Source organism: Ophidiomyces ophidiicola (genome assembly GCF_022830035.1).
Source record: "Ophidiomyces ophidiicola strain CBS 122913 chromosome Unknown scaffold_39, whole genome shotgun sequence".
Lineage (NCBI taxonomy): Eukaryota > Fungi > Ascomycota > Eurotiomycetes > Onygenales > Onygenaceae > Ophidiomyces > Ophidiomyces ophidiicola.
The window spans coordinates 1-67,206 of NW_026054679.1; the positions used below are offsets into that span (position 1 = coordinate 1).

General features: G+C 48.8%; 21 protein-coding genes across 21 annotated transcripts in view; 11 read left to right on the top strand and 10 right to left on the bottom strand.

The window, feature by feature from the left end:
- Positions 1-4,681: 4,681 nt before the first annotated feature.
- Positions 4,682-6,337, top strand: LOZ57_006286 (uncharacterized protein; the record flags this gene model as incomplete). Its single annotated transcript, XM_049255306.1, has 4 exons — positions 4,682-4,778; positions 4,867-5,565; positions 5,626-5,865; positions 5,985-6,337. The coding sequence occupies 4 exons, from the start codon at positions 4,682-4,684 to the stop codon at positions 6,335-6,337; spliced, it is 1,389 nt and encodes a 462-aa protein (XP_049105679.1).
- A 1,651-nt stretch (positions 6,338-7,988) lies between these two features.
- LOZ57_006287 (uncharacterized protein) lies at positions 7,989-9,301 on the top strand (the record flags this gene model as incomplete). The annotated part of the gene is made up of 2 exons (XM_049255307.1): positions 7,989-8,508; positions 8,562-9,301. 2 exons carry the CDS (start codon positions 7,989-7,991, stop codon positions 9,299-9,301), a joined length of 1,260 nt encoding a protein of 419 aa, XP_049105680.1.
- Positions 9,302-9,706: 405 nt separating this feature from the next.
- On the top strand, positions 9,707-10,504 carry LOZ57_006288 (uncharacterized protein; the record flags this gene model as incomplete). Its single annotated transcript, XM_049255308.1, has 1 exon — positions 9,707-10,504. The coding sequence occupies one exon, from the start codon at positions 9,707-9,709 to the stop codon at positions 10,502-10,504; it is 798 nt and encodes a 265-aa protein (XP_049105681.1).
- Positions 10,505-10,643: 139 nt separating this feature from the next.
- On the bottom strand, positions 10,644-12,426 carry LOZ57_006289 (uncharacterized protein; the record flags this gene model as incomplete). Its single annotated transcript, XM_049255309.1, has 3 exons — positions 10,644-11,120; positions 11,240-11,531; positions 12,107-12,426. The coding sequence occupies 3 exons, from the start codon at positions 12,424-12,426 to the stop codon at positions 10,644-10,646; spliced, it is 1,089 nt and encodes a 362-aa protein (XP_049105682.1).
- A 638-nt stretch (positions 12,427-13,064) lies between these two features.
- LOZ57_006290 (uncharacterized protein) lies at positions 13,065-14,576 on the bottom strand (the record flags this gene model as incomplete). The annotated part of the gene is made up of 1 exon (XM_049255310.1): positions 13,065-14,576. The coding sequence occupies one exon, from the start codon at positions 14,574-14,576 to the stop codon at positions 13,065-13,067; it is 1,512 nt and encodes a 503-aa protein (XP_049105683.1).
- Positions 14,577-15,077: 501 nt separating this feature from the next.
- On the top strand, positions 15,078-17,707 carry LOZ57_006291 (uncharacterized protein; the record flags this gene model as incomplete). Its single annotated transcript, XM_049255311.1, has 6 exons — positions 15,078-15,489; positions 15,569-15,760; positions 15,812-15,911; positions 15,987-16,051; positions 16,130-17,421; positions 17,474-17,707. 6 exons carry the CDS (start codon positions 15,078-15,080, stop codon positions 17,705-17,707), a joined length of 2,295 nt encoding a protein of 764 aa, XP_049105684.1.
- A 471-nt stretch (positions 17,708-18,178) lies between these two features.
- On the bottom strand, positions 18,179-18,571 carry LOZ57_006292 (uncharacterized protein; the record flags this gene model as incomplete). Its single annotated transcript, XM_049255312.1, has 2 exons — positions 18,179-18,273; positions 18,346-18,571. The coding sequence occupies 2 exons, from the start codon at positions 18,569-18,571 to the stop codon at positions 18,179-18,181; spliced, it is 321 nt and encodes a 106-aa protein (XP_049105685.1).
- A 2,739-nt stretch (positions 18,572-21,310) lies between these two features.
- Positions 21,311-22,881, top strand: MNN10 (alpha-1,6-mannosyltransferase; the record flags this gene model as incomplete). The annotated part of the gene is made up of 3 exons (XM_049255313.1): positions 21,311-21,773; positions 21,839-22,124; positions 22,194-22,881. 3 exons carry the CDS (start codon positions 21,311-21,313, stop codon positions 22,879-22,881), a joined length of 1,437 nt encoding a protein of 478 aa, XP_049105686.1.
- A 1,965-nt stretch (positions 22,882-24,846) lies between these two features.
- Positions 24,847-26,832, top strand: PTR2_4 (peptide transporter ptr2; the record flags this gene model as incomplete). The annotated part of the gene is made up of 5 exons (XM_049255314.1): positions 24,847-24,875; positions 24,946-25,232; positions 25,288-25,344; positions 25,399-26,121; positions 26,207-26,832. 5 exons carry the CDS (start codon positions 24,847-24,849, stop codon positions 26,830-26,832), a joined length of 1,722 nt encoding a protein of 573 aa, XP_049105687.1.
- Positions 26,833-26,997: 165 nt separating this feature from the next.
- LOZ57_006295 (uncharacterized protein) lies at positions 26,998-29,179 on the bottom strand (the record flags this gene model as incomplete). The annotated part of the gene is made up of 6 exons (XM_049255315.1): positions 26,998-27,142; positions 27,207-27,682; positions 27,734-27,985; positions 28,045-28,111; positions 28,162-28,788; positions 28,836-29,179. 6 exons carry the CDS (start codon positions 29,177-29,179, stop codon positions 26,998-27,000), a joined length of 1,911 nt encoding a protein of 636 aa, XP_049105688.1.
- Positions 29,180-30,954: 1,775 nt separating this feature from the next.
- RAD53 (Protein kinase protein rad53) lies at positions 30,955-34,297 on the bottom strand (the record flags this gene model as incomplete). The annotated part of the gene is made up of 3 exons (XM_049255316.1): positions 30,955-32,869; positions 32,926-33,329; positions 33,383-34,297. The coding sequence occupies 3 exons, from the start codon at positions 34,295-34,297 to the stop codon at positions 30,955-30,957; spliced, it is 3,234 nt and encodes a 1,077-aa protein (XP_049105689.1).
- Positions 34,298-35,757: 1,460 nt separating this feature from the next.
- LOZ57_006297 (uncharacterized protein) lies at positions 35,758-37,134 on the bottom strand (the record flags this gene model as incomplete). Its single annotated transcript, XM_049255317.1, has 3 exons — positions 35,758-35,870; positions 35,922-36,875; positions 36,945-37,134. 3 exons carry the CDS (start codon positions 37,132-37,134, stop codon positions 35,758-35,760), a joined length of 1,257 nt encoding a protein of 418 aa, XP_049105690.1.
- Positions 37,135-37,821: 687 nt separating this feature from the next.
- On the bottom strand, positions 37,822-39,969 carry LOZ57_006298 (uncharacterized protein; the record flags this gene model as incomplete). The annotated part of the gene is made up of 1 exon (XM_049255318.1): positions 37,822-39,969. One exon carries the CDS (start codon positions 39,967-39,969, stop codon positions 37,822-37,824), a length of 2,148 nt encoding a protein of 715 aa, XP_049105691.1.
- Positions 39,970-40,485: 516 nt separating this feature from the next.
- On the bottom strand, positions 40,486-42,364 carry MFS2_2 (MFS siderochrome iron transporter 1; the record flags this gene model as incomplete). Its single annotated transcript, XM_049255319.1, has 3 exons — positions 40,486-41,746; positions 41,810-42,097; positions 42,153-42,364. 3 exons carry the CDS (start codon positions 42,362-42,364, stop codon positions 40,486-40,488), a joined length of 1,761 nt encoding a protein of 586 aa, XP_049105692.1.
- Positions 42,365-43,691: 1,327 nt separating this feature from the next.
- SID3 (Hydroxyornithine transacylase sid3) lies at positions 43,692-45,059 on the top strand (the record flags this gene model as incomplete). The annotated part of the gene is made up of 2 exons (XM_049255320.1): positions 43,692-44,639; positions 44,703-45,059. 2 exons carry the CDS (start codon positions 43,692-43,694, stop codon positions 45,057-45,059), a joined length of 1,305 nt encoding a protein of 434 aa, XP_049105693.1.
- Positions 45,060-45,290: 231 nt separating this feature from the next.
- On the bottom strand, positions 45,291-47,175 carry SID4 (SIN component scaffold protein Sid4; the record flags this gene model as incomplete). The annotated part of the gene is made up of 3 exons (XM_049255321.1): positions 45,291-46,332; positions 46,390-46,684; positions 46,737-47,175. 3 exons carry the CDS (start codon positions 47,173-47,175, stop codon positions 45,291-45,293), a joined length of 1,776 nt encoding a protein of 591 aa, XP_049105694.1.
- A 1,708-nt stretch (positions 47,176-48,883) lies between these two features.
- Positions 48,884-50,384, top strand: SID1 (PAK- GC kinase Sid1; the record flags this gene model as incomplete). Its single annotated transcript, XM_049255322.1, has 3 exons — positions 48,884-49,638; positions 49,705-50,218; positions 50,283-50,384. The coding sequence occupies 3 exons, from the start codon at positions 48,884-48,886 to the stop codon at positions 50,382-50,384; spliced, it is 1,371 nt and encodes a 456-aa protein (XP_049105695.1).
- Positions 50,385-51,375: 991 nt separating this feature from the next.
- LOZ57_006303 (uncharacterized protein) lies at positions 51,376-52,870 on the top strand (the record flags this gene model as incomplete). The annotated part of the gene is made up of 5 exons (XM_049255323.1): positions 51,376-51,601; positions 51,660-52,001; positions 52,052-52,412; positions 52,468-52,775; positions 52,824-52,870. The coding sequence occupies 5 exons, from the start codon at positions 51,376-51,378 to the stop codon at positions 52,868-52,870; spliced, it is 1,284 nt and encodes a 427-aa protein (XP_049105696.1).
- Positions 52,871-53,156: 286 nt separating this feature from the next.
- ABC1 (mitochondrial chaperone) lies at positions 53,157-57,264 on the bottom strand (the record flags this gene model as incomplete). The annotated part of the gene is made up of 3 exons (XM_049255324.1): positions 53,157-56,188; positions 56,241-57,165; positions 57,214-57,264. 3 exons carry the CDS (start codon positions 57,262-57,264, stop codon positions 53,157-53,159), a joined length of 4,008 nt encoding a protein of 1,335 aa, XP_049105697.1.
- Positions 57,265-58,237: 973 nt separating this feature from the next.
- On the top strand, positions 58,238-64,053 carry LOZ57_006305 (uncharacterized protein; the record flags this gene model as incomplete). The annotated part of the gene is made up of 2 exons (XM_049255325.1): positions 58,238-58,609; positions 58,663-64,053. The coding sequence occupies 2 exons, from the start codon at positions 58,238-58,240 to the stop codon at positions 64,051-64,053; spliced, it is 5,763 nt and encodes a 1,920-aa protein (XP_049105698.1).
- A 2,295-nt stretch (positions 64,054-66,348) lies between these two features.
- LOZ57_006306 (uncharacterized protein) overlaps positions 66,349-67,206 on the top strand; it is a gene marked incomplete at both ends in the record, with an annotated part of 2,754 nt that continues 1,896 nt past the window's right edge. Inside the window, 3 exons of the mRNA XM_049255326.1 lie at positions 66,349-66,621; positions 66,676-67,045; positions 67,106-67,195. Coding sequence (XP_049105699.1) covers positions 66,349-66,621; positions 66,676-67,045; positions 67,106-67,195 — 733 coding nt within the window. The remainder of the gene's footprint in view (positions 66,622-66,675; positions 67,046-67,105; positions 67,196-67,206) is intronic.

Consider the following 67,206-nt stretch of genomic DNA (forward strand, 5'->3'; position numbering starts at 1 on the left):
GGGGGGGGGGGGGAGGGGGAGAGGAGGGGGGGGAATGGGGGGTAGGGGGGGGAGGGGGGCACGAAATCCGAATCTGCAACGACCCCGATTGAGCGCATATTTAGTGCTATAATGCCTTGATGTTATAGCTTCGGAGACAAAATTTTTCTATATAACTGGTTTATTATATGTAAGAAATGTGATCTCCCGCTTCTTTCTACTTTCCTTTTTCTGTTTCTTTTCTTTTTCTTCCTCTTTTGGACCAAGCTCCTCGAACGAGTCAGGCGTGCATGAAGAAGGGCCGCCGGATAACTAGTTGGCGACGGCTGCATGATAGTTGGCGTTGATGGGAGGGTAGTACCCGCGGTGGGCCAGGCCGGACCCCACCCGCTACCCGCTCCAGACAAAACAGCTCGACAGGTATCAAAAAGCTCGAACGGGGGAGGAACCTGTGGGAGGTGATAGATCGAATAGTCTAGATGATCGTTTCCGGGCAACGAATGGGAAAATTTGCCCCCTCTCAAAAAAAAAAGCAAAAGGAGAAGAGAAACTAGCATCCTATAGTCCCTGGAGTCGTATCTATTCTTGCAAACATGACTGTCGAGAACGAGGTGCGACGCCGTATTCTGGCGAATAATCGAATAATAATGGGCGCGGCGGGCCCCCCTTCCCCTGAGACGCGCGGGCACCATCGTCGGGCTTGGGGAGAGAGAGAGTGTGTGGGTATTCGCTAGTGCCGCAAACCTGGGTTATAGAACGCTCGGCATATAGCGTGGGAGCCCGTCGCGGGCACTACTAACTACATACTACCACTGTGGCTCGTGGGCTGCAGGAGAAGCGTCGATAGGGCCTCGTATCCAGCGAGTGTGAACGCATAGTTACATAACTACGGAGTATTACCTTCGTGTACGGAGTACTGTACATAGACACACTACATAGATCGGTATGGTATGTGGCTTGTCTGACGCTGGCCGGCCGGTTCCATGCGACACGTCCCACGCGCGCGCGGGAGGGCAGGGGAGAAGGAGAGAAGCGCTTACACCGGGCGTTGGCGCAGGGGCGGCCAAGGACCCGCGATTAGGCGTGGAGAGAAATGCTACTTCGGTCGGGACGCTGTGCCGTCCTTCTCGTAGTATTTATGGCTGCGGTATACGGTATATGTATGTACATGGCTGGCGTGACCTGCACCCTTGCCGTTATGTATGCATGCACTGCCACTGGGGCGCCATGCCCGGGCTCAGCAGTGCTGCTTGCCAGCCAGCCTGCCTGCCTTAATAATAATGATAATGATAACGATGACCGGGGCGTAGAACCCTGAAGCTGCTGCTGCGTCCACGGCGGGCCACGTGCCGGGGCCGGACAACAGCTCAGCTCTGGCGGGCGCAGGTACAGTAAGTAAGTACCGCCTGGGAGAGATCGCGGTCTCGGGCTCCGCGGGCGCCCCCCTCCCCTCCCGCCCGTCCCCGGAGGCGGTCCCGACCCGGCGGGCAGGGAGCGCTCGCCTGACGAAAAAAAAAAAAAAAAGAGTAAGGAAGCCCAGGCTCATCGGTCTGCACGCCAGGGGGCCCTTCGACTGGGACGATGGACCTGGCGCGTCGTGGATAAAATCTAGTTTTTTGTTTTCTTTTGTGTGCACAACGCGCGCAGCGTTGCAGTCTGCAAGATCAGCAGATGGCCCTGAAGTAAAATATTAATGCACGACAAAACCGGCTTGGCCTGAGTTGTACCTAAAACACCAAGCAGCAACAATGAAAAAAAAAATATATAGAATAATATAAAAAAATTGAAGGGTTGCGTTTGCTTGCTGATAAATAAGACTACCAAGCTTTCATTCCAGCCCGCGACACTCAAACAGACCCGTTTCGCGTGCCGCTGGCCACGACGCGCGCGCCCGCGCGCAGGCGGGCAGCGGGGAGCTGTGTCCGAAATGAAAAAAAAAAGGCGTCGGTCACGTCATCACCTCTGAGGTAGCATGGAAGCAATCTCGTTCGACGGCAGAAGAAAAAAAAAAAAAAAAAAAAAAAACCCCAGGTCATATCTTTTTTTTTCCCTTTTTCTGTTTTCCGGCAGGGTTTTTGATGTTCGTTGCCCGTTGGGCCAACAACGCGATATGGTAGATATCTAACTACACCCCAACGACAAAGCTTGTAAGGGTTTATGACACAACTCCAGACGGGGCCTCGACAGCGCACTGACGTCTGTCTGTTGCAACAAAAGACAGCGGTGCCTGACCGAAGCTGGTCAGGGCCCGGTGGTGATCTTTCTCGCTTCGACCGGGAAAGACGGCCTCCGGATCGCGGGACAGCGAGCATGGGAAAGTTTCCAGCCGGTGGGAGGTGACTAGGACCTCAGGAAACAAAAGCGCTGCTTGGAGAGCAGCAGGAGCAGACTCGGCAAGAAAGAAAATAAAAAGAGGCCAGCAGTTAAGAGTTGATGGACAACAAGGGCTGCCCGGGGGGGAACATCAATGCGCAGTGGAGAGTGGGGATGAGTAATATATAAGTAACGGTGAGTGTGGCTTGGGGGAACATCTGGGGACAGACGATCTGAGCGCCGGCTTTGAGTTCAATAATAAAATCACGATGGGGGGGGAATAATAATGAAGGGGGCCTTGACGGGGGGCGGGGGCGATCAGATGCGGCCGGTCGTGTGGCACGCCGTAGCCGCCGTGCTGGGGCTGTGACGGGCGCGGGCCAAGCCGTGCAGGCGCCGTATGGGCGGTGTACGGCGGACCGGGGAAGGGCCCGCGGCAGCCCGCCGGGCCCTCGTGGATGTGGGGCCAGGAGTGCGCAGAGCGAGGCGGGCGGGGCGACGCTAGACCGCGATAACGCTAGCGTGCTGCCCAGCTCCGGCCAGAAAGGGTTGAGGCCTTCCCAAGGGGAGTGAGAGAGTTTTTTAGTTTTTCACACGCTAGCCCCGATGCGTTGGCCCTCCCCTTTTTCCAGCCTAGCGCGTTGTCACGCTTGTGTTGCTTTTTTGGCTAGAAGCGCAGAACGAACATTCTTTTTCTCCCGCGCGCGCTTTCTGCTTTGGGCAGGCCCCCCCCGGAAGAGGAATACGACCCGGGGGGCGCGCGCGATGCGTCCAAAAGGTAAAAATGTTGAAAGGAATGGTTTTGAGGGGGGAAAAAAAAAGGGGGGCTCTCTCAGACGAAGACCCAGACGACAGGATTCAAGAGTCTGGCCTCCTTCCTGCTGGCATGTACATCCTGGGCGAGTTTGGCCGCGCGCGCGCACCAGCTACCGTCCCCTGCGGCCGTACGGGGCAGGGCTGTTGCGGGTGGGCAATCCTTTTCCGTGGGCTTTCCAGCCTTGGCGGCTATCGCCCAAGAGCGAAAGCCCGGGCAGGCAAATGATAATAAGAATTTCCGCAAATCCCACGAATCGGGCGCGATAGAAATTTTAATTTTTTTTGTTGGCGATGCTGCTGTTGCTTTCTCACTTACCTACTAGCTACTAGTGTGAAGCTGCTAAGCCGGACACGTGTGGTTTCAGGACGGAAAACGAAATGGGGCCCGGCAGCTCCACTAAACATGTGTTGGGGCACACCCAGCAGCCATGGAATGTTGGAACGGCCGCCGCTCTTGAGTGTGGTGCCGGCGGGCGCAGCGCACCTCGTCGCGCATGCTGTCTCTGTTTTTGTTTCTGGACCTGTATCTGTATCCGTATGCCCCGTACTGGCCCCAGTGCACCGCGCCTGTGGCCCATGGCTGGCTGGCGGTGCCTGTCTGCCGGGGCGTGGGAGCGGTACCGGGCGGTACGGCGGGCGGCCAGTAGCAGGCAGCGGGTAGCAAATACCGTACGGCGGGCGTACGGTACGCATACGGTGGCGGTACGATCAACGGGGCACGTGAAAAGCCACCGGCCTTCGCTGCGGCCGGCGTCTTGCGGGCTTGACAGACAGACAGACGAACCCGCCGGGCGAGCTCTCAGCCGGCCGGGGCACGGAGCCACCGGGCCAAGCGGGCGGCGACGGCGCGGTCGTGGGCGTCGTAGGAGCAGGTCGCAGCGGTGTCAGCTAGGTAGCTATGTAGGCAGCTGGGCTAGCTAGCTGAGCTCCACCGCCGACGAGAGCTGCCCGTTGGGCGAGTAGGAGTGGTCTGCGTGGTGGTGCCGTGACAGAACCGATACCCGCCGGGCCCGCGCGCACGTTACGCCCAGCCCGCGGCGGTACGGTACGCGGCCGTCACGCCCCGTACGTACGTGCGTGCGTGCGTGCGGTCTTCACGGGTCGCACCATCGCCTGCCTGCCTGCCTGCCTGCCTGCCTGCCCGGCTGTCGCTGCGCTGCGCTGCCCTGCGCTGCTTGCTTGTTTGCTTGCTTGCTCTCTGCTCTGCTCGCCTACTCTCTCTGCCGCGCCCTGCCCTGCCCTGTCCTGCCCTGCCCTGCGCCCAGGCAAGCTTCCCCCTTCGCTGCTCCTGGGCACCGCTCCGTCACTTGTGTTTTGAAACCCTTCGCTCGCTCACTTAGTCTTCTTCCTCTCTTTCTTCTTCTTCTTCTTCTTCTTCTTCTTCTCCTTCTCTTTCGTCTTCTTCCTCCCTCCGCTCCGCCCTGCCCTCGCTCTCGCCATGACCGCCATGGAGCTCTCCAACCCCCCGCTCCGCCCGTGGGAGACCTCGCGCCCCGTCCACCAGTCCCCGCCTGCGCCCGCGCCCGCGCCGCCCAGCCAGCTGCTGCCGTCCATCTCGACGCTGACCGCGAGCATGTCGCTGGGCGCTGTCGCTGTCGCCGCCGAAAAGTCCCCAGCCCAGCCGCCGCTGGAGAGAGACTCGGGCAATTGGTCCGTCGCTCAGAGCGCCCGTACGTCCTCTCCTCCCGTGCTGCCAGAGCTCCCCTAGCAAGCAGCAGCAGCAGCAGTAGCATCAACAACGAACTAACCCGCCCCCAGGCTCCTCGACCTACTCCAACAACACCACCGGCGCCGCCAATGGCTTCCACCACGCCGCCGGCTACATCCCGGCCTCGCAGCCCGCCCACATGCCCTCCGAGCCGCCGCACACGCCCGTCTCGAGCCAGCCCACCACCGGCTTCCCGTCGCACCACCAGCAACAGCAGCAGCCCTTGCCGTCCATCAATCCCGCCTTTGACACCACCGGCCAGCGCCCCGACTACCCCGAGTCCCGCCGCAGCAGCCTTGACAGCCGAGTCAACCAAGGCCTGAGCTCCCTGGCCCTCAGCCAGGCCTCGCCGTACCACAGCACCAACGTGTCGCAGACCTCCATCGTCTCCAGCCTACAGCGCGAGCGCGGCATCTCCGGCGAGTACGGCAAGCTGTCCTCCGCCCACCGCGGGCCGCGTTACGCCGGCGGCCAGCCCTTGTCGCCGCTGGGCCCGCGCGCCGGCGAGCATCGCGCCTTTCCCCCCGGCCGCACCGCCCCGGCCATCAGCTCCAATCCGGAGGCCAAGATCTACAATGCAGAAACCCCCATCCCGGGCATGCCCTATGCCTTCCCGGATCCCTATGTCGCCCGCCCGTCGGAGAAAAACGCCCGTGTGTCGGACCAGATCTCGCGACGCGACAGCGGCACCGAATCGCTGGCGAGCAGCAGATTTACCAGTGATAGCAGGCTGCCGCAGGGCCAGCAAGGTTTGTTTGGAAATTATCTACCATTTGGTTTTTTTTTTTCTTTTTCTAACGGTGAAGTAGAATTGCCGCAGAGCGTTCATCACCATTCTTTACACCACAAGCAAGTCCGGACCTTGATGGGAGAGAGTGAGCCTATCAACGGTGCCACGCCTTATAGTCGAACGCCGGAATTGAGGGTATCGCACAAACTCGCCGAGCGGAAACGCCGGAGTGAGATGAAGGAATGTTTCGAAACCTTGCGTACCCGCCTGCCTTCCGCTCAGAATAACAAATCTAGCAAGTGGGAGACACTAAACAGAGGTATGTCAACCACTTCTGAGAAGCAATACCTCCGTTATGGTATTTCTACAGCTACCTCCCGACCACTGCATCCCCCTGATTTTTCTAAGTTTATTTTTCGCTGACGTTTTCCCGCCCAGCCATGGATTACATCACCCAGCTCGAAAAGAATCTCTCGCAGTCCCAGCAGGAACGGGACCAATTACGTGCAGAAATCGACGAACTCCGGCGCTATGCCGCATCGCAGCCCAGCCTTTCCAGACAGACATCTGCCTTTGACTTACCGCATCACCCAGCCCCAGCATTGCATCCCAACGGCATGGCCAGCGCATCGCAAATGCAGTCTCCGCTATACAGTTCGCCCTTCTCGCCCGCATCTACTACGTCGCTCGTAGGCCATCCCTCCTCAGACCCGTCGCGCACTCTTCCGCCACTACTGAACTCCTCACTTGCGCCGATGCAGGGAGTGCAGTATACTGAAGAAAGGAGGTAATTGGTCCGGTCGCACTATCTACTCCGGGAACATTTGCACAACGCCATTTTATTTGGGAGGGAAAAAATGAAATATTTTGTTCTTGATGCCTTTTTTTCCCTTATAATTTATCTACATATTGCCCGACGTTTGAGGCACCCATTTACCCACTCATTTTTTTTTTCATTTTCATTTTCTCTTTATTTTCTTTTCTGACATCTGGGCCTTGGATTATATTCCTTGGCGGGCAATGTCGCTCCCTTGTTCATCGCTCGCATTTTTCATTTGTCTCAAAAAATTATATATCCATATATCCTTCGCGATGTGGTTTCTCCATTGCATCTTACAATACCACCCCTTTTGCTAGATTGCACAGAATCTGCGAGCCTTTGAAAACTCGTTCTCTCAGCATTCGACAGCACTTTTTTTTCTTTTTTTTTTGTCTTTTATCTTTTGACACCCAACCCTTTCCTATCTATCTACTTCGTCATGTTTTTGTGTTGTATGCTTGGCTTATTAGTGGCTATACCTCGCGGCCCTCACCCCCTTTTTTTTCTTCTCTGTACTTTTTTTTTTCTCGCTGCTGTTCAACCTTCTAATCACGCGCTTTTCGGACACTGGATTCAGGGTTTTTTTTTTTTTTTTCTGGCAACGTAATGGATGGGGTTCCTTACTGTTAACCTTCCTTCAAATCACACACCTGTTCGAATGGATATGGCATTTGGGTTTTTAGCGGGGTAGGCTCTGTTTTTTCTTTGTTATTGTTTGTCTTGTTGTTTTACCGGATATCTTGGGATATCATGCGTGTTGTGTGCGGCGTGAATAGGATTGAGTGAAAGTGATTTGGTGGGGTGAATTCGTTGCTCCCTTTTTTTCCCCCACCTTTTCTTTCCTCCCCCCCCTTTTTTTTTTTGTTCTTTTCTTCTGCTCAAAGGAGAAATAAAAAAACTTTTGTCAAATATTCCCCCATACTATTTCTCCTAGTTATAGTATTCTTATCTTTTTTTTTTTTGTTGGTTTATGGAACTGATAGTTTTCTGAATTTTCGTGTATCAACTCAGCAATTTTTTTACACGGCCCCGGTGGCTCTGAAACGAAAATTCTATGGCGCCCTTGGCTGGTAGGGTCATTCGCAAAAACCATACGGCGTATAGAACTTAATAAGCCTGCGTAGTAACAGGCATAATGCTACCCGCTCAGCCAAAAGGATACATAACCATCCTTAGAGGATGCAGCAAACATAACAAAAGGGTACAGGCCTGAGAGGGGTTTGTAGGACTTTCTAGTCTCCATGCTTAGCCTATCCCGCCACCTGAGACCGGAATACGCGGGGGTTCATGTTGAAGGTATTGATGTTGTGAACTGAAGAGAGTGATCCCTTTTATATTGGAAGGGAGATCATTTTTGAAAACAGTGTTAAAGAAGGTTTTACACAATTTCAATGAGATATACAGAGTTTCCTAGAGCCAAAGCTTGTGGGGAAAGGTAGATTTAGTTAACCACCTAGTTAGCTACGGTTTTCGGTTCCGTATGGAGGGAGTACTCCCGTTTAACTACCCACCCAATAGTCGAGGCTCATGTGCCCTGTAACCTGAGCGGCACGGCCACGGCCGGTTCGGGATCATGATCCTTCTGATGGTTACACTCTCTCCAAATTCCTCCATTCCAAGAAATGGCGGCTGATTCCAAGGAGCCCGAGATCGATTACTTCACCTACGTGGAAGGCAATGAGACAGGGTTGGAATGCCCCCAGAACTACTGTCCCGGAGGACTTCATCCCGTTCACCTGGGCGATTGTCTAGGGGAAGATGGTCGCTATCGCGTTCTGCATAAGCTTGGAAGCGGTGGCTTTGCTGTTGTCTGGCTATGTCGGGATTTACAGCATGATACCCCCCGCTACGTTGCGGTAAAGATCGTGATGGCCATGGAATCAACCGATAAATGTCCAGAACTACATGCAATGAAATTGAAGCAACTCGGCGTTGACCAAGAGATCGGTGGGAGCTCCCTCTGCCTACCCTCCAACTATTTTTGGATTCAGGGACCAAATGGGGGGCATCTTTGCCTTGTCTACCCTGTTGCTGGACCGAGTGTTTCTAAGATTGCTCGCGATGCAAGCTCCTCGCGTGCTATTTCTCGTCAAGTTGTCGAGGGATTAGCAGCTCTGCATCGGCATGGGTTTTGCCATGGAGGTAGGACTCCCCTTTCATATAGGAGGTAATGGTGGTTTTAACTATTGTCCCAGATTTCACTACATCGAATATCTTGTATCAGCTCACGAGCTTGGATGGATTTACTGAGAATCAGGTCATGAAAACCTTTGGTCAGCCAGTATCAACAAGACTTTTGACGGAGTCTATGACACCACCAATCTTGCCAAATACGCCGAAGTACCTCGTGTATCCGATCGATTTCACCAAAGTTGAATCAAGCCTGATAATGGATAAAGTCTACATCATTGATTTTGGGCAATGCTATGAAGCTTTAAACCCTCCTAAATCTCTCGGTACTCCAGCAAGATATTGTCCCCTTGAACTATTGCTGGACAACAAAATTTCTGGCACCCCCTGTGACCTCTGGGCACTTGGCTGCACTCTATTCCAGATATGCACCACATGGAAGCTATTCGACACGTTTGAAGATAATCTTGACGATCGGCTGTACGAAATTGTTCTTCTCCGCGGCAAGCTCCCAGAGCCATGGTGGACATCATGGAAGTCTCGCAGTCAACATTTCACGGATGAGGTGGATTCGAGTGGTTGTCCGGAGCGCGCGAATAAAATGACAAGAAGGAAGCGGTTTAGGTCTCTTCAGGAACAGCTTCTGTATGGAGGGAATGGAGCTCACCCGGTTCCTGTGGATGAAGTAGAGGCTTTGGCAGATTTGGTTGGAAGACTGCTGGCCTACAATCCTTGGGATCGCCCATCGGCTGAGACCATACAAAAGCACAAGTGGTTCAAGATGGATTGTATTTCTAATAATTGATACTTGCAACGGCAGTTCGAGCTTTTGTATCGTTGTCGGAGTATAATCTTGGGTAGGTAGCTGCCTCCCTAGCGCGCTGTATGGAATAATTTAAGCCCTAGCCCTGCCTTCCTAATCGAATGCCGTATCGTATCAACACTCTGTTATGGTGATTGGTCAAAAACATTAAACCTTATTAGCCAATCCTTATATAATCAGCGCTTGTGACAAATAAAGCAGCGCTTACTAATATAGCTGGCCAACGTCACTCTTACCATAATTCTTGTGAAGCAAAAGACGACGTTGCGATTGATCAGGCCACGATGTCTGTCTCCCGTCTATGGACTGCGTCCCTTCAAGATAATACATAAGCCAGACTATACGGTCTGTAGAAATCTCTTGTTTACGCCAATATTTCCTGCCACGATGGACTCAAGCGAGAATACTCCCGGAATCCATACTCCGGGAACGCCGCCTCGCCCTCCATATTCGCCAGTCACACCTGTGATGATGCATGCGAACCTACGGCCCATCCCGGAGCTTGAAAAGCTGACACCGCCGCCCGCAACAGCAGCTGCTGGAAAGCCCCTTTTCCTACCCCCTTCCGATGATACACCTCAACTCCCCGCAACCATGAAGACTACAGCTGCCAATGACCCCATGGCTTCACCGCCTACCACATTCGCACCTGAACCGTCGCCTGTGCCGATATCGGAGTCCGATAACCCGGATGCGATCGCACTCCGCTCTGCTATCGCTATATTACAGATTCAGAAACAGCAAGCGCTTCGTGATATTAGGAGTCTGGAGAAAATGAAGAAGGTCGCTGCCGAGAGCCCAGAAGCCTTTGCCCGTGAACTGATAAACGCAGCGCCAAATCAGACGGCTGATATGGGGCTGTTTAACCCTCGTCCTTTGCAGAGCCGGCAATGCCAAGGTGAAGACGGGAACACTACGTTTGGGGATATTCCTAAACCTCAAAATATCGTGAGGATGCCCCCCATAAATTGGTCAAAATATCATATCGTTGGCGAACCGCTGGACAAGCTCCATGAAGAGCAAAGACGGAGACCATTCTCTGGAGAACCACGCAGAGATGCTCTTCCTCCAATTCACAGATCTCCCGAGCATTTTATTGCGGCTCCATATCGACCATTCACGGAAAGTTTGGACTCTCCGATGAGGACGCGAAGCTCAAACAAGAAGAAAAACGAACCGAATTAAATTGGGAATCCTACAATACAATACTTTGGCTAGCAATAGGAAGCTTTGTCTGGTTACCAACCGATTGCATTATTTGAATTCTGCATGTCTCCCTTCCTATTTCCTATCATTTTGCGTTCCCAACGAAGCCCTTTCCACTCTATGAGAAGAGTGCGCGCTGCAAGGCGTTATGCGCCTGGGTGACATTGGACCATTTTCCTTCCGCCGTGCATTCTGGGCAAGCCACATTCTTAAACTCAAAATCCGAATGGTGTCTCCCGTAGATTGGGCTACAGGTTTTTGCCATTCCACAGGCCTTTCTCCTGGCCCACCATCGCGGATTTATCGGATAGTACTTCATACAAACATAGCACAACTTGAAACTCGCTGGGAAGTTGGGGGCAAGGCGCCAACACAAAAGCTGCTCTCTCTCAATGCCGCTGTAGAAAATCGTTCCTTCATGATTGGCGCAAAGGAGGGCTTGACCGAGGGATTTTGCTGTCAGTGCCAAGGCGACCTGGGATGCACCATCAAGTTTCTTGAATATTTTATCCAGAATTTCAAGCGGCAAAGCGTCAATGGTAATTTTTTTGTTGACGGGTAGCTGGTGTTCTTCTGTTGGCTCTTGAAAGAAGATCTACATTCAAACAAACAAAAACTGCGTTAGCAAGTGTATCTTCTAAATTCTGCCCCAGTGACCACTGGGGCTCTTTCTTTCTGTCCACTTATACACTGAAGCCTCAGTGAATGACTTACCGCCGGGTTTGCAACAAAGGCAAATGTCTGTTCACGCATGATACTCCGGGGTGATCTATGTCCCCTCTGCACCTGATCCCTCTGAAACATGGCTGGAAGGAGACTCGGTGCGTTGCGAGTATTCTTAATTTTCGGATATTCCATTCCCGGTAGAATACCCTGTGCTGTGGGGTCTGCCACATTGCCATTTCTATCGTCAAAGTCCCTCATCACGGTATCTCTTGGAGTTTCTCTGGGTGCCATCTCTATCGGTGGTTGAAGCCGCCTCGCGTAGTAGCTTTGAAAATTGTTACTGCCGTATCATATTAGCTTTCCTATCTCTTCTATATTATGGGCTTTCTATCTTTCTCTCTTGATGCATGGCGATGGGGAATACCAGCTTTGTGCTGGTATGGTCGCGATATTGCAGCGTGATGCCAGCTCTATCTTGTGGTATTATTGCTCCGAGGGAACTCCATGACTTACCTGCCACTTGCATTCAAAAACCTCGCGTCCTCCTCACTCAGAATTAGGGAAGGGTCTATCTGTCCTGCCCTGTATATATTGAAAAGAGAAGGTAAGCTTAATCGTCATCAAGATATGGAAAGCAAAAAGCACGAATTATTTTGAGATAGGGCAGGGAATAAAGAATTCAGACCTAGTCAGATATGGTCAAGCAGGGCAAATGTCCTCTTGTGCTCATATCAACATGGTCTAAAGGATCTTTGTCTCCCTTTGAAAGGGGACTTCCGATATCTCACGTGAGGGGATAAACAGAGTGTGTTGTTCTCCTTTCTAAATCTCACACCATTTCTTGACATAGCATGCATACGCCCCTTGAGGCTGGAACAAATAGTCAACCATAATGGAAGCGGCTTTTTCACTCACAGATCAGAAGGACCAGGGAAGCCGAAATCGACCAATGAAAGAGAATTCTGACTATACCCATCCCCGCCACTCTCATTGAAGGCTGCAACTTGCTTGTCAATCCATGAAAAATCGTCATTTGATATTTGAAACTTCGGGTATTCTAATGTGCCCATGCCCCCCGTGGGAACCGCATAGCTATCTCCTTCAAGCCCGCTAGGTTTTGACGCGTTGTCTGCCACCAAGTTCGTTTGGTCTACCCAAGACAAGTCCGGATATACAACCCCACCTTGGTTGTAATGGTTGATGTAGGCATCGTGAGGCCGTTTTGGAGGATCCATGTTACCGGGAATGGTACTGAGGGAAAGGATAACCTGAAAAAGCCCTGGCTGCGTATTTGATGAGAAAAAGTTGTTCTATCCTGCAGTTCAGGGCCTAGCCAGAACATGGAGGCAAGTTGTCTGTAGGGAGGATGATGAGAGTGTCAATAAGTCTGTGCATGGCATGGGTTTTTATGGGCGTCATTGGAGGTCACAGTCATGAGAGAGGTTCGTGTATATTCACTGCCCGGTGCTAACTTGTTATTGCGTCTGCTGGTGGGACGATTTGTCGTCAAGCAAGGAATACTCTTGCATTGGACACATGCTTGTGTGGCAGCATCGCTTCCTAAGCGCAGAAGAGCCCGTTAACCACCCCAGCTTTTCAATGTCCTTTGGCTACCAAGACAAGGACCATAGCGATGGATGGCATGTTGCTTCTTTAAGGAGGTCTCAGTTATACAAAGCTACCTTATCATGCCATCGATCGATAGCCCGTTTATATTACAAGGGCCGATCAAGGGTTCGTCGAGTACAAGGCAAAGAAGGAAATCATATTATCCAAACGGGGTTCATTTTAATAGTCGAACTTGAACTGTAGAGTATATGGGAATTAATTTCTACACTAGGGTCAAGACTGCTTTAGTAACATGATGAGAACATCAATCATCCGTATTCCCTTCTCCAATGGAGACCCTTTTGAGTTCTAGTTCCTGTTTCAAGCTCTGTACTCGCCTTCCAAGCTTCGCCTTTAAGATAGGATTCATCATCTGCTCCCACTTGAGGGTCTCCGAGCGTACTAAGGCGTCAAGCTCCGCAATCTCTTCCCTTTGCTGTTGCATTTGACGTTGTTGCTCGAGAGCATCATCATCTAGGTCTTCGTGTGCGTCTTCAGGGGACGAATCCTCGCTTTCGTCATCATCGCCAGAGGTTTCTCCGGCCGTGCCAGGTTTGGGAGTGCCGATTTCGGGCTCAGTCTCAAGCTCTCCTTCTGTAGCGACGCCAATAACTTGGATATCGTCAGCAATAGCAGATGTGGGCATAGAGCTAGCTTCTGCATGTGCTGCCAGTGCAGCTTCCATCTCTGCAGCGAGGTCTTCCTCAAATAGGTCTGCCATGTCTTCCTGTGTTTCAGGTTCCATGTATGTAGTTTCATCAACTTCACCCTCAGCATCCTGTTCATCGTCGTAGTCATGATATCCTGACTCTTCGCGGGCATATTGACCATGATCTAGAATCTCAAACTCCGGCGGTGCAATAGCTTCAGCATCTTCTTTCAGTAACCTGGCAACTTCTAATTCGACAGCCTCAATTGTACGATTACTGATACGTTCTCTAAAGCGCCTTTTTCGCACCCAGTGCATAGGGGGCGTCAAGCCATGTGCATATTGATATGTAGATTGTTCCACATCTTTCGGTAGAGGATATTGTCTAGCCTCTTCTTCTGACTTGACTTGCCCGAGAACAAGTAACATTTGGCAAATATCGGCTGTTTTGTACCAGGATCGCTTGTCCCAACTCTTCATTCCCTCAATAATGCAGGGTAAATCCACCAGTGAAGCGGCATATATCTTGCCTCTAACGGTGACAGTCGCTCTCCGTCCATCTCGAGTTAATGCCTTGAAACTTATATCCGCGCCACCTTGGCTTCGAGGCCCGAAACGCTTTTCCTCAACGGCCTGCCTAACATAGTCGCAGTCTTCACCTGGCGGCATGCGCAGAATGAATTCTTCTTCTAGTGCAGGATCAATTTCGGCATCTGAAGCTTCAGAGTCATATCCAACACCTCTTGGCCTGCGAGGGGGTTCGCCTTTGCTCTTGAGTCGAATCGAAGGAAGGGGTTTTTTACTAAATTTAATCCGTTTTACCGCAGGAGTGGGTGCTGTTGAAGCAGCGGCCGGTTCAGTGGAATCGCGTACCCTTTTTTTGGTTGAACGGGGAGTAGGCTTAGATGATGCCTGCTTTGGTGCTTTTTTAGGCTTTGGTGTAGGTGCAGTCTCGGTGGCAGGCTGAGAAGGTTGTTTCGGGCCAATTTTGAGCTTCAATTTTGGCACCGCAGGGCTAGGTGTAGCAGCTGGTGAAGGGCTCGCTGGAGGATGTGTCGGGATCTGGGGTACTTTCGGTTTGCTGAAGGTCAGCTTCAGCGAAGGTTTCCCTGGAGGTTTGCCGGACATTTTGCTCATCCAAAGGGGCTGATTGCAGGTGGGTTTGTAAATAAATATACCCGAGCACTAAAATGGCACATCCAATAAGGGAGATGGGATAATAGAGCAACAAGGCCTACAACAACGAGGCGCGGGCGGCATCGCGACGAACAAACGAGATGTGACTTCATTCTTGGCACTGTCTCTGATTATTACATAAGCATTATTAGCCTAATTGGAAAAGTAAAGAGCTAATCCTAATAAAGGCTAGCTTTTCGAGGCTGATTGGTGACTAATCGTATAGCTTCGCAGAAGCCGCCTTCGAGCGCGAACTTTCATTCATTACCTTGGATGGGATGAAGCATGACGGTCAGCGATAAGGTATGAAGGATGATTTTTACCTCTGCCTCCTATTGAAAAGAAGGCAGAGGAATGTGTTCCCACAATCGCCAGAGGTCACCGCAAGGAGTAGCCGATCGCAGCATCTTCCAAGCTTCTCTTCTCGGACCCTCATGACCTTGATTGCGAACGATGTCTGCCCCCGATTTACATAACTCTCTATTGCGACCGCCGATCCTCCAAATCCTCCGTGCTGCCGGCTTTCATTCCGCTCGCCCTGCGGTCATCGATACTCTTACCGACATAGCGGCTCGATACCTGTTTCTCCTCTCCTCATCGACCGTTGATCATGCGCTCAACAACCATAGCGAAGAGCCGGTACCAAATTTTGATGACATCCTGATGGCCCTGGATGATGCCGGCGCCCTACGACCGCAAAAGACCCGGCTGGAAGAAAACCTGGATGGCATTGAAGATATGAGGGGCTTGGAGTCGTTCCTGCGCTGGTTTAATGGCCCGGTCAATACCCAAATCAGGCGGATCGCTGGGTTTGTTCCCAGCGAAGGTGATGTTGTTGAGGCAGAGACCGAAGATTATTTGACCGGTGAGTTTCTTTTATATTTTGCAGTTTGGATCTTGAGATCAAGTGGCCTACAACTAACACCCACGGCGTTTCCATTTAGCACTAAAAAAGAGACACAGCAAGACTGGCGAAGAGTCCAGATTTCAAGGCACCCTGTTGGGAAAGGATGTAGACGATAGACCAGTCGTTATTGCAGGGGGTGTGGAGTCCATAAAGGCGTGGCGAAGTAAGGTCAAGTCTAGGGAGGCCAGTATGGTGCCAACATCTACAACAATCAGCAGTATTTCTTCAAGTATGTCGCCACCAGAAGATATGGATATTTAAAAAAGCAGGATTTTGAAAGCGCGGCGCTGTCTTATCGGCCATCTTGGGGTGCTTACGTTCACATTTGATATGAATATTGTCATCTTCATACCCCACTTTGTATTTAGTCAAGCCATTTTGCATGTAAACTGAAATAGAAATCAATATAATGCTACTAATTCCTTAAATTGTTCGTACGGGTTGATTCCTTTTAGGATTGAAAACGCTGGTGACACCACCAGACTTGGTCTTGGGACACGCGAGGTCTTCGAGCCGTTGAGTAAGTATCGATGAAGACGTTGACCTCGCACGCAGCTGACAGACAATTGATTCTAGTCTTGCTTACGGTTTCTGCCAGCGATGGTGTTCTGCTTCTCGCTTCCTACCACCTCGCATCTGTCATTTCAGTCTTACCTCACATCTGCATCCCACCCCTCTTTGCCCTCCTGCTCCTCCACGGCTCGCCACGCACTACGTGTTGCATTGAAGACGTACAAGGCCCTTCCGCCTCCACAACGTACGGCACATCTCTCGCTCATTCTTGCCGCGCTGAATGAATACCTTCCGTACCTGTTTGCACTCTCTCGCGGCATATCTTCCAGCCCTGCGGCCGATGATGAGGTCATCGACGTTGCCCTGCAGGCGGAGATTGAAGTGGAATGGCGCGGGACGATAAGCTCTGCCGCGTCGGCGCTACGTCTGCTGCATCGGGGAGGACGAGACCAGCGTATAAAGGGCTATGGTTTGGATTTTGAAATTGCATTCGTCCTCACGACGCTGGGCTATGTTCTATCAGATATGGCAAGAACCAGGATCCTTAGCACGCTCTATGCGAATACTACCCCAACGGTAGACCAGAAGACTGCGGCTGTAAATGCTGCGACAAAGCATTTACTTGCGGCAAGCAGTGTGCATTCATATCTCGCCTCGTCTGGCTCATCGTCCCAGGGGCATGATTCCAATATGGCGCCGGACTTGGACTCTTCAACGCAGTCTGCTCTGTCGTCATTAGCTATGGCCGAAGCGACGTTGCTCGCTGTGTTGAAAGATGATGCGTATTTGTCTGCCTGTATCCAGGCGCGCAATCGAAATGACACCGAGTGGATGATCAAAGCTCCGGATTTGCCAAAGGTTCGGACTCTTTTGTTCGCCCGACTTTGTGTTCGAGCAGCAGAATATGCGGAACAGGCCGCTGCCAGTGCTGGGGCTGTGAAAAGTGGGGGGAAGGCTACGGACTCGACGAGTCTAGATAACAGGTATTTGGATGAACATCTCATCGATTACATGAGCGTTCTGGCCAAGGTGGCTAGGGCGAAGGCGTGCCGGTTCTTTGGAATAGATGCAGAAATGAGCGGCAAGACAGGCGAAGGGATTGCATGGTTAAGGGCCGGCAAGTCAGCATTGGGAGTTAGGGGCTCCTTAGAGGGGGATGAGGGGGGCTCTGGGTCAAAGAGCAGGGGCAGTCTGGGATTTTCCAAATTGAAAAGACAATGGAGTGAAAGAAGGGAGGAGAAAAAGCTTGAAGAGACAGCTACAGCGAAAAAGGGGGAGCAAGCTTCCGGTCTTGACTGGGGTGATGACGCTGGAAGAGAAGAGGAAATCAAAGTTCTTGAAATGTTAGAGGCCAGGTGGATGAAAATGAACGACACTGTAAGAAAATCCTTCTCAACTTCTTACATTGTCCTTTGGTTGACAATCATAGGTGAACACACAATTCATACCATCTTCAACATCTTACTTGTCCAGCCTACCATCCGGGAGAGACATCCACACCCCTCCCAGCCCTTACGTTCCTCCAAAGCTAGATTCAGATCAAATTATGAGATTACGTGGCCCTCCTGATAGCCCAGAGCCCACAAATGAGGATGAAAGTAGCGATTCAGAAAAGGAAACGCCTCATGATACCTTTTTGGGCCAACGTCGTGGGTATTTTTAGGCGCTTTTATACTTTTTTTTTTTGAAAAATAAAAAAAAATTCAGTGATAGCATTTGTTAATCTGAAGGTTTAGCGCCTGGCCTTAGCTCAAATCATGTTGGCGGAGATACACTTCTTGATGCCCATGTGAGAGATATATATTATTTGCACTACTTTGTACAGAGTATACCTTGATCAATCGAATTCAAGGGCTCATCAGTCATTGGATTTTTTTTTAAATTCAAGCAAAATCACCGCTAAATCTTATTTGTAAAAGGGCTCAGAGACATATTCACCTCAGACCAAAAGCACGCCTGATTTCAACCCCGTCTTCCCAGATGGCTGCAAATACTCCAGTTGCTATTTGGGTGTAACGATGGGTGGCGAGCGTCGACACTAATTTCATGTGTGGCCATCAATGCACCAATCCAGCTCTTCTAATAATACACACGGACATTACCGTAGCCATGTCAAGGGTAATAAAACTGAAGATCATGACGACTTTTCTCCCTCCGTTGTAAAGTAGTTCTTCTCCTGGAACAGATAGCCCTTAACCTTTCGTTCCCCGAGCAGCTCGAAATATTTGTCTGCAGTCGAATGACATTGTCAGCCGTTCAAAGTTATCATGTATTATGACCTCTGATTGGGATATGTATTACCTCTTAACTTGCCGCATTTCTCCAGATGATTCACGCCTTCTCTTCGATAGCACTTGCCCAATTCTTGGCCGACCAGTCGCGACATCATGCTGCGCACCCATTGCTCGCGGATGATCGCATCGCGGGCGTTGTGGAGGGCCTCTGTGTCTTCAAAGTTCACGCCATCGTATGTCGGCGGTACTGTGGGTTTTTTGGCGAGGAAAGCGGCGGATTCTGGAGTAGGCATTGCTATTAATGGTGTTTGCGCAACGGGCGGGGAACTGTCTGGCGCGAACGCTGTATCGAGACGTCAAGCGGCTGGGAGGAGGGCAGAGAGCGCTTTTGATGCCAAATGCCGTGAGGCTGTTTGGTCGGTTCGTCAATGGAGGCCGACGCGCTGACTAACTAGGTTTCGCGGCCCGATTCGCTGCGGCTTGGCGAGTTTGGCTCTTTTACAGGATCGGATTTACTTTGCGGGATGCGGGCGATACTTTGCGTTTGTTGCCTGGACTGCTTAATTTTTTTTTTAGAAAGTTATTGCGTACTAAGAATGCTTAACTATATGGAAGAGAATTGAAATGAACCTTTTTGCTATTTTTGTGGTTGGTGTTGAGTTCCGAGAGACATTCATGCTGAGCCAAATACCTTCCAACCAGGTTCATGTGGCTACGAGCCTCCCAAAAAACGAGAAGATGAATGTACGGAGTATGATCCGAACGTATTGCTTGGGTCAAGTGGAGGGCTTAATTTAACTGCTGGGCTATAGTAGTTTCAAAAAAGGCCAGCATTTGGGGGACCGGACTCATGCCCAGCCTGGGCAGCTCTGGCGTTTGCAAGAACAACCAACGTCGTTCGTTTCTACTATAACTAGCTACGTTTAATGTCCCTTTTAACGCAAGCGTTGAAGGTTCTTCAACGAAATAGACCTACGGTTTGTTGAGCTTTCTCTAGTCGCTGCTGATGATTTTGGTCGGCTATGATCAGTTCCATATTCGTCATCACAGCCTGTTTGGACAGTGGTTGGCGGCTCTGTTTTGCTATTGGAGTGTTTGTCTTTGGCTAAGAAGGGTCATGATTAGTATTGTCTGCTTGCCGGTTTTTTGGGGTCAAGCCGGTATATGTGCTTCCGTCAGGAGGCCAAAGTATTTGGCAGAACTCCGTATTGATCACGAAATCTACGGATATGTTTGGAGAATGCGACGGCTCTGATGATTTGGATAAGCGGTAGGAGCTAGGCGATTTGAGTAGGATACAGTGCTCCTGCGCATACACAGTTTTGGAGCAAAGAACGACTGAAGCCAAGGCTGATACGTGACATTCAGCACCGCCGAGCCAGCAGCGGGTCTCTTTTGCGTTAAGGGACCCTCTAATTTCGGCCGGCGAGCCGATACCGTCAAAGTGGGCCAGTTGTTTCCATGCTCTCACAGGCGCAGCGCTGGGGACGCAGGACCTGACTCGAGATTTGCCGCGCGCGGACAGGCATGCAATAAGAGACGACGGCCCCTTGCATCGAGAGGAGCGCGCCCTTGCCATCATGTGGCATCTCGTCAGTGGCTCGCGGACAAGCACAGATCCGTCAAGAGAGGCTTGAGAGCATTGGCAGGCAGGCTCCTCAGCGAATCAAAAATAGATTTTGGGTTTTTGCCTCTGGCGAAGTTCCACTGCATCGAAAGCGGTTCTTGGGCTTCATTGGCGGCGAGTCTTTGATTAAACACATTGCAGAGAAGGCAAAAATGGCGCGTGCGATGAATATTATTATTCTTCTTCCCATTATTATTAGGTGTGCGTCTCATGGTCTCTCTGCCAGCCGCGAAAGAGGCTTTTTTGGGGCCCAAAGCTGAAGCGGCACACTCTCCACCCGAGCCAGATTACTTCATGAGCTGCACCGGCTGGAGGGAGCCAGGCGGATCGGCAGCGTGGCCGTGGACGCCGTGCGTGGGCGTAGGGTGTGGTGGCTGTCGACGGGCGTTGCGCGCGAAATCTGATGAGTCCGCACGGCACCCCTGGCACCAAGGCAGGTAAGATGAGGTGATAGTTGGCGGGCAGCAGCAGGAAGTAGAGTAGTAAAAGGGATAGGTAGTTAATAATAATAATAATAAGTTAAAGCCAAAACACGCTCGACGCCAGGCTGTGCTGCGATCGGGCTTGGGGCCAGCCGAGACGAGGCCGCAATCTCAGCACAGGCGATCGAGCCCACCGGCCGAAGGTTTGGCGGAAAAGGAGACTCGCGGGCGCTGACACGCTAGACAACTCAAAAGTCAAAGCGAGAATTATCTGCGCGCGACTTTTTGCTGGCTCTCCTGACCCGACCGTGTCTGTCTGTCTGTGTGTCTGCCGCTCCGCCTGCCCGCCTGCCGTGCTGCCCACCGTCGTCGTTCGTTCGTTCGAGTGCTTGCTTGTCTGGTAAGTGATCCTGCTCGTGCTGTTGCTGTTGTTGCTGCTGCTGCTGCTGCTGCTCGCCCGGCCCTGGCTCCCCTGCGACCTCTGGGCAGGCTGCCCTGGGCTCGCCAGGCCGACCGATGCTGCTCGCCGGCTGCTGCTGGAAGGACGGCAGGATGCAAGGCTGACCACGTGTGCCTGTGTAGCTGAACGTCGTCTCACTCCCTCACTCACTCTCTCTCTCTCTCGCTCGCTCGCTTCCGATCTGGACTGCCTGCCCGCCGCTGCCTCTGAGCCGGCGTGAGCAACCACACCTCACGGCATTGAACCCTCCATTGCGCCAGGCCGCCGTCGTCCCACGCCTGGTCGTCCTCCCTGAGGCCTCTTCATCCTTCTCCTGCCCAGATCCTGCCCATCCTTCACGCTGGCGACCTCATCGTCCACCGACCACAGTGCTCCGGCCTCGCATCGCCGACGCTCCTCGTCCCTCGTCTCCCCGCTCAATCTCCACCCTGCCAGCGCGGCCAGCACAGCTCGCGGCCATTCCACCGCTCAACCCCCCCTTCCTCCCATCCCGGGCACGCCGGCCGCGACAGGGCCCTTGCCTATGTCCCTATCGCGATCGCCCTCGCCCAGACCCGGGGGAGGATGGTCTAGTCCGGGCCTAACCACCGGCTCCAGGAACAGCGGCGCGTCCACTCCGCGCAAGGGCTATGAGGACGCTCATGGCGTGCATATGAACGGCTTTGGCCCCGCTGGACCCCATGCTGCGTCGTGGGCGGCCGCCAAGGCAAAGAGTGACCACGTCCGTAAATATCCTTCGTTTTCGACCAGAAACAATGGCTTTTTTTCGAGGCAGCGTCGAAGAATCTCAGCCAGTCTGCCCCGATTTCGAATGAACGGCATGTACGGAGAGAAGGAGAAGCTGGGTCGCGGACGATGGAGCCCTGGTGGTGCGTCAATGTTGAGCCGGATCAAAACACTTGCAGGAAACCTTCTACGACGCAAACGAACACAACTACTACTGCTTTTAATATTAATGTTTGTTTTCTGGCTCTTTCTTTCACAGCGTGAGTACCCCTTGCCTCGATTTTGAGCTTGCTTGGCATATCTGAGCTAATTCATCTCTATCTAGCCATCTATGAGGCATATCGTAGATCTTCCCTGGGGGGAGGTAAAAAAATTGTGCTAATTGTCGCATCGAATCTTGGTGGAGGCGTCATGGAATGGAAAGGAGCGCGAGAATGGGCCATTGAGCGAGACAGTTTGCGCAACAAGAGAAGATATGTCCAACGCCATGGGTATGAGCTGGAAATCGTGAACATGGTGACGAAAAAGCGCTATGCCCACGAGTGGCGTGAAAGCTGGGAGAAAGTTGACACAATTCGCTCAGCACTCCGGAAATACCCCAAAGCAGAATGGTATGGGCTCAAACACTGGTTGAACTGGAATTGACGCGCATTTTGTTCCCATTGCTAATAGAAGTACAGGTTCTGGTGGCTAGATCTTCATACCTTCATTATGGAGCCCTCGTTATCCGTGGAGAATCATATTCTGAAAGATCTGGTAAAGAAGACGTATCGCGACATCAATAATTACAACCCTCTAAACATCACCCACCCGCCTGCCATGCCCTACCTTGATTCAACTTCGCTCTCTGTCGATGGCGATGGCAAAGAATCCTCTATCAACATGATTGTTCCTCAGGATTGTTCTGGTTTCAACCTTGGTTCCTTCATGCTGCGCCGCAGCGCTTGGTCGGACCGCCTGCTCGATATCTGGTGGGACCCGGTTCTCTACGAACAAAAACACATGGAATGGGAGCACAAGGAACAGGACAGTTTGGAACACCTCTACACCCACCAGCCATGGGTCCGGTCGCACGTCGCCTTCGTCCCACAGCGTCGCATGAACTCGTTTCCTCCGGGCGCGTGTGGCGACGGGAGCAACTTGGGCATCCACTACCAGGAAAAGGACCGAGATTTCCTTGTGAATATGGCTGGCTGTGAATGGGGAAGAGACTGTTGGGGGGAGATGTATCAGTACCGGCAGCTCAGCAACCGACTGAACAGGAACCCATGGGAGAAATTCAAGGATGGAATCTCGGAAAAGTGGAAGAAAACCTTTGGTAAAAAGGAGAAAAAGGAAAAAGAAAAGGAGAAATCGAAAAAGTCATGATATAGAAGACGTCAAAATGATGCCGGTGTACTAAATTTTCACTTCTTAAGTTGTTACATGGAGGATCTCGTCCCGCGACTTGACTTCTTTTTTTCTTCTTTTCTTTTCTCTTATATTTTCTTTGGTCATTTCTTTGATCGAGTATGACACTATTAGAATGTTCGGCGTTATTTTCTACTTTTCGTTGTTTCTTTTATTGTGTTTGGATGGGTACAGTATCCAGTGCTCGACTGCATATGCTCATGTTGATGGCTGGCGTTTCTGGCGTTTGACATTGAACACCTCCACCTGAGGGCCTCTTATGCCTATTTCTTCGTATGTTTTGTAGGCTATCCGCCTGCGGTAGGGATGTTTCGAAACGGATCCTTCAGGGAAACATATGGCTTTGAATCAATAAACATTAATGCCTATTTTATACCTGCTCTCGTGTCCAATTCCAGTAATCCAAGGCGATCAAATTAATTCAACCCTTCCGGAGAGAATTTGCCCGCTGGGGTTGTTGCATTGTTGTTCCCGGATTTCTTACCGGCAAACATAATTCTATATTCTGGACGGAGTAAGCCCGCGGCAATATATAACCAATTCAGCGGAACTCAGTGATCCTGGCCGAAGGATCGTCCCTCCTCCGAGCTTCCCGTGAGTGGACGCGAAGATCCGCGACAGGGAAGCGTTCGCTTGGTCAACCAACCATCGCCAGTGAGTTTTGCTTACAAACAAGGGTCCCTCCCCTTCGCGAGCTTCTTGTTTGCGGCCGCCCAGCAGAGACGTCTTCCCAGACCGGTTGCATCCTGTGATATCCAATCCTTCAAATCAATTACTTGCAGAGTGTTTTCTTATCTGTTTTCTGTTGTTGGCAACCCACGGCCCACCGCCAATCCGGATTTTCTTTTACGCTGGACGGGTTACCGTTGATGATATTTCGGTTTACGGGGTGTAGCCTACCCTAAGCGGCGATATTTTCCTTTCCACACATAGCCCTGGCCAGACAGACATTTGATCGGGGCGAATATACCGTCCTGGCTCCAAGGCTTGTTCTCGCCATTCAGTCTGTCCATGTTTCTTCTCCTGGCCCCGAGCGGGTTTTTGATACGAATTTTTCCGTCCACCATAATGGTCATACGACGGACTGCTTGGCCATTGCAACTTCGTGGCATTATTCAGAGCGCTGTCCCTGCTGGTCTTCTTTTTTTTTCAGGCTGAGCGAGGCAAGGCATGCTATTCAAAAGTCCTCTATGATATACGTCGCCTTGATATGTATGCCATGCTCTGGTAGTCACTCAGCCAAGACTTTCACTTGGCCCCTATCTTTGCAACTCATGATGGAGCTGGCAGGTTCGGGCTCGGAGAGCGACCCCGCCTGCTCCTGATACAGTTCTATACGGGATGTAAAGAGTAAACGTTGTCTGATGCTGAACTGCCAAGCGATAGTCCCAACTGCAACTGTGTTTTTATCAGAAACTCCGCGGGAATCATCCCTAATTATCCAAGCTAGCTACGGAACACTATGGAGTGGAACTTTCTACGAAGGTGCCAGAGAAGACGCGGCTAGTTAGTCAACTTAAGCTGTCCGTGCACGTCGATCATTTGGCGTTGCTTGCAGCAGCAGAATAACATTTGAATGAAGGCCATTGCCCAAGGTTGCTGTAGGCCGTGGAAAGTGGAAGAATTCTGTTTAGTCTTCTAACATTATCTTGCTGTTACAGCTGCTATGTATTGAATGAGTCCTTTTCTTCAGACTGGAATTATCTCGAGAAAATGAAATGTGGGCATGTATGCCTTTCAAACCCGCCTGCATACATAGTCCGCAAAAAGCCAAGCACATGAAAGGCTTCCCAAGATGTAACATTTCTCAAGACTGCTTGTGCCGGTAAATTTTAGCGGCAATCTACCATATATCCAGGCTGTTTTCCCTCACCCTTCCATGGTGCTTCACACTCGGCCAATACACTGGCAGTTACCATCAAAATGGCAGATCAGAAGATAGCTCCCGTGATGTGAGTATTATTCGATCCTATCCGCAGTCTCTATGCTCTAGCTTTTAGCTGACTATATATTTCTTTCCAGTCCAGAGTCCCAGCCTTCAAACATTGTTGAGAAAGTGGAGGTCGTTGCTGCAAGAGAATCGGACCTAGATGAGGATCAGGACGAAAAGCTGAATACGCCTGACAGGGAAGAGCCAAATGAACTGGAAAAGGCTACACTTAGGCATGTCAGCGATAAACTGAGCTTGTCCGTTTGGCTGGTTGCTATCATCGAGTTTTGTGAACGATTTGCCTATTATGGGTTGAGTGCTCTGCTGCAGAATTACGTCCAAAGGCCCTTAGATGGAAGCCTGGGACGTGGAGCCCTGGGTAATTATGAACTTATTAGCCCACTCTTTTTTTTTATTCGCTAAATATGCTTAAGGTCTCGGTCACAGAGGCGCCACTGCGTTAACGACGTTTTTCCAGTTCTGGTGCTACAGTCAGTAGTGGAAGATTGTTGTTTATCTAACAGCTGAAACTAACAGAGAAGTAGTCACTCCTGTTCTTGGGGCCATTATTGCGGATCAATATTTGGGAAAGTACAAGACACTCATTTTATTTTGCGGCATCTATCTCCTAGGTCTGGTGATCCTACTTTTGACTTCGTTGCCCATCGCCTTGCAAAATGGGGCCGGTCTTGGTGGCTTTATTGCTGCAGTAATTGCAATTGGACTTGGAACTGGTGGTATCAAGTCCAACGTGTCTCCTTTGATTGCAGACCAGTATACCCGAAGAAAAATGGCAGTATCTACCACAGAAAAAGGTGAACGTGTGATTTTGGACCCTGCTGTCACGATTCAGCGCATCTACATGATATTTTATTGCTGTATCAACTTAGGATGCCTTTCCATGCTTGCTACTCCTTTCATGGAGAGAGACGTTGGATTTTGGTCAGCATATCTCATGTGCACAATTGTTTTCTGCCTTGGAATTGCGATTTTGGTCGCTGGCAGGAAGATATATGTCATCAAGCCACCACATGGTACCATTATTACAGACGCTTTCAAGGCCATCTGGATGATGATTAAGGCTCGAAACATGGATGCTGCTAAACCAACTTATCAGGCTAGCCTCAGTGCTGGTGGGAGTTCTGTGACGTGGGATGACCACTTTGTTGAGGAATTGAAACGTGCCCTCGTTGCCTGCAAAGTCTTCACTTTCTTCCCTATTTTTTGGGTGGTGTACGGCCAATTCGCTTCCAATTTTGTCAGTCAAGGTATGACGATTAGCAATTATTGTTTCCTTGATGAAACTCATTTTTGGCTTCTTACCACACAGAAACTAACTGCATTTTTCCTTAGCGGGTCAAATGGCGGGTCACGGCATCCCAAACAACTTTATGCAAACCTTTGATCCCATTGCAATCATCATCGCTATCCCGGTTCTCGACAGAGTGGTGTACCCTATTTTGCGAAAATACCACATCGAGTTCCGACCAATTACCCGGATTACTCTTGGTTTCCTTGTCGTTTCCCTTGCCATGATGTATGCGGCTATTGTTCAGCACATGATCTACTCAGCCGGGCCATGCTATGAAAGACCTCTGTGTGAACTTTCCATTGTCAATGGCGTCAAACACGGTAACGATGTACACATTGCTATTCAAGCGCCAGCATATATGTTCATTGGTATTGGTGAAGTCTTCCTTAGCGTGACTGGTTTGGAGTATGCTTATACGAAAGCACCAGAGAGGTTGAAGAGTTTTGTTTCTAGCTTGTTTCTCCTCACAAGCGCATTCGGTGCTGCACTTGGATTGGCACTTAGCCCAGTGGCGTATGACCCGGCCATCAAATGGATGTTTGTCGGGCTGTGCATTACTAGTGTGGTTACTGCGGGCATTTTCTGGCTCTTGTTCCGTGGGCTCAATAAGGAAGAAGACAAGATGAATTCGTTGGATAAAAATTATACTGGGGAGGATAGTTCATGAAGAAATGGCATTAAATCTGAAGAAGTGCCGTAGACCCCTACAATACGAACTTAAAGCTGCCTGGTAATCAAGCAAAGCAGATGTAGCAGTGAAATGCTAATCAAATTTAGGTTATCTGAATATAGGATAATCTAATCTTTTCTATTTTAGATGGCAAAAACTCCTTTAAAAATCCTTTGTACCAAGGGTTAGTATTCTAGCAGCCGTGAAAATACCATTGCTGGTCTTTTCCACCCATTCTTGTGCCAGTTTTTGCTTCTGGCCGAATTGGACTGCCTCTGTGATCCCAGGGAAAGTTGTTGCAGCATAACTATTTCGAAGTTAGACCGTATTCCTTTACCTTTGGAATGAGTAAACAGGAGGTGGAAACATACCCCGTGTCTACACCTGGGGCATAAATGACATGCTTATAAAATGCTCTGTCTGGTAAGCCACCTTGTGTCACAAAAGCTCGTTCGAAGTCCCTCATTTTATGGTTTACCGTATCCAATAGCTCATTGTCTTTTGTAATATTAGCTAGTTGCTTCGTTGCCGTGAACAACTTCACGGCTTCTGTAAAGGTTTTAATAGATAGCTCCAGTTTAGACAGATCGAGTTTCACATTTGATTTTGCTAGAAGCTCCTTGAGTTTGGCGAGATACTTGTTCAATTCTGTCGGGTAGTTAGCAACGTCAAAGGGAATTATCTTTTCAGTAGCCATGTTATATGCCATCAGACCAAGAACCTTGCCTATGGCAGCATGTGTTTTGTAGCCAGGGTCACCGAAGTTTTTCATCCAGTGGTATGAGTCGTAGTTTGAGTGGTAATGATAAATAGGATCGGTACGGCCACCGTAGCTGCCTAAGTCAACCTATATGTATTATTAATATAATCCTTTTTGTGTTTTGGCGGACCGACATACCGATGGGATGCCGTTGTGCACAAAAGGAACATAGTCGGAACTGGCACCAAGAACGCCAATGTAGGAGCCTCCCGCTCTCCATATGTCATAGACAGTCGTGTTCTGTGAACCCTTGACAGAATATACAACCTTTTTCATGGACTCAGTTACAAGCTCATGCATCTGTGGCGACGATTCAAATGTTGGGTTTGGCCCACCAACTGCAATATCGACATTAAGATATGCTACTGCAGCTGCTTTTAGCCATGGAAGCTATATTTACGATAAGCTTAATCCGAACTCGTGAGGCTAGGAGGGAAATTATCGCTCACATATTCTTCAACCCATTCTACAGAGCCTACAAGGCCATATTCCTCTCCATCCCAAGAGCACATAACACTGAATGGTTAGAAAATACTGGGTTTTCAAAGTACAGCAGGCAGACTTACATAGTACGTTTGGGTTTCCAACCGGCCTTTTGCAACGCCCCAAAAGCCTTCGCCAGTTCAACCATAACAGACGATCCAGAATTTGCATCTGCGGCACCTCCTATAATCCATGCATCGCGATGGTTCCCAAGGACAACAACCTCGTCCTGGCTTGTGCCATTTATTATTCCAACCGCGTTCCAAATCGGAGTATAGACATCACGCATACTATTCTTCAAGGTGAGTTTAGCTCCTGGAGCGGGCCCCGTTGAGTAAGAAGCATTTAAACGGCCAACCCATCCACTAGTGTTAACCTGTTTGCCTGTAATACCATGGCCATCGAGAGCCGCGAGAATTGGCTGAGCATCTATCCAGGAGATTGGCAGGGAGGGAATCTTTGGAACAAAATTACTCTTGTCCTGGCGGACAGAGCCTGGTTTTGAGGGGTATCCTGGAGTAGTGGGGTCACCGGGGTTGATAGAAAGATACTGAACAGATCCCCTCTGGATATATGTTGGATTTCGTGCTGGACCGTGAGGATATGCTGCATAGCCATTTGCTTCAGTCAGATTTCCATCATCGGCAATGTCGTTAAACATGACACAGCCAGCCATTCCGTTTTCTTGGGCATTCTTTACTTTGAGTCCCCTAGGTACCTATTTAGTAGGAGGCGAGTTAGGAAGGAGATCTCCTACCTGAAAAGACCACCATAACGAGCGAGGGCAATTTTTCCTTTGAGATCAACCCCAAGTTCCCGGAGTCGATCAAAGTCGGTTTTCCGCCCATAGCCAACATATACATACTCTGCCGTCACGGAACCACTGGCTGAATATCCATGAAAAGTTGGAATTCTATTTGGATAGCTTGTTGTTTCATCCTCGGGCAGCACCGCTTCCTTCAAATTTGCTTCATGTCTAGTCCCGTTGGCCAGTGAGAGTGACAGTGACTGTGATTCCGGATAATTCAAGTAAACAGTATACGGAACAACAGACGATTTCAACCCGAATTCAGACCATTTATCGGCGGTCCACTGGGCCATGCTGCGGTTTTGACCAGCCACATGAGCTCCATGGGTATAGTAGTATGACCAGTCATTGATCGAAGCGCCGTCAAAGCTGTTGACCAAGATAGATTCCTCCTTGGTTAGACGGGGTGGGAATTGAGATCGGTCCCGGCTTGTCAGGTATGGGTGACTGGGGTCAAAAGCTTGTCTTTGGCTGTGATCGATTCCACATCCATCCACAGCGAATGGAAGCAGAAGCGCGAGCAACGGAAACGCCGTGGAATGCATACCGGGCTAAATCTTTGAGTATCGACGCATGCTGGGGAAGGAAGGCAATTGGAGACTCGTATCCCCTTATATAGCCTTAGCAATAGACGGCACAAGTCCAAAGATACCACGATGAGCCACTAACGGCGTGTTCAGCCGGCGGTTGATCATCGAAATCGTTGCTTCATTTGGCATAAATGCTACATGCGGGTCCTTTCACAATTTCACATTCCCCGCATCTCGTTTCCAGGCCAGAAGCCCGAGGAAATACGGAAAACTTGGAGATTTGAGGGTATAGAAAAGGTTTTCGCTCGTGCGATACTTCTGCCAGCTGGCCCTTTGTATGCAAGGAGCATGCTGTTTGTCCAGGATCAACTGGCCGACGATGCAACCTAAACGGAGTTTCCATGTCTCTTTTGCGGAGGGTGACCCATGTCGAACCCATGTTGAAGTTACAAGGGTTAAGGGCGGCATATTTATGCACCAGACTTTCTGCTGAGCTGCGAATAATATTTGGTAGACAAAAAGCTTTGGTAGCTAAGCTCGCAAACTCGGAGGTTTTGCTGTTCATGAGTTGACTAGTTATGTAGTTAGTTAACTGATTCGTCAGTCAGCGCGTTGTCAATGAGGGGCAACTAAACCAGACAATATATATAACGAAATAGAATAAAAGCCCTCCTTTTAATTGATAAACTGTCTGTTGAGTGTTATGCGCATATGTACCCCGTACATACCTATGGAATGGGCAAATAGTTTTTTGCTAGCAAGCTAAAGCAACAAAAGTATGGAAAGCCTTTGATGCCGAGAGAACCAACTACAGAGTGCTGCTTTAGCAAAAGTCTTAAAAGCTATTTACACTGGAAGCCATGATCAAGGATATGTCAGACACGATCGCAACTGAGATGCTTTCCTTCAACCTTGATTCAGCCTTAGTTTTAGCATATTTTCTGCATATGAGCATTTCTCCGATAAGATGGATTCTGGATTTGAAAATTGCCGTCATTATATACTACAAGCGTTCCTTGAACATGGAAAATAGGCAGATCAATTTTAACAGAATAATCAATGCATTTTTGTTCATAGGTCACATCACTATAGTTGGGTCAAAGGCAGAGTCCACAACTCCGACATCACAGACAAGGAAAGGTCATGATAGATCGAGAATAATTAGGGTGTTCCAAAATCAGTGTCCAGAAACCCAAGAAGAAATAAAATCGTAGAACTCTGAACAGAGATATCTTCCAACTCTGCTATCGCATGTCTATTCGAAAAATCTGTAGCCGCCAAACAGGCCCTGCTTTTGTCTTGAAAAGAATCTTTATTTGAAGAAAGGAAAAAAAATCAAATACGTAAAATAAGCATAAACAAGAACAAGAAGGGCTCAAGGAGAGGGAGATCAGGGGACATAATTTTATTTGCTCTGCATCAATATTCTATCCCAAATATACCAAAGCCATTGGAGACGCAACTAGAAGGTTATGACAGCGCCATTAGGAAATATATGGAGTGGAGCTTTGACGGGATAGGGAGTTTAATCCTTTTGATCAAGCATTGTGGTCGCTGAAGACGCCGTTTTCTATGTTTTTTCCGGTAGCTGTGGATGCTGTCACACTTGCAGCACCTTTCGAGGCAGTATCGCTGCGAGCCTTCTTCGTCGTTTGAATAATGAACCCGTCTTCCTCTTTGGGTCGCGATTGGGTACTGTCCCCGTAGAAAAATTCACATTTATACTTTAGGAACTCCTCGTGATTGCCATAGACAGTGATAATATCGCCAGTATAGACTCTTCCAAAGAGGTATGACATTCTATCTGGAGTCTCGCTCTGCAGCTCTATGTCATTGACCCAGATGCGTTTGCTCGTTTTGGTAGACACAAGCGTGACTACATCTGGGACCGTTAGCCAGTCTTCCCCCGAATCAATTCGCGCCTCGATAGCAGGCGCCCAGAAGGTCAATTCGAGAGCATATGCTGGAATACGGACATCCATTCGGTCGGGGTATCGAATCGTATTGCCTGACCCGCGGCCCCAGGAGGTCATTCGAGAACGGAGGTGAATAACCTGGTCAGTAATTGAGCCGGGTATCGGAGTTAATTTTCCTAAAATGGTGGGAGGCTTTGCTGATGTAGCGGTGACTTGGCTGTCTGTTCCTGGTTTTGTCGTTGACTGGGAATAGCGGTCAACAGTAGCTGAGGAATGCGGTTCATGATGAGAGTCGGACTCTGCCGACTGACGGACACTTTGGCCCGTCCGCTCGTCAATAGTACAGGCGAGCTCTTCCCAAGATGCTTCATATGATTCGTCCCCCGGGTGGTCATTTTGGAGGGATAGATTACGGGATAATCGTGCTCTCAAGCTTGCACTGGAGGAGCTTCTTTGGCCGGGGGTCAATACTCGGCGCACTGGGCTAGGTCTGGCATGCTTCTCACCATAGTCTAAATTATCTTCCACGTCAGCGTAGCTTTTATCTCCTACATCATCCCCGCTGTAGTATGAGACTTCATTTTTTTCTTCCTTGTCACTATTTGGAGAGGTAGATACACCGCCAAAAGAGCCCATGTTCACATTCCCAGCAAGTGATTCGGCACTTTGTAAACTTGAAGTCGATCTACCGAATTTTGGCGGTATTTCAGAGAGTAGATATTTGGATGGAGCCGCATTGTGTAGTCTGTCCTCAAGTGGTTCCGATTTACTGTTGGAGGACTGGCTCTCATGTACACTCTCGAAATCCCGCTGAAATTGGGGCCCATCCATGCGTACTTGAAGATCACCGAGAACACCAGAGCTTTGCAGAGCTGAGCGAGGTATTTCGCCAAAAAGACGTTTTGCTGTAGGTGTAGACCCCAAAACGGCACTGGACCCAAAATTATAGCTTGAAATATCTGGGAGAGACGGATACGGAATGTTTTCAGGAAGAGGGATGGCGATTAGATCACCGTCTTGTTCCTCTTTCACTCTTGGCCTTTTAATATTCGTAAAGTCCGAAATAGACGGGTCGTTAAGATCACTTTCTTCTGCGAAAGGGTCATCTGTGATATCGTGTAAATCGATTCCAGAGGCACTTAGCTGTTCATATTCACTGGAATCAGGCTCACTGGCCTCTGCTATGGCCTTCAGGTCAGTGTTCACCTGTTCTTCTTCTACGTCGTCAATCTCCATGTAATCAAATTCATCTGGAATATTAACGAGCCAGGGATGTTTGAAACAACGTGATTCTTTGGGCCTAGATTGTGGATCTCGGTTCAAAAGACTGGATATAAAGTCTATTCCAGCTTCTGAGACGCCAACTCTGCGCAGTTTGTTGTAATTTGCATCAGTCGTCATTATGTTCTGTAGCATTTGTGCGCCTCTGTCATCCGCACGGCCCATATAAGGAGGAGCCCCGCAAAGAATATGAAACAAAACAGCACCGAACGACCACATATCTACTGATTGGTTATATGGGGAGGTCTTGGGTAAGCTAGTATCAAGAGACAAGTTAGTACACGCAGCAAAAATAGCCGGGAAGAAACCTACGGATCACCAACTCGCCGTCGCTTTCGAGCCTCCTTTTTTTTATAATCTTCGTATTCCGGATAAACCTCCGGCGCACAATAGAGTAAAGTTCCACAAAAGGTTTTCAGAAAAGTCTCCTCTTGTACAACTTTCGACAAACCAAAGTCCGATAATTTGACTCTGACAGGATCAAGGGACGATATAAGAATGTTGTCCGGTTTGATGTCACGATGTGTGATTCTTTTGCTGTGGAGATAGTGTAGCGCGTGCAAGATCTGTCGCGCAATGGTTTGAACCATGCTTTCCGGTAGCTTTCCCATTTGAGACATGAGCGAAGAAAGCTCTCCACCACCAACATACTCCATGATAATATAAATCCAGCGATTTTCGTGGTCATGATAGTCATGGAATTGGACAATGTTAGGCTTTTGCTTGTTAGATTGTAAATATCCAGAAGATCGTCGGGCAGAATACTTACGTGCTCCAAATCCCTCATGATCCTCATCTCGCTATCGACTTTGTGATCTAGCATAGTATTTTTCATAAGACGACGTTTGTCGAGTTCTTTGCAAGCAAAAAGAGTGCCATCGTTTTTCGTTGCCAGTTTGTATACAGTGGCAAAGGCACCTTTGCCTATTTGTCCAGTGACATTGTATTTTGAGCCACCATTCCATCGCATACCATGAGAATTGAAGTTTTGCTGAGGAATAATAAATTCGGATACCTCCCGGCCGTTCTCCCCCCCAACATTTTTCGTGACATTACGGATCTTGTTGAGGTACTGGACGAAATTTCTATGGTATAGCCCCTGATATTCGTCTCGCGGAGGAATGCGAACAATAAACTTGATCTCCGAATTCACTTCGCTACCTAGAACCTGGATAATGGAGCCAGACATAAGCATCTGAGTAGTAGGAGTGTTGTCCTTGCGATCCTTCCGAATTAGTATATCATCAACGACTGTGCCATTTGTTGAGGTATCTTCGAGCATTATAATGCCGTCGGTCTTGATGTATATTCGAAAGTGCATATTCGAGATCTTTTTTTCGTTTTCATCCGCAGTGATAAGTATATCACAACGAGAAGAGTTCCGCCCAAAATAGAACCCGGCACCAAGGTCTTTTACGTATGATGAAAACCTAAGAGCAATGTCATGATTTTGCTCAATAGGAAAATTAGGATCTGGTTCATATTCAAGATCATGGTGCTGTTTCAATATGTGCTGAGGAGCCCGCCTGGCAGTGGCAGCAACTGCTCTGTGGGCGTGGATAGAGCTAGGGTGCAAAATACAGATGATGTCTGCGACATCTTGCTGGTCTAGGCCTGAGTTGTGAACCCCACTTCGTCTAGGATCTGCGTACGGCTGAGTCGAAGGCTGCGTTGCGTCGTCCATTGTGGGGGTACTAGATCCGGCCACAGACAGTTAAGGCCAGTGAGTTAGAAATCACAACGGTTGATCTATCGCCCGAATCAAAAAGCGATTGACGCTTTGAAAATGCCAGAGAGAGATGAGTGTGTTGAGAAAGGCTTCTTTTTGGGCCTTGATCTGAAAATTGTAACAAAAAAAAAAAAAAAGTCAGAAGATTGTCGATCAAACCTGATTTCAACAAGGCTAAGGTCTCTAGAGATGGTATATAAAAAAGCCGACAATCTGTAGGGTGGTAAGAGTCATATTAACAGAAGCCAAAAGAGAGCACCAGATCTAGTGAAAACAGGTCGTCAGGTGGGATGCAGTTGCTTCAGCAACGCAGGGCTTGGTCTGAAATTGAGACGACAAGCAAATGTGCAGGCACAGGCGTTTAGCGGCAATGCACTACACTGTGAAAAGCAGAATGACTCTTTGAAAGGTAAAAAACAAAAAAAAAAAAAAAAAAACTGGGACTTGACAGTCTTTATATCGACATACCTTTTGGTAAGCAAGCTAGGATTTCTGCACAAATCCACACAACTAAGCCTCGCCAAGACAAGCACAGTGCCGACAGTTCTAACACTTCATTTGACTCAATTGGAGGTTTGAATGGTCTATTCAGATTTGCACCCGAGAAGTAGTGGGGCAGGTGCCCAAAGATCCTCTTTAACCAGGGCGCAGTCGAGCCCAAATTTGCGGCACAGTCGTTTTAGCCCTGGCCGAGCAGCTCATCCCATCCCACCCCCGGCGGCGGCGCGTTGTCAGTGGTCGGTGCGTGGAGACAGCGCTACAGTGGTTTGCAGGTCAGATCGACACCGTAACTACCTCACACGCAAGTCGCTGGGTAACGGGGTGGGACGAGATAAGACAGGCGAGCCAGAGGCGGATTGAGGAAACCAGGGTCGGCAGCGGCGCTATTCAGTCTGCAGGGACTATACGGGGCGAGCCGGAGAAGAGTTAGCAAACGCGAGGTTCCTTCAGCTGGCAATGGGGCAGCAACGGGAGCGCGCCGGTTGGGCCACACCCAGGGTTGGTTAGTTCTGGGACGCACCTGGAGCCTAGAGGCGGGGGAGCCTGAGAGCCGCACGCTGTTGCCACGGGTGAACTGGCCGTCGACAGCAGCACCAGGGCGGGGTTGGACGGAAGGGAGCGAGGCTGGAGCGTCGTCGCACAGCAGCGGGTGAAGAACGGACAGACTCGACAGGCGCAGCACCCGCTCGCCGTTCTGTTTGGTGGTCGCCGAACCTTCCCCGGACGGGCGCCCGGCCTGGCCCGTGCCCGCGCTACGCCACTCCCGGCTAGCCCAGTGCTTGGCTGCCCGTTGTGGCGGGACGGAGGGCTTTCTACTACAAAAACTCGCGAAGCAGCACGAATATATGAGAGATGCAGGTCTATTCGGTACGCCAGCGAGCAGAATACGCCCGTTGACTCGCGCCTATGGAACATCACCGCTGGCCATAGCGTTTGGCGTTGTCCTCGCTGCCGGGAGTTGGTGCCTGCCCGCTGAGCGCCGCCTCCATCACGCGTTCCAGCCTCTCGATCGCCTCGTTTCCAATTTCTATTGCGCAGTCAGCAACTAAAGATCACCACGCATGGCCAGCAGACTTACGGTAATGGACGACCAATCTGTTTCCCATCAGCCGCAGCCCTTCCTGGCGCCCAAGCTCTTCCCACTGACTGCTGGAAACATTCGCAGCATCTAGATTAATCCAAACCATGTTCGTTTCCGTGACATTCTCCAGCTTACCGCCCTTGCTAACCCACATCTCTGAAATTCTCCTAGCATTTTCATGGCTTATCTGGAGTTTTCCCCCCTCGCCGTGCGCGCCCTTCCCAAACGTGTCTTCAACCGCCACCCGAGCGGCGGCGGCGATAATGCCGGCTTGTCTGGTTCCACCGCCAATGGATTTCCGGAACCAACGCGCCTTCTTGATGAATTCGCTAGAGCCCACCAACATGCTTCCAATAGGTGCTCCGAGGCCCTTGGAGAAACACAAGCTCACGCTATCAAATAACCCTGCATACTCCGTGATACTTCCGGCTCCTGCGGCCGTTGCATTCCACAGTCTGGCACCATCGAGGTGGACCTTCAAGCCATGGCTACGCGCCCATTCACAGATCCTTTGTGCTTCGCTCAGCGGCATAATTGTCCCGTCCAAAGTATTCTCCAAGCTGATCACGCGTGTCGGACAGCCGTGAAAATCATCGGATAGGATGGCATGCTGTTGGATATCTTCAAGCACGAGATAGTGTCCATTGCTTGGTATGATACCTTTTAGATACGCCCCAGTCCAGGTAGTTACACCACCGCCCTCGTAGTGGATGATGTGCGCACGGTGGTCACAGAGGATTCCATACGGAGGCTGCGTAAGATGTGTCCGGAGTGCCACCTGGTTGCCCATTGTGCCAGACATGACCAACAAACCTTCTTCTTGGCCGCTAAGCTTTGCCATGAAATCTTGTAGAGCGTTTGTGGTGGGATCTTCCATGAAATCATCATCAAGAAGCGAAGCGTTCGCAATAGCCTCCAGCATTGCGGTCGTTGGTTTTGTCACCACATCGCCTATTCAGCCATCAGAACGTGCATACATCAACTCCACAGAGAGAAAGTGGCCCGTATGTATATACATACTTCGAAAGTCAAACGCTGCTGTTCCTGGTGCCTGCCAGGAACTTCCAGCCTGAACGTACAGTCCTTGTTGTGCTTCATTCATACTTCTTGGAAATTTTGCCCGTGCGTCAAGCGACGGAATGTACGTGGCACGGCTTGGTCTCAAGAATAATGCAGCAACTCGTCGCACGGGTGCTAGGCCATGTCTCATCTTGGACGTCTTCTTGGGATGCTAATGAATTCCAGTGCATGCGGCCTGGCAATATTTGGGGTGCCCCGCCCATCCTCGGCTAGTCCGTCGGTAGTTTGCCAGTTGAACTTAAATGGCAATGGTCATAACGGCGAACTTTTCTAGACGACAGCTTCTATTATATGCTAAACGATCATTTTGTCCAGGCAAAAGACGCTTTTCACTGGGAGTTCCGGGCGGTGCCGGAACAAGCTTTGCTCACGAATCATATCATTCGCACCGTTTTGTGGCTTGACTAGGTCCTCTCTATTTCAAAAAACGATGGGACCAAAAGCTGAGAAGCTATTCTCATATGGTAGATATCTAGACATGGAGTCATAGCTCGCTGGTTAAGCTAGTTTGATGATTACTTCTACTCGATAATCAAAGCACTGCCTGATCAACTGAGTCAAAATGATACTACTCGAAATTCATATACTCATTTTTCCTCTTTGTGGTGAATCTTTAATGTTTCATCTCACCTTGTTGGGAATTCTTTACACGGGGGCCTATAACAATATTAACCGCAAAGACACCGAGACCTCTCAAAGCCATGGATTTGCTTTTGTTGATGCAGCTGTCTTGCGTAGTCTAGGTACTCAAGGCCCTCGTAGTTCTAACATATCAAGATAAGAAGCAACTGTATTATCTACCTACTATAAATATACATTACTTTACAGTGAGAAATCCACATCCATCACGGGCGAACTGCAACGCCTTCTTCAGCGCCTGTTCTTCGGTATCTGTCCATTTCACGGTCAATTGGTCCCAAGGTTTTCGGCTCCGAAATTCTTCCAGGTATGTCTTGTGCATAGCTTGCAATCGAACAACTTCCCGCGGGTCACCGGTTCCTGAGTAAACCATAAAGAGGGTGCATGGCGGTAAGCTGTCGTAGATACGTTTAATGTAGGATACTGTCTTTGCCACGGTACTACCAAGTGTATCTGGGTCCACTGCTGATGGTGACGGTTGCACAGCGACGGAGCTTGAATCATATGAATTGGATGTACCGGGTACGCGGTTGCACCAACCTCGAAAGACTTCGAGTTCTCGTAGCCTCGCCCACGTGAAGTCTACTCCTCCGGGAGGAACAGGCAGGCCATCAGTGTCTCCGTTAACCGCTTTGCTTAACGCAGCGACCACTTCTTCGTCGTTTTGACAGCCCAAGGCTACTGAAGCCTGGGCACCAAAACCGCGGTCGGGGTTGCCCCAGTCAACAACAGCACCAGTTCGGCCTTCGCCTTCTGCTGCACGGCCAGCCCGATGATCTTTCGAGGCTCGCGAAAGTCGGCGAAAAATGCTCTCATTGGAACAATCACTGGTGCCCCAGCGTTCGCCTTTTTCGCACTTTTGTTTCAGAAGGTCCAAGACTGCTCTGGCATCTTCGATTGAGTCGTGGCCAGCTTGGCCCTTTTGGATTTCCCGTCCAAGATATTTTTGAACTAACCATTTGAGACTTGACCTCAGCGGGGGTCCGCGAGGATGCGGATAAAGTAGTGCGGTGTCGATGATAAACGGGTGTGTTAACTTCAGAGCATTTAGATCCGAGTTCAAAGAATGGCCAACAAGTATGCAATTGGGAGTCAGGATATTCAGTAATCTCTTTTGAATATCGTCCAGCGTCGTTGTAACTGGATCCAAAATCTCTTTCGTTACGCCGGAATATTGAGTCAGGTAATCAATCACTGGGCGTTCGGGCTTGACAAACTCATCGAGAATGACTTCGCCATCCCACCCAACCATACTTATCCGTGTAAGCTCAGATTTCCCACCTTCAGTTATGCACATCTCACAGTCAAGGGCGAGTACCCGACGGCCAACCGTAATGCTGCCAGTCTGGATTTCACTTTCTGGAACAATTGCATCCTTAACATGGCTGATATTTGTGTCAACCCAGCCATGTTCTGCAGACTGCTCTGTTCGACGGCGAATATTTGCATAGGCATTTTTTTCGTTTACTGTATCAAACAATGCTGGATGCAGAACATAATCGCCTTCTTTTAAATCTTGGGGGGAAGTAATAAATGTTGTAACAGAAGCCTGTTTGGATGCCCATGATTGGTTTCGTGGCGGCCTCGGCCCTGGCCCATTATTGCCGTCTTTGCCTGATTTTTGAAGTGCGGACATGAGGAAAGCCTGGAGTGGCGAATGGAGCTTGTTATATTTCGTATCTCCAGGGGATCTGACAGGCCAAATATGCGGGAAGATCTCAGATAGCGGCTGCAAAGCGTCAGGGAGTTCTTCATTAAGAAGTGATTTCGGGTTTGAGCGGTTCAAAGTCCGATCTAGAGGTACGCCTTTCTTCCACATTTCAAATTCGGTAGGCTGTTCCACGCTCTCGGGGGATTCAACGTCTGTGTTTGCTGAGGGGGCCTCTGGCCCGGTCAGTTTTACCGATCCGTCAAACATTCCAGTTTCTAAACCAGGGACCATAACCACAACTGCTTTTCTTATATGGCCCGAATGTTTCACCGATATCCACTGGGGAGAAAGACCATCTGCAAAACAGTAAAGTAATAGCCCCTGCAAGTCTGATATCTTGATTGGATTTTGCATTTGCCCATTAATATACGTTAGGCTGGGGTACTTGACTTTCTCCTTCCCTGTCTTTTTCTTTTTCTTTTTCCCAAGCTCCGAGTCCGGGCAATTTTCTGCAATATCGCTCTCTGCACCTCCCTGGTGGGGCTTTGCAACGCGTGGAGCCGCAGGGGGCTCACGAAGGAGAGAAAGAGTGTTACCTATGCCAAAGGCATTGCTAAGCTGGGAGCTTTCCATCGCATCCCGGGAAGAATCTCCGCGCTTACGCTTCTTGCCCATTATTCTGCAGGCAGCAAATTCGATTGAGGTGCAACAAGAGATACCTGACGTCTGTCTAAACGTCCACTATGAGTATAGTATGTGAATACTACCAAAATAAATAATTTCGCAGAAAATATGAATGCATGCCTTGGATTCTACGATTAGTAGAAACCAAATCAAAAGGTCGTTAAAATTGATGCTCGCACCTCGATGGACAGGCGAAAAGCGTAAATTATGGCCTCTATGCCAAGCATCTTCATTGAGTTAACTTAGTTACCTAATCAGTAGTTAGTGTGGCGTGTAACTAGATAGTTATTCCGTCCCGCCGCTGCCAACCTTGTGCAGGTTCTATCATGAAGCACAGCACAAGGTTTCGACACAAGGACCTTCGACATGATAGCTACATCTATATATGCATATCCTTCAATAGGCTTCCTGCTTACATTTTATTCGCTTCACCGTGTTCAAAAACCGTCCCGAGGACGTTTTCTCCGAATTCTCTTTTTCAAACACCATCAATTCTTCTTTCAATGACTAAACAACCCGACCCTTGACTTGCTTGAAGTCCTTTACCTTTATATCTCTCCAGATAGCCACAGACACTATGCCCAGACTCAAGATGGCTGTCGCCCCAATGAGCATATATTTCTGAGCTTCTCCATACGCCTTATTGATGGCAATTCTGGTCGGGCTTCCAACGGGATACGACGTCTGTACTTTGAGGTCGGAATAGATTGAAGTAAGGTTTCCCTGTGCCTCAGATGGGAGATACTCAGCAAGCTTCTTTGGAAAAGTGCCAGTCCAAACGGCTGCCGCAACGGTACTTCCGATAGCTCCACCGATACTCGCAAACATCGACTCGACTGCAAGAATAACGGCAACGTATTGGTGAGAGGTAGCGGCCATTACCGCCATTTGTTCACAGATAACACACGCGCCACCGGCAAATGCGATAAAGACCTGGCACATGACAATGTAGCCAACGTTCACATCTGGCTGTCGGAATTTTATCATAAGGCCAACTCCCAAGATTGTAACAGGGACGCCAAAATACAAGGCGATCCATTTGAAACGTCCACTCCAACGGATTAAAACGCCAACTATCAATCCTGAGATGCAAGAACCGATACTATAGACGTTGCCAATGTATGTCGAGTATGTGATGCTTAAATTTGGGACGACTTGGAGGAACGAAAAGAAATAGCTGTTCCAGATGTACCAGCTGACGAAAAGCACAGCGGAGAGGATACAGGCTCCAACGACAGTAGGATCTGTTAAGAGTTCAAATGGAATAAAGGTGACTGGCGCCCAATAACGTTCATATAAAGCGAATGAAACAAGTAGGACACAGCCAACAATGATCAAGCCTATGATTATTGGTGATTTCCATCCATCTGGCTGGTAAGAATAAAGGCTGAATGGTAGAAGGAATAAAGCGAGTCCGCCGGTAATAAGAATTAAACCAATCACGTCGAACTCGATAAAGTAATATTTCAAGGATTCGAGTTTCGTTCTGTTGCTTTCCCGTTTCGGTACCAGGCCCGCCTTTTTGGCTTTATTATAGTTATACATGAACAATCCAAAAAGAGGGAAAGTGATGACTGGAGTGATGATGGCGAAAACGCCAAACCCCCATCTAAATCCAGCGCCGTTCAGGAAAGCGGTGGCAACGGGTCCACTGGTCCAAGTTGTAATAATATAAGGAGAGGCCGCAAACGCAAACATCAGACCTCGATTTTTAAGCGCCGACGTGTCAGCGATAAAGATGGACATGCTGTATGTGATGCCATTGTAACTAACAGAAGGATTTAGAGTCTTGGTATCAGAAGCTTGAATTGCAGAGCAGTGGAGAACCTACCCAACCCAGTAAAAGACCTGAGCAGCCGCGAAAGTCTGAACATTGTTACATGCTGCCATCATAACGAGGCCGATGATCATTACGACAACCATAATGGCAAAACCTTGTGGACGACCCCAGATATCAAGAATTTTCGCCAAGGGAAGCTTGAAAAGGCCGCCTATGAGGCTCGCCATGATGCCTGTAGCAGCAGTCAACGAATGCTGGTTGAAGTTGCTTGTTACATAAGGCGTCAAGGCGAATGACATCCCCTGCTGCAGAGAGTCCAAAAATGTAATAAGCCAGATTCTGCCGTGCTACGTTAGCTTGGTCAAACGGGGCCTGAGGTGGATGGCCAACTCACAAAACGTAAGCCGCAACGAGGTGGGACGTGCTCCAGACCGTCGTCGTGGCCTCCATCTTCTGTACGCCGGCCTGGGCATCCTTGGAAATCGTATCACTGTCTGCATCGGAGATGAATTCACTCTCTTTGACCATTTCAGCGTCTGGAGCTTGTGGGTGCAGCTTCTCGGCGAGCGGCGCTGCGGGGCCGACGTTGGGAAAATGCGACTTCATCCCGGTACAGTGGTGGAAACGCTCAGGATCAATCGCGGATACTGCGTGCAGAGGTAAAATCCGCTCACAAATATTGCCTAAGGTATCGAGATATTGTAGCTCGCCCCAGCGATGGAGTGATCAATCGGAGGGAACGTCAGACGACTGCAGGAAAAAGCTGATTATGTAGTATCGAGGGCAAAGTGCGAGTCTCCGCCACAAACTGCAGCACTGAATTTTCCGTCAAATCATTTTGAGGGAGGCCCAATCCCATTCCAGGCACGTTTCCAGTCCAATATTCGCTGGTTTAGGGAATTGAGCCCATCTCTACCAATAGGATTCGCATGTTCCTTATCTAAAATCATTTCTTGGATTGGCTTTTGATTCTTTCTTTCAAAACAAAAGAAAAAATAACATTATCTGATAACCCGATAGTTACGCTATGTAGTTATACTCAACAAAGCCGGCTAGAAGCCTCGCGCTTGGGCCTATCCGTTTAAGCGAACCAGGCAAAAAGGTTTCGCCGGCGTGGGCTTGCCAATATCCTGCCATGAATGTCTGACAATGAGCCTACTCTCTATTTAAAGAAGTTGCCGCTTTCCATGATATTTTCCCCTCATTTTCCTTTGTTTTTCATGGGCATCCAGTATTGGTGGGGACTGTGAAGCGAAGCACGGAAAAACTTAATCTGTCCCTGCATCTAATCAGATCAATCTTATCAGATTTTCGCTTTGTTCCTGCAACTATGGAGCTAAAGGGTTCAGTTTTGGGTGAACAAAGAAGGCGAAAGAATGGCATATTTAAATCCTTCCTTGGCCGCGCGGGGCTCTTGGAGCCCATGACTTACATACGGGAGTTCATCCCGGCAGACCACCCCTGTGCGCCCATACTGCCGAGGATTTCGGCCGTTTTACGATACACCGTACTTCGTACATACGATTGAAACAGCCACCGTTTTATTACAGATCCTTACAGTACATACGCATACGTCAATTATATCATACTATGCTCCGTACGGGGTAAAGAGTACTCCGCACATATCTCAATTCTTACAGGAACCGTCAAGGCACTAAGGGGCAATTTCCGTATGTTATTATGGGTCACCCAAGATGACAACCGACCCGATGAAAAAATTCCTCGTTCAGAATGATGCTGTGGGCGACCGGCAAATACATGAGCCTTGGGTGGTATGCGATTACCTAGGCGATTGTTGCAACCCACGCTAACGAAGACAACAGAATTCCGAAGCCAATCACTGAAAAAAAGTCATCGAAGTAAATAGGACGGCAAGTGATCTTGTTTAACCAACTTGCATTCTCCTCTACCAGTTACATATACACGGCATAATATGTCAGCGACCACCAAATCTTCGGATCTGCCGCTTGTGCGGTTGCCAGAGCCTTACAAGACCAAATACGAGTTTTGGCAGAATGCGGCCAGTTCAAATGGTCGAATATTCCAGCTTCGTTTGTCGAACGACCAAGAGGGAGTTTTGCAGAGTCCTCCAGCACCGCTTCACAACGCAACGCTCCTGTTCAGCGAATTAATCTCGAGCCCCCAGTCCCGTTTGCCGTCTGAAGGAGACAATACTCCCTGGGGCAGAGCCTGTCGACATTTGGTATCGTACGTCACATGGGATGGGCCAACTGCTCCCACCGTGGGTCAGATTTGGCTGATAACGTACGCGATATTTTCTGTCTGGCCGGCTGAGGAACACTTTCGTCTTTCCTTTTCTGGTTCTAAGAAAGCCCGTCTTTGCGAGGAACTTGTTGCCACCGGACTTTGCAGGCCCTTCCCAAATAAAAATGGCACAGCGCAAGTCGACGACATTCTCACGTCTAGGGCAGCGTTTTGGCAAGGGGCGGCGTCGCCGTTTGGAACGCGTCCTATATGGGTTTTACCGCCACGAGAGGACTCTGAACGGCAAGTTAGCGATTATCCGGCATTTCCCCTCCAGTATACCATTACAACCGAATTGTCCAATCGACCTGTGCACACACAGCACCCCGTACGCCCAGCAAAACCGGCCCGTGGTGCTCGGATTTATAGCAGATATATTCCTCACCTCGACGAATTTTTCTCTATGGTGCATCTTGACTACCAGAACGAAACTCACCTCGGTCTTTTCCACAAATGGCAAAACGACCCAAGAGTTGCAGTGAACTGGAAAGAAACAGGAACCTTGGAGCAACATCGTGAATATCTGCGTAAAATTGATGTGGATCCTCATCAAATAGCGGTACTTGCCAAATTTAATGACTCTTATTTTGCATACTTTGAGATATATTGGGCAAAGGTAATACCAACCTATCTTTACCTTCAACATGCTGCGTACCTAACTAATAATGTACTTGAATAGGAGGACCATATGGGGACATATTACCCTGCTCTGGACTGGGATCGTGGCCGGCATGCGCTAGTAGGGGACATCAGGTTCCGAGGCCCGCACAGGGCGATGGCCTGGTGGTCAAGTTTGGTCCATTTTATCTTCCTAGATGAGCCGCGGACGACATGCGCTGTTGGCGAGCCAAAAGCCACTAACGAGCCGGTAATGGCATATGATGCCGCGAATGGGTTCCATGTCTATAAATGGGGCGATTTACCACATAAAAGATCTGCTATGGTAAGGTGCGAGCGGGTGCGGTTCTTCGAGGTAGTGAACTTTGGGTTTTTGACAAGCGATGGAACTGCAAAGTCCGCAAAGCCTAAAATGTAGTTAACTAGTCGATCTCCTGGGATGACAAGGAACAGTTCCACTCTATTTGAGAACGTATTAATTGGCTGCCTGAAACTGTCTATCAATGCACAGGACATGCTGACTAATCACCGCCTAAACTTGACTCCAAAGGAATCATCTTGCAGCCCAACAACAACCACGCAACAACCACACTTTTGTACATCATACGTTGCAAGCAAAAACGCTAACAATACAATAATCAAATCTAGTCTAAGCTTTTGTTAATAAATTACTACCCAACTCCCGTAGGACCTGCTTTTGAACCTTGCCACTACCAGTCAGAGGCATGATGGGAGGAAGGCGGGGATCCAACCCGAGCATGAAGATATGCTTGGGAGCCTTATGCCTGCCCAGCGTTTTTCTTGTCCAGTCCCTGAGTTCTTCGACGGTGGGGCGCGTCTGTCCTTCCTCTATTGATAAAAATGCACCGACCACTTCGCCATAATGGCTGTCTGGTATTCCCACCACTGCGGCTTTGGAGATTGACGGATGAGCGGCAAGACGTTCCTCAATTTCGAGGGGATAAATATTTTCACCCCCTCGAATAATGATATCCTTGAAGCGCCCGGTGATGCTGCAGTATCCTTCCTCGTCAAACACGGCTTCGTCACCTGTCCTCAGCCACATTGTTCCATCGTCATCACGGAGAAGTGTCTCGGCAGTTTTGCTTGGATTATTCCAATATCCCTGGAATATTTGATACCCTGCCATGCATAGTTCCCCTCTTTCTCCAACTTTCACCGTCTTTCCGGTTCTTGGATTAATGATTTTTGCGCTTGCATGAGGCATCACTTTGCCCACTGTGGTTAGCCTGCGACTGATAGAATCGCTTGTGAGTGCATTGAAGCATGTTGGCGACGCTTCAGTTAACCCATAGCTACTGGTGAACTCCGTCATGTTCAACTCATTTAACAACCGTTGCATTAATGGCCGGGGGACTGGAGCCCCGGCGATAATCCCGGTTCTCAGATATGTGCAATCAAACCCTTCCGGTCGTGGTTGCAATAGTATAGACTCAAACATTGTCGGAACTCCATGAAGTGCTGTGCACTTTTCGTCCGAGATCGCTTTCAAGACTAATGTCGCGTCGAAGGTTTCTGCTGGGTATACAATCTTAGCCCCATGCGTAATGCAGGCAAGGAGACCAAGAACTAGGCCGAAGCAATGAAATAGTGGTGGCGGGCAACAGAGCACGTCGGACGGAGTGAAATCCATCCGATCTCCAATGAACCGCGAATTATTAATCAGATTGCTGTGACAGAATCAGCGTCTACCCGATCCAGGTCGTTATACATTCAGAGGCACTCACTGATGAGTCAACATCGCGGCTTTCGGTGCGCCTGTCGAGCCACTTGTGAATTGCAAATTGCAAATATCGAATGGCGAGAGACCGTCTTGCCGCCGCTGAACTACATTCATAGGAACGGGATTTCCAGAATTAATGACGTCTTCATATGTCTCAAAATTTTCGTACTTTCCGCGAAGGATTATTGTCTGCTGCAGGTGAGGAAGCTTCGATGAAAGCCCTGACGAAGGTAAGTCCTTCAATGCCTCCTGAAGGTCATGACGCCCAATTTTCGGCACAATGAAAAACAGTTTACACCCTTTGCACCTATCAGCTCTCTGCCTGGTATCACGGTGTGTCTTGATACATACCGATATGTTTCAAAGCGAATATTAGCTCTGCATGGGTATAGGTATTATTAATGACCACCAGAATCGCTCCGACCCGAGCTGCCGCAAAGAACAGCGAAACATATTGTTCACAATTGCCTGCCATTACAGCGACCCGATCCCCGTGCTGGATACCTTTGGCTATCAAACCACGGGCAACCCCATTGCTCTCATCTTCTAGATTTCCGTATGTCCATCTCGCGCCTGTCCACGGACAAACGAGACACTCTGAGTTGCGGTATCGAAGGCATTGAAAGGTAAGTAGTTCGCCCACGGTCATTTCCCAGAGAGCAGGTTGACTTGGCCCATGCACAATCGCAAGCTTTTGGGTATTTTTGCGATGTGACGGTGCCTGAATGTGGTCCAATGTCTGCTGCAATCGCAGCAAAGGTATCTGATATATTGTCGATGTTGTCGCCATCTTAGAGCTTCCCAGATATTTCACAGACTTGTGTGTACTCCTTGATGTGCACGTCTGAAGCGTCTAGGGCATATATGAGAACGTTGAAGCTTTTAGCGATGTCTTCGTTGCGAAGGCTTGGTCAAATTGCTGGGACATGCCAAGTACGGAGTATCCGTAGAGCTGGGTTTAAAGGCCCCCCAAAGAGACACTCAACGGAGTTAACTAATTGAGAGTTCACCGGCAAAATATTCACACCGTGCAGGCCCGGTATCAACCCGGCCGCCACCGACTCTTCAACCCAGTCCTATATTCCCGTATCGATATATCTGCATGCCGTTTCGCCGTTATGTATTATTATTTCGTATGTATTGCTACATACTTACAGGCGGGACCTTTCACGGCATCCCACGTCCACAAGCTATTCTTTCTCGTGACCCGCGGAAGAGTGCCGCGGTAACTGCCTAGTTTGTTGGTCTGGACTCCTTGGGACTTGAGTGCGAAACAGATTTTCTACGGAGAAATTCCTATACCCCTACTCCATATACAGAGACTACTTTGTATATCTTCCGTTCGCAACAACAGGAAACATGGAGACACTTCGGATGCAAGGAGAATGAATGTCCTAGGCTATTTATTCTAATGGCTGGAGGCTTGTACAATATCGGCCGTCACAACTCCAGATCCAGCACGGGCTGTTGAGCGCGGATACAGACCCGGTAACGTGATGCTTGTGCCGCTAGTTATATGTGCTTGGCTCAACATTACCTTCGTCGCCACAGTTTATGGGTCATTGTTGGCCCACAAAAAGACCATCCCGTCGAGCCCTTATTATCTGATTGCATTATTTCTTAGTAGAATCCAACTTATCTGATCCTCGCCGAAAGCCTATGGGTCATTCGACACGGCGCCAATAATATTACACTCCCGAAACGTAATGGCTGGCAGTATTACGCGTACCAAATAAATGGCTAAGTGCCAGTCGGATTCGCAGGACCCTGTTTGTATTTTCGCCACCCTTGTCTAGAATCAAGCACTAGTACTCGATATGCATGGGGAGAACAAGACGGCCGTGCTCTCGGCTATACACTGGGCTTTGCTGTCCACATCGACAATTCCCGGTTATTTACACCCCACTTGCTTAGGGCCCCATACACACGCCGCGAAACACGAGAGACCCATCGAGCATCCCGCCGAGCGGTTTGCCATGCATCAACTACTAACTGCTCGTATGCGGCACGAAGACTGCGGCTTTTTAAGGCGGTTTGTGCGGGATAGATCAGAATTTTCGATAACCACTAAAGTCTGTTTCCCTGGAATTGCTGACGTATCTAACCTTGACGTAAAATCGACCTAGCGGTCGTTACAGAATGCAAAACGGGCTACTCCGTACAGAAATCCTTGCTCAGAATCGAGAGCCAATGATGCCGGGATTAACGAAGTGGGCTCATTTTCTGGATGACGGTGCATCCCGATCACTCGCGAGAAATTTAATCAGAATTGGCCGCTCATCTCTGGCACTTTGTGTGAATGTTGTACATCCATTACCACATACATCCTTACATCTGACGCCCCTGAAAGATATCTGAGCAGATAAACGAATTGCCCGCCGAATTTCTTTCAGTACTTCTACCAAGTCTTCAAGTACTTCTATATACCTCCCTCACTTGTATTTACCTCCATGGAGTTCACCGTCAAACCAAACTCCACGCCTCTTTCGCTGCCCAACATGTCTACCAGTTCGGCAAGCGAAGAGCCGTATGATATAATCTCCGTTGGCTTTGGTGCTGCTGCACTTGCAGTTGCCATTGCTATGCGTGACCGCGGCATCGAAGCTCGGGTTCTCTTCTTGGAACGGCAATCTGAATTTGGATGGCACACAGGCATGCTGATACCGGGGACGAAGATGCAGATATCGTACCTGAAAGATCTGGCAACTCTACGAAACCCACGATCTCATTTCACCTTTCTCAACTACCTGCACTCCAAAGGCAGACTGGTCCATTTCACAAATCTTTCGACCCACACTCCCTTCCGCGAAGAATTCAACGACTATATGAAATGGTGTGCTTCGCATTTTGATGACTGGGTACGATATGAACAAGAGGTTATGAACGTAACGGCGGTCGATTCACGCTCGGGTTGGCCAGCTGAGCTCTTCAAGGTGGTGGTCGGCAGCAGGCGATCTGGAGATGTGAAGGAACTATTCGCGAAGCATGTCATTGTTGCCACAGGCGGCGAGCCATCGATCCCACAGTGTGTACCGCAAGAATATCTATACAATACCGTCATTCACTCCTCGAGTTATGTCAACGCTGTACCTCATCTCCTGAAACAACAATCCGGGGGATATCGCGTTGCAGTTATTGGAGGAGGACAAAGTGCAGCAGAAATTTGTGAAGACCTCTCTTCAAGATATCCAAACTCGAAGATCACTCTTGTCGCTCGTGGCGCATCTCTTCGACCAAGTGATGATAGCCCATTGTAAGTCTCCGCCTCTGCTGTGCCATGGAAATTTCAACGGAGGCTCTGACTATCTTGGATTTTTAGTGTCAACGAAATTTTTGATCCTCAAAGTGTCGATGGATTCTACTCCCTGCCCAACACCCAACGCCAGCAGCGACTTAAAGAAAACAAAGCGACTAACTACAGCGTTGTGCGACTTCCCCTTCTTGAATCCCTCTATGAGAAGCTTTACCACCAAAAGCTCCTTAATCCTGATCATTCCACCTGGCAACTTCATTTCTTGACGAACCGAGAATTTCAGGGCATTGAGGCTTCGCCGTCCGAAAGTGGCCAAAACCAAGTCGAACTGCGGTTCAAGCATACTTTGACGGGGGAGTCGGAAAAGCTGAACGGAAAGTTTGACCTGGTCATCCTTGCGACCGGATACAAGCGAAATCCCTTCAGCTCCGTCCTCAAACCACTGGAGTCGATTGTGGAGGCTGGTCCTTCTGGAACCCAGTTCCGGGTGGATCGCAACTATCGCCTGTGCTTCGCTCCTGGTAAAGTTGGCAGCGATGCGGGTATCTGGCTGCAAGGTTGTTGCGAAAGCAGTCACGGGGTACGTTTTTGTTTTTTGCGATCAGATGATTCGATGCCCTTGCTGACCATTCATGACCTTCCAGCTTAGTGATAGTCTTCTTTCGATTCTGTCGGTCCGGAGCTCCGAACTTCTTGACTCCATCCTCGCCAGCAGCAAGAGGTCGGTACAATTTGCTAAACTGTGATTATAAGCGAGCTTCTGTATTCTATGATAGTGGTCTGTCAGTAAAAGTCTTGTTTTGATTTTGGGACACCTCGGTTATAGATTTCGATGATTTTTGCCATAATAACTTTGCAATTTACTCCTTGTTGTTTGGAATCAATTTACTGTGATACCTTCTCACAGCATTATTACCAAAAAAAAAAAATTATCCAAGCGCCAATTTCCTCGAATGACATCCCTGAGACTCCGTGATAGATCCCAAACCAAAATCTGATCGAGCTGCTTGCGCCGAAGCTTCCCTGCAGAAAAATTAATTACGCCGTTCCACCATGATCATCTGATAAGATGGTCTTGCAGTATTTAAACAGGTAATACACCTTACATACATAACTATTCCATACACGAAATTCGGTTATCTGATTCTGCGAGCCTCCGGATCAGATAACTTTAATCGAACCCACAACAAAGCTTCTTAGCTTTTCTCGCCTTCAAATTCAATTTCGGCGTTCGCAACAACCCCCGAAAAAAAAAAAAAAAAAAACACAGAAGGGCATCAAAAATAATCAAATCCAGTACCCCGCCAAGGGCGGATTCTATGAGCTCTACCCGCGAAAGAAAAAACGGACCTTGCCGATATAACTAGCTGTGTTGGTGGATGGGCGGTTGCCCGGATGCCCGGATGCAGCGGAGGTTCTACCCGCGGTGGCACTATCTGTCTGTAAAGTGACATACGCGCCGCGCAAGACTAAAATTGAGGTATATCTTTTGCGAGCCAAGCACGTAATCAAGCGTTCCCTATTATTGATGGCAAACTTCGGCTTTCCTGAGGAGGGGTCGACCTTAGCGCTGTTTCGCCCGCATGGTTAAAGCAACGATTTCGGGCTACTCCGTGAATCCAGCACCTCAGTTCCCATTCTTGTAAGCCCATGGGACTTGTTCTTCGTTTTTCCAGGACTGCTTTTGGAAGTATACGCCACATCGCCCCATTTTCCAAACGTGGTCGACCCTCAATTATGCACCTCCGCGAAATCTCGTCGGATATGGCTATGGCAAAGAGGGCGCCCTACAAAGTCCTGGTTGCTGGGGGCTCGTACGCTGGCCTTTCAGCGGCTCTCAATCTTCTAGATCTGTGCAATGGAAAGCCGTGTCGATTCTCTATGCCTGCTCAATCTGAGCAGGACGCTGCAACGGAGAAGATTAAAGTTCAAATCACGATAGTAGATGAGCGTGATGGCTATTGTATGTCCCCTCTACTGCCTAGTCATGAGTAATTGTATAATAACTGGCTCTTAACTAGATCACCTCATTGGAACTCCACTCGCATTTGTCTCACGAGACTATGCAGAGAAAACCTGGAGGAAGTTTCAGGACATCCCTGCCCTTCAAGCGCCTGAAATAAAGTGTATAAGAGGCCGCATAACTGGTGTCAACTGTGAACAAAAAACAGCTACAATTTTTGAAGTTGAAAAGGAAGAACAAATTGAAGATCATTATGATTATTTTGTTGCTGCCACCGGCCTGGAGAGGAACTGGCCAAGTGCGCCGCAATCTTTAACAAGAGAGGAATACCTGCTAGAGACAAGAAAGCATATCAAACAAATTGAAAATGTACACGATGATATTGTCGTAATCGGAGGAGGTGATTTCCCCCATAAAGCCATTCATCAAATGCCCGCTGATATACCATAGGTGCTGTTGGGATCGAAATGGCTGGCGAGCTTAAACTGACTCACCCAGCTAAAGCTGTCACACTCATCCATTCAAGGCCCAAGCTCCTTTCATCTGAGCCGCTCCCAGATGATTATAGAGACCATATACTGTCTCTACTTCATAAGGCTGGAGTGGAAACCATCCTGGGGGCTCGCGTCCAAGAAATTCTACCGTCGGAGCTGAAAGCCGGATTTCCGCCTAGCAGCACAATTACACTCGATGATGGCAGGAAAATCAAAGCCGGACATGTTATCAAAGCTATTTCAAAATATAGGCCAACCACATCTTACCTACCTGAAATAGCTATGGACGAGAATGGTTATGTCAAGATATCCGCTGAGTACGACCCCCTTCGCCATTATAATAATTAATACTGATAAGTGACTACAAAATAGGTTGAACTTCCCTTCAAATGTTCCGAATGCCGAATATCACTATGCTGCAGGAGATCTTACCCTATGGCCTGGCATCAAGAGAGGAGGTGCTGCGATGTACCATGGCCATTATGCCGCAACAAATATATATCAGCGGATGCGAAATGACGCCTTGGGTGTCCCACCGGAATTCGTTGAAATTGAACGATCGCCACCCGTTATTTGCATTGCAGTTGGAACTGAAGCTGCCGCCTGGACCGGTGAGAATGGTACTATTTCTGGGGAAGATGTGCTGGATCTTTATTTCAATAATGATCTAGGGCATCAGAGTACGTTAGTTTCCACCGAATTCAGTGCATCTGCTAATATTTTTTTAGTTTGTTGGAACTACATGAAGTTGGGAGAACATCCTCCCAGTCCTTGATCAAACACACCTTCAGTGTTTATATCTTTTTCTATCATTTTGGCGTCTTTAGACAGGTACAATGAGGAATGAAACAACAATGTCATGGAATATGTAGACATAAGTTCGTAATGTATGCGGTTACATATATCCTATCAGAATATATATGCTTTTCTGTTTCAAAAAAAATAGAAAAATAAATAACTTCCATTCGGTAAACCCCTAAAAACAGAGTATTAAAATATATTATCACTGTAGTCGCTAAAACATTTTTCTTTGTCTATTTCCAATATTCAATCCAACAGGGTCATTTCTTCGAAATTTGAACACCGTCAACCGCTTGATGTAAGGCATTGACTCTATAACTTTCGCTTCTCTCCATCAAATCGCGGTGGGAACCTTTGTCAACGCATCTGCCATCTTCAATCAAAAATATTATATCCGCCTTCTGAATCGTATTTAGTCGATGTGCAATTGCAATGACTGTAATTCCCTGTGCCGCTTTTTCCAACCCGTCCTGTAAAAGTTTCTCGGATTCAGCGTCCAGAGCACTCGTCGACTCATCAAGCAATAAAAGCCGCGGCTTTCGAATCAAGGCGCGGGCTATAGCCAGACGCTGCTTCTGACCACCGGACAACTGGTTCCCGTTGGGTCCACAATAAGTGTCGTAGCCCTCCGGTAGCTTGGTGATTGTGTCATGAATATTCGCGATTTTGCATGCTTCTTCAATCTCCGTATTAGTTGGCTCGTGGCCGGGTCGAGCCCCCAAGGCAATATTAAATCGAATACTGCCGTCGAAGAGTACATTATCTTGAGAGACAAGTGCAATATTATCTCTAAATGCGACCCCTTCGTACTTTGAGATGTCTTTATTGTCTATTTCAATAGAACCAGAGGATGGTGAGTACATCCGCTCAACGAGAGAGATGATAGTAGACTTTCCCGCGCCGCTCGGCCCTACCAACGCAGCAAATTGCCCGGGCTGGATATTAAGATCTAGTTCGCGGAGAACTTGAACGTCAGGCCGTGCAGGATAAGCAAATGCCACCCGTTTAAAAGCCACGCTGATTCCGCCAGTGTTTGAGTCCGAAAATTTCTCGATCACTCCAATTCCAGCTTCAGCATCTGCTGCGTCTTTTGGAGGTTTTTGTAACTCTTTGTCCTTGCCTAGATCTAACAGATTTAATACTCTGTTGACTGCCATAAAAGCTCGTGAAACATCAGGTGCAAGTGTGAACATCTGGCCCCAAAGCTGAGCGCTCACTAAGAGAGCCAACAGAACAATGAAAAATTGTGTTTGTGAATAGTCCCCTGCGATGATTCGCTTGGCTCCCCACCAGTAGGCCAAAGCATATAAGAAATTACTGAGGCCGTATGAGATCGCCAGCCATAGACTTGCGTACAAACTATGTTGCGTAATTTCTCTGTTCGGACCTTGTAGGGAACGGTGATATGTGTTGAAAATTTCTTGCTGAAGGGAAAAAGATGACACCGTTTTAATGGAATTAACAGCTTCAATTGTAATGCCAATGGATTTGGCAAACGCGTCCGCATGGTGCTGCTCAAAGCGAGCGATCTGGATTACCCGCATTGCGCCAGCACCAAGCATTAACGGGACGACGGCGACAAAGACCAGAGCGATCTTCCAAGCGATTATGTGTGTCAGGATAATTGCGGTGACGAAGTTGACGATGACGGAAACAAGGCTTCCAACGACAGATCCAGTAAGTCCAGAGAGTGCATTTCCGTCTTTAGTGATCAGTGTGAGCAGAATCGATGGCGTTCGTCCATTTGACTCATGCCACTGGAGGTTCTGTTCAAGAAGAGCACGGAAAGATAAGATTCGGATTTTGTACACAACCTTTTCAGCAACGAAGCCAAACAGCGACCAGCTGGCAAAATTAGCAAAGAACTCAACAAGTGCAAGTACGAAGAACATCAAGGCATAGAATTTTCCAGCCCATCGTATTCTACTCTCGCCTTTACATGGACTGAGGTCGCCGACAGTGTGACCAAACACAGTGGCGCAGGCGGAGTACGTTCCACCCACCACTACGGCGGCAATGAATGCCATCAGGAGAACGAGGACAAACGGCCTGAAGAATACCCACAAGGCACGAAATGTGGTACCGAGCGGCCGTTTTCTATCGAGATCACGGTCTTCCTGCTCCTCGACATCGGTCGACAGGACGATCGGCTTTTCTGTTTCGATATCACCTACCCGGTTCAGTTTCTCATCTAGAGCAGGGGTATATTCATCGGACAACTTTTTTGGTGAGTCTCCAGTGCCGTCTGTGACTAATGACCGTGCTGAGTGGTTGTCTTCGTCATGGCGTACATTTAAATTCTGAAGACGTATTAAATCGGCGTACGAACCCTCTTTGGCGAGCAATTCCGAGTGTGTGCCTTGCTCAACAATGTCGCCATTTCGCATCACAACAATATTGTCTGCATTTCTGATCGTGGATAGTCGATGAGCGATTGTAACGACGGTCCTTCCCACCGCAGCCTTTTCCAATGCTGTTTGAACTCGGTATTCACTTGCCGAGTCCAGCGAAGCTGTTGCCTCATCTAAAACGAGAATTTTGGGATTTTTGATAAGAGCTCGAGCTAACGATATCCTTTGCTTTTGACCACCACTAATTAGGCTACCACTGGAGCCTACTAGCGTACCAAATCCATACTTAAGTCTTGTAACAAATGTTGTCACGTCGGCAATCGCAGCGGCATTTTTGACCAATTCAACTATTTCGATGACCTCGATTCCATAAGGCCGTGCAGCTTCTTCTAAATCCTGCCCTCCCCGCACCGCTGAAGCTACCTCCGAGAGAACGGGGCTCTGTAGAGCTGACCTTAAATTTGAATGTTCAGATGAGTTCACCAGGCCTAGCGCGATGTTTTCAAAAATAGATCGCTCCAGGAGGGAAGGTTCTTGTTGGACAAGGCTGATACAGCTTCTGAGGGAATCAACATGAAATTCTTTGATATCTTGTCCATCAAGAAGTACAGAACCTCTCGTAGGATCGTAAAATCTCATCATCAGGCTAGCAACAGTTGATTTGCCGCTTCCTGATAGCCCAACTAGAGCAGTTTGGCTTCCAACAGGGCAAGAAAGAGTGATATCTTGAAGGACGGGCTTTTCTGGCCTCGATTCGTATGTGAAGGAGACATTTCTCAGCTCGATGTGACCCGAAACGCCTTGAGCGCTCGCGCCAGCATCACCATTCGATCCGTTGATTGCTGGCTTCTTAGAAATGTCTACCTCTAGTTTCTGGAATACCATGCTAGCGGAATCGAAAAATTGAAAGAACGGTGCCATAGTGCTGAGAATAAGGGAAGCTAAGGACATAACCATTAGTTCTAGAATATGGTCTTAGGTATGGGCACTTACCATCCACTAAAATGAAAATAACCGTGTAAATTGAGCCAACGGTTGTTCCAGAGCCGCCAGAAGCCACCGCATCTGCAATCCTTTTCGACCCTTGCCAATATGCAAGGGCATTCGCAGAGTAAGAAATAAAAAACAAAAGTCCGGCCTGGATGGCAGCGGCGATAGATTTTTTAATTCCAGCTTTTTTCGCCAAAGTCAAGGAACCGGCAAACTTGGCTTCTAGCCGGGAGTTAGCAGTTAGAGCTTGAACAACCATGATGTTTGACAAGCCCTCCAGGGCGACGGACGTCGAAGCAGTCACATTTTCTACCACACGGCCTGTGTATTTCTGGATGTAAGCACCACCGAGAAGGGACATAAGCAAAAATGCTGGTAGTAATGAAACCAACGCTCCTCCAAGTTTAGCATCCTTAATGAAAGCAACGATGTAACCGCTAACAAAAAATGAAATGCTATTCAAAACAAGGCCAACCTTTTCGGAAGTTCCATTTTGAATAGTTGCAATGTCACCATTGAGACGAGAAGACACTGCACCGGCGGGAAGGTTGTCGAAAAATGCGATATCCTGATTCAATAGAGCTCTGAAGTACTTTTGGCGAATTCTCTGAGCTAATCTTTCACCCGTTAAGCTCCAACATACAATTGAGATGTACGCCAAAATGAAATACGCAATTCCAACATAGACAACTTTCAGCACTTTATCATTGACACTTGACTGATATGCCGAAATATTTGCAATTCCAGCATTGCAAGTTGCGGAGTTCAGGTCGTCGACAACTTGACCAAACAACACTCCCAGTAGAGGAAAGGAAACTCCAGACGCGGTGGCGGCAAGTATACCACCTAGGAGGAGGAGGATATCGTAGAAAGTAGGGTCCGCATAAACTAAGAGCCTCAAGTACGACGTAGATCTTCGCAGAAGGCTCTGCGCAAGGTCAGCAGCTACATGAAAGTGAAGCTCGTGAGGGCTTACCTTTGAGGTTTTGGAATCTGCGTCATCCGGCACCCCGTCCTTTACAACCATGATGAAAGCGACTAAACGGCCTGAAGAGCCGGCTGCGAAATAAAGAGGCAGTTCGCGACAGAGTTGTAGTCAGGTTTCTCTGCTAGCCTTAATGTCCTCCTTCACCGGCCGAACCTTCCCATGTCATTGGAAGACCATTCCCGCCCAGCAAGCTTGGGCAAGAATCGATATCAGCTGTTTTGAAAATTACCGCCTTTGCAGCAAAAACTGATCGACACCCATATTTGCTTGGCACCCCACTTGATCGGTACGGAGAGCAACGCTAGCCGGTATGGTATGTACGACGTATCGCCGAGCTGTACAGCGTAATACGAAACCATACTGGTAATGCGTCAGAATACGGTTTCGGCTTCGGTCGGGTTCGGCCGGTGTACTCCACTGTTGCATCTGATAAGATATCATCCCGCATGCCGTTTCGGACATCTCCCGCGATGAAACAAAGTTATCTGATCCGGGCCATGTGGAGTCCATTTGAGATCACAGCATCGCAAAGAGCTTCGAATAATAATAATAATGGCCAGCAGGCATGTGTTATGTGCGTAATTATGGGCCATCCCCACTTAGCCATCTGTCAACCCGACAAGTAGGCTCCGCGGGCTCAAAGCTGTCGGCGCCGTCGTACCAGGTGGACGTATTCTAAGACTCCAAAAGAAAATTCAAATGAGCTCGGCCAAGTCGCGGACCTCGCATCAAATTTCCATGCTCCATTTTATTGTTGCTGGAAATTTCTTTTTGTTTTTGTGGATTTTTCATGGACAGGAGCGTGGGCCCTGGTGGCCAATTTTGGGCTTTGGCGGCATGGGCAGGGCCGGCAGGGAATTTAAGGACCTCCCCTCCAAAGTAATTCTGTTGCCGATACCAACAAATAATTCCGCATCTACTTGCTCGCTCGCCTAACATTTATTGTTAACAAAAGCAGTGGAGAAGTCCTCGTGTTTCTACCAGAATGGGAAGAGCTATTGAAGAAACAGCCATGGCAATGGAAAACGGAGCTGGCAGACTGGAACACATGCTAGTCATTGAGCACCCCGCCTTATTATCGAAGTCGTACGAAGAGAAGACGGACCTGGTCCTGCTGAGCTGGATACTCCTTCTTTTTCGCGATAGTGGGCTCAGCGAGAGCGGCAAGTTTTCAGGCGAAATTGAGCTACAGGGGGATGCCATTGCATCGCAAAGGGCGCAAATCTCTGGTAGTGTGGGTGACGTTATTTCTGATGACACAGAATTGATATCACAAGTCCTCGAAAGGATTCGAAGCGTACGAAGCTGTAAGGCAGTTAACAATAGTGAAGAAAAAGAGGGAAGCCGTTGCGGCTACTTTTCTAATGCGTCAGAAGACACCAATGTATGTTTTAGGCTCCGACTTGATTCAAACCGCAGTCTGGGCTGATGAATTAGGAAATGTTTTGTATAAAAGCAGACCTAAAGGACGAGCGAGTTCTGATACAACTGGCACAATGCCCCCCTCTCTTATCTCAATCTATGAGGGAGACATATACAGATTCGCTTGCCAATATTCTGAAGTCAGTAATGTCGGATTCAACTCAAACAGTTGCACAAGCAATCGAGGTGACCCCTAAGGAACTCGAAAAGATTTGGCAATGGAACGATCCGATCCCATCACCCAATGAGACACTCATGCACGAAATTTTCGTGGAAAATGCAGTCAAGCATCCGAATAAGCCGGCTGTAGTCTCATGGGATGGGCAGCTTTCGTACGGAGAGGTCAATGCACTTTCCACCCAGCTTGCTATCCAGTTACTAGAAAATGGCGTGCAGGTTGGCGAGCCAATTTTACTCTGTTTTGAAAAATGCAGATGGACGGTCGTTGCTGTACTTGCAGTGATGAAAGCTGGTGGGGCGCTTGTTCTTACTGACCCAAGCCAGCCGCTCGCGCGATTGCAAACGATAGCAACGGAAGTCAATGCGAGGATTGCTTTAACCTCAAAAGAACAAGCCAGCCTGGGTGCCACTGTTGCCCCTAATGCCATAGTGCTAAGCGTCGGCCAGGATCTCCTCCAGAATGTTAACTTCTCGTCTGCTTCACCAAATCGCCTACCAAAAATCCCGGGATCTTCAACTTTATACATTATATTCACGTCAGGTAGCACGGGAAAGCCGAAAGGTGTAGTGATATCTCACACAAACTACACAAGTGGTGCAATACCTCGCGCGGCAGCGGTGGGTTATACTCCTGATTCTCGCGTTCTTGACTTCCCATCATACACATTTGATGTTAGCATTGATTGTATGCTTTGCACTCTGGCAAATAGCGGCTGCATCTGCGTTCCTTCTGAAGACCAGCGAGTCAATGACCTTGACGGTGCCATCAAGGGTATGAACGTAAACATAGGTCTCTTGACTCCGTCTGTTGCTCGAGTACTGGATCCCGATATCATGGCATCCCTAGATGTTCTTGGGCTTGGAGGAGAAGCAGTTTCTGCCAGAGACGCAACGCAGTTTGGCCAGAAGACAAAAATCATCATTGCTTATGGACCATCGGAGTGCACCGTAGGCTGTACTCTTGACAGCGAGGTGGGCATTGATTGTGCTTACACAACAATCGGAAAAGGAGTTGGGTGCGCCACATGGATTGTTGACCCAAAAAATCAAAATCGTTTAATGCCGCTGGGGGCAGTGGGGGAGCTCCTAATTGAAGGCCCAATTGTCGGAGATGGCTATCTGAACAATCCTGAACAAACATCAACGGTGTTCATTGAAAGTCCTCCATGGCTTACTGCCGGAGCTCCAAATGTGCCCGGACGAAGCGGACGGCTTTATAAAACAGGAGATCTTGTAAAATATGCCCCTGATGGATCTGGATCAATAGTTTTTGTGGGACGGGCGGACCAACAAGTAAAATTACGCGGTCAAAGAGTCGAGCTGGGTGAAATCGAGTTTCATCTCCGGAGTAAGCTTCCTTCAGATACCATGTCTGCTGTTGAGGTTATCACACCAGGGGGCAACAAGGAGAGCGCAATGCTAGTTGCCTTCATTGCAGAGAAAGGCAAAGGCATCGCCCAAGAAACAAATGGAGCTGTTTCCTCATTCTCTGCAGAACTGCAGCACACCCTTGCTACCATTCAAAATGATCTTGCCGCTGTACTTCCACGATATATGGTCCCCGCAACTTACATTCCACTCCAAAAAATACCCCTTCTAATATCCGGGAAGACAGATCGAAAGAAACTGCGAACTACTGGGTCGTCAATGTCACGAAAGGAACTTGCGGACCTCAAGATAGCTCCTGCAAAGAAACTTATACCCTTGACCGATTTGGAACGCAGTTTACAGCAACTGTGGATGAAAATTCTGGGCGAAGAGATAGACATTAATGGCCATGACAACTTTTTCGATGTGGGAGGAGATTCCCTTAGAGCGATGAAGCTTGTGGCAGCAGCCCGATTAAAGGGATTAGGTATAACAGTAGCGGATATTTTTCAACATCCGACACTGTCTGAAATGGCCATGGTGCTGCGGCAGATTAATACTGACAATCATGTGGATATTTCTACATTTTCCCTCCTCTCGGGCTGGAAAGAAACAGATGCCCGAAATGAGGTAGGGAAACTTTGCGGCATTGATCCGTCGTCCATTGAGGATATATATCCTTGCACACCGCTTCAAGAAGGCTTTATGGCTCTTTCTGCCAAAATTAGCGAAGCGTATGTTGCTCAGAGGGTGGTTGAAATTGCAGACGTCACAAAGGCCGTCAAAGTGAAGGCGGCATTTGCCACTTGCATTGCCGAATGCCCAATCCTGCGTACTAGGATTATACAGGTGCCGCGTCGAGGTTTAATGCAAGTCCTAATCAGCGATGAGATGTCATGGTACTCAGGTAATGACTTGCAAAGTTACCTTCAACAGGATAGAGAATCCCCAATGGGTCTAGGTACAGCCTTGGCTCGCTTTGCTCTCATAGAAGACCAAAATACGGCGAAGGCACACATCGTGCTGACGATTCACCATGCAGTATATGATGGCTGGTCCATGCCTCTTGTTGTTGAGCGTGTCAACCGGGCATACCATGGCCTGAAGACGGAACGTTCTGCTCTTTTTAAATCATTTATAAAGTATCTGGGAGATATGGACCGGGGAACCACAGAGGAATACTGGAAAGAACAATTACACGGGGCAACTAGCTTGCAATTTCCAGTACTTCCGGAACCAGGATACCAAGCCCAAGCGGAATCTCTCTTGGAACACTACGTGGCGATCACAAAACGGTCATCTTCGAATACAAGCCTAGCAACAGCACTTCGAGGGGCGTGGGCATTAGTAGCATCAGAGTATACGTTGACTGATGACGTCGTATTTGGTGAGACTTTAACCGGTAGAAACGCTCCAATTGAAGGCGTTGAAGAGATTGAGGGACCCATGATCACGACTGTCCCAACTCGAGTCCGTGTGGACAGAAATATGCGTGTCTCAAACTACCTAAAGGCGATACAAGACCAAGGAATCTCTCAGATTCCGCATGAACACCTAGGTTTGCAACATATTCGCCGACTGACCCCGGACGCTCGTGAGGCTTGCGAGCTAAGGACCGGCTTGGTCATACATCCTGCGAGAGACCCCGAAGATCTCGGCGAAAATGAGGACAATGCTGCCAACGGCTTTGTCCCGGTTGGGGATAAAGAAGCTGCAAGTGAGGCGTTGAAGTTCAACTCTTATCCTCTGATGTTGGTTTGCTCGCTTGATCGGCAGGGATTTCTGGTTATGGCAAGCTTTGATTCCAAGGCTGTCGATGTAGCTCAGATGACCAAGATTCTAGAAAAGTTCGGAAGTGTAGTCCAACAATTTTGTGAAAACCCAAACGGGGCTGTTGGTGATGCTTTACAGGCAGCAGGGGAGGATGTCGCCGATTTAACCCGGATGAGCACTGTGGGACCGATTAGTTTGAAGTATGGTAAAAGCACTCCACTGGCGAAAGACCTCTCGAACGCTACAGCAACATGGATTGTCCATCCGACAAATCCAGACCATCCCCTCCCAATTGGTGCCGTGGGTGAACTCTTAGTCGAGGGGCCTGTCACGGCCTCTCAATCTCCCACCGATGCTCCCCGGTGGCTTATTGAAAAAGGCTCCAGTAAACAGCTCTACAAGACTGGGCAGCTTGCAAAATACCAAACCGATGGGGCTATCATATTCGTCCACGAAACAAAGTCCGGAAATTCCAAGGAAAAGTCTTCGAAGGCATCGCATGTACCAAAGCAAACAACGAGTCTATTGGTGAGAGAGGAGAAACTGTTACAGCTGTGGAGCCGTGTACTTGGGTTAAGTGAAAACGAGATCGATGCAACCGACAGTTTCTTTGATCTGGGCGGCGATTCCATCAGTGCTATGAAGCTGGTATCTGAAGCGAGAATGGAAGGTTTCACAATTAATGTAGCCCAAATATTTAAGCACAAACGCTTACGCGATCTGGCAAGCATTCTTCAAGAATCACAGCCACTAAAGACACAGACAGTGAAGGAAGACATTCCGTTTTCGTTGCTCGGTTCCAAAGATCTCAGCGCGTTTATTACCAGCGCCCTTCAACCGAAACTCAGCGATCAGTCTTGGGAAATTATTGAAGTTATGCCAGCACGTCCTCTCCAGACTGTTGCTATCGAGGGAACATTCCAACTTCCGAGATATTCTTCGCGATATGAGCTATTTTATTTCGACACGGCCGTCGATGAGACTCGCTTATTTGAAAGTTGTCAAGAGTTAGTGGCAAGAAATGAGATACTTCGAACGGTTTTCGTCGAATTTACCGGACGATATTACAGCGTAGTTTTGAAAAGGGTGGATGTCTCAATAGAGATCCATGACACTGAAAATGATGTCGAAACATTTTCACGTGAGCTCTGCAACACTGATATCGAAAAGGATATCCCGCTAGGCTCGTCATTTGTAAAATTCTTGTTCGTTAGGTGCACCGATGGACGAAGTTGCTTGATTTTGCAAATTTCCCACGCACAGTATGACGAGATATGCCTTCCTATTCTTCTTCGGCAGTTGTCCGCCCTGTATGAGAAAACCGAAGTGCCTCGGGCACTTCCATTTTCCTCATACGTACACCACGTCGTGAAGGAAAATATCCCACAAAGTATTCAATATTGGAGGGACCTTTTAAAAGGCTCATCCTTAACGACGCTGCGACCAGAAGCCCCTTTGCAGTCGAAAGTGTCAGCAGCAGTAATCCGGACATTCGACATATCTGCCCGTTCTAAGGATATTACCGTTGCTACCCTACCTACAGCCGCCTGGGCTCTATGTCTAGCCAAACGTCTATGCATTCGCGACGTGACTTTTGGAGAAGTGGTGAGTGGCCGAAATATTGATTTTCCGAACAGCAACATTGTGATGGGCCCATGCTGGCAGTATGTTCCAGTCCGCGTCAAATTTGAGGTTGGTTGGACAGCAATGGATCTACTTCAGTTCGTGCAACGGCAACATATTACCAGTACGCGATTTGAAGGAATGGGCTTGTCGGAAATTGTCGAGAATTGTACGGAATGGCCAAAAACGGTGGATTGGTTTGACTCTGTAGTGCATCAAGATGTTGAGCACGTTGAAACCTTGGGATTTTCGTCTGCAACAAGTCGAATGGAGACAATATACCCTCATGCAGAGCCATTGCGCGAATGGAAGATCCAAGCTTTCTTGAAGAACAACGAGTTAAGTATAGAGATTGTGACGTTTGAATCCTGGCTGGAATGTGCGTCCACCCTGCTGGATGATATCGAGAAGATCCTGGGTCAGTTGTTGAGAGAGCCGCATTCACCCGTGTTTGAGAACTAGGGGGGCCCCGGGGTCAAGTCGGACGTATCAAACGGGGTATGTATCCCGTGAGTAAATGTTATTATTATATTTAAGGCTTATCGTAGTAGTGAGATCTTGAATTAAAATTTATCCCATCGTTAATCCGATTTAACCCTCGATCGGCACTGCAACCAACCCGTGTGCCATAGTATAGAGTCAGACATATGAATGTAATAGAGTCGACTGTTTTATCGCGGGTTAGCCACGTGTTTACTCAGTAGAAATAATATTCTCAACCCCCCAACTCCCAAGGGCAAAACAAAAATAGCCAATTTATTCTGGCCGAGGGTAGTAGCCCGTTGAAAAATTATGAGGCTGCTTCATTCAGTTGAGGATCACGACCAGACGCTTGCTTTACCAAATCAGGGTAACATTTTGTTGCATTGGAACACACATGCGCATACGGAGTAAACGCCAGGTATTCGCTGTGACTATGCGAGCTTTGAGCTGCTCAACGAGGAAAAAAAGGCAGAAAAGCTTCTGTAAGAGATAAAAGAGCACATCGGTTGGCTGCAACAGATTTCGCTGATGGCAGTAGTTAATTCAAGAAGCTTGGCTGATAAAGCCAATTGTCGTGAAAAGTTTTCTTCCAATGATCCATACGAGGACGGTTTGGATTATCCAGTCTCGGCGTTGTTGCGTAATCAAGATAAAACATCAACGGTGATTTGCAGTAGCGGACCGTGCGCTTCTCGGACAGGGAAGGGTGTCAGCGAAGTTTTACCGAGATAAGACGGCCAACTAAGACCAGGAACATATATTTGGGTCAAAAAGTGAAATTCGGATGGAGTCCTCGGATTCTGTCTTGAATCTTGATGGTGTTTTGCGACGATGAGGCGAAGAGCCAAATAACTAGTTAACTAGTTAGTGGCTAGCCAGAGTCCAGAGCTTCAGAAGAAACCTGACACACGAAAAGCCGACGCCGGAAGACTGACGATGTCGCTCGAGATGCGGCGAGAGGAGGGGAATTCCCCAAAGCGGGCTAGTACGGGGCCACGCTCAAACGGACGCTCACCTGATTACGGCATCCATTAGGGCTCTGGATCGCTTCTGGCGCTCCTCTTGTGCCCGCTCCTCAAACTTTGCATGCGCAACGCCTATAGGGCAAAGCTACTAGTACTGCATGGCGTGAAACGGTCACCCTCTGCACGGAGAGTCGCGGATAGGATGGGCCGACCGAGTCGAGTCTCGGGCTGGGTTAGTATGTGGCTTCACCTCACGGTTTAAGGACACTGCTGAAGACAGGGCGGAGTGTTTGACGGGTTCCATGATCCTCATCGCGTGTTGTTTTCCCTCCCGGCCCTATGGAAATTCTGCACGCAATACACCTTGAAGTGGGAACCCGGGAAGCCCAAACTAAAATACTGGGGAACCCTTGGAGGGAGTTTTAAGATACTGTCTGCCGGCAGCCAGTCACATTCCACCTATCCCGTCCCTCGACGTTTGGACAACATCAAAATGGCTTGGCCAGAAATCTGGGGCCGCCGGATCGCCTTTGCGCCACCCCGAAAACTTCTGCCAATGCTACTTCACAACAAGCCAAGAATTCCATGATATTCGAAAAGGAAAATAGATGGACTGACTCCATACGGAGTACAGAGTTGATATTCCTCGGCGGTTGATCGCTCAATGTCCAGCCTTCCTTTGAGCACCATGTTCGGACGGCAAGTACCACGATGAAACCTCACAGATGGTGTGCATGTACGGAGTACTCCGTATGTACTATGACGCCAGGCAAGCCTGATATCATCCTTTCTCATTTATCGAGGGGGCTCCTAGTCATCTCTAGACCAGAATAAGAGGGGCGAGATGCCCACGCCACCGTGATCTAACCAGATTGAATACGACTCCGCTTGAATTGACCCCCCTGATTGACAACTAACTAGCGGGAATGACTTGGCACGCGATCCCTCACTGAATTTTAAAATTCCACCGAAGGGGTTTGTACTCGGCGATGAGCGGCTTTTTCTTTTTTTCGATGAAGTCGGAGTTGGCGTTGCGACTTAAAACCAAGTTGCTCATGCATAACAACTTCAACTATTTGAAGTTCGCCTATTGACTAACTACATAACGCTGCCTATATCTGCACCACCCTTGTTCTCTCTTATTGTTTTGCCTGTAAAAACATGCATCCGGCTTAACAGATCTTTCGTTGGATCTGAATGACCCCTTTCCTTTCTAGTTGCTTACCTGTCCTCTTGTTCCCTTCAAACGAACGAACTACTAGACCGAGCGGGCCAGGCTCCAGCCCATATCGATGCCTACCTTCTCAGCATGCCACTTTCTGACAGAGCGAAAGACTCGCTTTATAATGACGTATTTCGTCAAAAGGAACCCGCCGCGGCCATTTCAAAATGTCCAATGGCAGATTTATCACACGTAGAAGCGAGCCATAGGCTAAATCTATACCATCGCGCCCATCGCTGGGATCCAAACCTTGAAGATGAATACCTTGAGGAAGTGGCGGCTGCAGCTAATACCTATGATACTAGCATCACAAATAACCATATCGCACGGCGGGTCCTTGAGAACTCGCCATATGCGGAGGTATGTTTCTTTTATCTATACAAAGGGAAGAATTGTTTTTTGACGCATCTCTAGGTACGGGCTGCTGTCCGAAACACAGATGAGGATCTTCCGGTTGATACGATTCGCGCCTGGATAATCGGCATGTTTTTGACCACTATTGGAGCCGGACTCAATTCCCTTTTTTCACTGCGAGCACCCTCGATTGTCGTAAGTTCTATGGTAGCTTTGCTTGTTGCCCACCCGCTTGGCCTAGCCTGGGCCAGAGTAATGCCAGCTAAGACAATCCGTGCTTTTGGCCATAAATGGGATCTGAACCCAGGTCCGTTCAATATCAAAGAGCACGCACTCATAGTGATCATGGCAAATGCTTCCATTGGGTATGGCGTCGCATATTTTACGGACACTATCCAAGCACAAGTAGCATTTTACCAGACTGATTTCGGTATGCTACGGTACTGGGAAAAATTTAGTTCCTAACTTTGCTAATGATAATTTTTTGTAGGCTGGGGCTGGAATATTTGTCTTGCTATAAGTACGCAGATGGTTGGATTTGGTATTGCAGGTCTTCTTCGTCGCGTTCTTGTTGAGCCAGGTACTTAGATC